This window comes from Lonchura striata, chromosome 5 (genome assembly GCF_050655825.1).
Source record: "Lonchura striata isolate lonStrDom1 chromosome 5, ASM5065582v1, whole genome shotgun sequence".
Lineage (NCBI taxonomy): Eukaryota > Metazoa > Chordata > Aves > Passeriformes > Estrildidae > Lonchura > Lonchura striata.
Window position 1 is genome coordinate 70,685,305 of NC_140707.1, and position 60,948 is coordinate 70,746,252.

General features: G+C 44.8%; 2 protein-coding genes across 3 annotated transcripts; both read left to right on the forward strand.

The window, feature by feature from the left end:
* Positions 1-3,173: 3,173 nt before the first annotated feature.
* On the forward strand, positions 3,174-30,853 carry WDHD1 (WD repeat and HMG-box DNA binding protein 1). Its single transcript, XM_077783759.2, has 26 exons — positions 3,174-3,220; positions 3,969-4,061; positions 5,007-5,118; positions 7,039-7,190; positions 9,167-9,278; positions 9,825-9,875; positions 10,978-11,073; positions 12,459-12,551; positions 13,451-13,557; positions 14,518-14,653; positions 14,805-14,997; positions 15,175-15,365; positions 16,392-16,576; positions 18,439-18,680; positions 19,180-19,317; positions 20,238-20,394; positions 22,059-22,173; positions 23,489-23,620; positions 24,102-24,319; positions 25,855-25,985; positions 26,624-26,683; positions 27,492-27,535; positions 27,674-27,832; positions 28,220-28,359; positions 29,261-29,396; positions 29,971-30,853. Exons 2-26 carry the CDS (start codon positions 3,985-3,987, stop codon positions 30,169-30,171), a joined length of 3,378 nt encoding a protein of 1,125 aa, XP_077639885.1. The 5' UTR covers positions 3,174-3,220; positions 3,969-3,984; the 3' UTR covers positions 30,172-30,853.
* A 7,954-nt stretch (positions 30,854-38,807) lies between these two features.
* Positions 38,808-60,498, forward strand: GCH1 (GTP cyclohydrolase 1). 2 transcript variants are annotated; one of them, XM_085581028.1, is made up of 6 exons: positions 38,808-39,171; positions 50,573-50,616; positions 52,821-52,876; positions 55,858-55,889; positions 56,771-56,855; positions 58,193-58,421. In XM_085581028.1, the coding sequence occupies exons 1-6, from the start codon at positions 38,877-38,879 to the stop codon at positions 58,317-58,319; spliced, it is 639 nt and encodes a 212-aa protein (XP_085437154.1). In that variant the 5' UTR covers positions 38,808-38,876; the 3' UTR covers positions 58,320-58,421. The 2 variants fall into 2 exon arrangements, with proteins under 2 accessions (XP_085437154.1, XP_021390291.1); XM_021534616.3 differs by having other exon boundaries at positions 38,814-39,171; positions 50,573-50,682; positions 58,193-60,498.
* The last annotated feature ends 450 nt before the right edge of the window (positions 60,499-60,948 follow it).

The following is a 60,948-nucleotide window of genomic DNA, read 5'->3' on the forward strand; positions in this document are numbered from 1 at the left end:
GTTACCCAACACCATCATAGCTACAGTCCCTGAGGACAGGCAGAGTGCTGGGTGGCTTTTGCTGTTGGTTTTGTGCTCTCTCCTTCAGAGGTTCCTCTCTCTTGGCTGCAGACAAAGTGCTTTTGCTTTCACGAGCTGATGCCCCTACCCTGAGACTTCAAGCCCAGACTAAAAACAATATCCAGTTGCTGTTTGGAGGGATAACAATATTCCCTCCTAGCCAGGGATAGGCTGCAACTCACAGCTGTGATAAGACAGCGACAGCCTCACCATATGTCTAATCAATAATGCCAATACCATACATGTAGACAGTCTTTTTCATTTATTCAATAAATACTTGAACACTGAACTACTTTAAGTTGTCCTGAGCTGCTGGATCTTTGCCTCTAGCCCAACAGTCCTCTTCATCAAGCTGCTTCCCTTTCTGTATAAAGAAGGAGCAGATGGTGGGGGGTCTCCAGCCCGACCTCCCACTTGGAGTGGGATTGCTGCCAGTGTGGGCTCGGGGGAGCCATGGCATGGCTTGGCCACGTCCTGAAAAGCTCCCAGGATGAAGGCTCCACCACCTCTCTGGTGCTGCTGCACAACCCTCCTAGTGCAGGAAATACTTGGAAAAGTTTTCTGCCCAAGCACACACAAAGCATTGCTGTATTGTTCCTCTAATTAAACAACAAAAGAAGGCTCACAAAGAACAATGAATCAATTTTGGAATTGTTATGGAAGTTGATTTTGTAGAGCTGATAAAATCTTGAGAGAGAAGAGCAAGCTGCAATAAACTGGAGTACTTTTTCTTTCATAACTTATATAAAAGTTATTTTAAAACAAAATTTCACTGGTCACAAGCTGCTTTCATTAATTTCGCCCAATTAGATTCTGGCCACAAGACCACATTTTAAAACCTTCCCAACCTGCTAAAGATAACAATAAATCTCAATTCCTTTGTCTTAAATTATTTTCCTTCAGTTCTGCCTTTAATTTATGATACCATCTAAAAATACCTAAGCTTGACTCCAGAGGCCTTTACAGCAAATTAAAGCAATTATCACACAAAAGAAAAAGATTTTCTAAAGGTACCATTGGCAACCTAAATATTTCTTTCTTGGAAATACCCTTGATTTATCCCCAGAACTGTAAGAGGAGGGGATCCATGCCCAGCTAACCCAAACACGGGGGATATTTTATTCACTCCCGGGAGGTGGAACTGAGCTGGCAGCAGGTGCCAGAGGTGAGGGCTGCTCGTATCTCCTGCCTTAATGAAGCTCTGCTCATGTGTGGCAGGAGAGATGCTGGCAAACCGCAGCAGCCTCTCCAGCACTAAATCACTGAAAGCTTTATGGTCCATGACCAACACTCCGTGCTCCACCCAGAAACCGAGGGCAGCAGCGATTCCGCCCGGCTCGCAGCCGCTCACACCTAATAACCAACGCAGCAGCAGCAGCCCGAGTTCCCAGCCCGATTTAAAGTCCAACTTTGCATTTGCTGCCCTGTCACTTCGGCCGCGACAAAGCCACAGAGCCTGCAGTCCCTTGGACAAGTGACCACCCCTGAAAAACCTCCCCCGACACCCCCCTGAAAAACCTCCCCCCAGTTTTCCTGTGCTGTTCCAAGAGTTATCCCAGCAGGCAGCACCTCCAGACAAGGAGATTAGTTGGTACACAGAAGCGGATGTAAAATGGCTTTTATACCGCAAAACGCTCTAGAAACGCAGTTTCTAACAGATATTCTGAAAATTAAAGTGATTAAGAAAAACAAACACATTTGACAGGCATTTGTCTCCATCCCAGGCAGCGGCTTGCAGCAGGAATAGCTTGGTCTTCCCACTCATCTGATAAGCAGTTCAGCTCCGAATCATTTCTCTAGAACACATTATCCTCGCCAGAAATCACGATTTACTGAAATATGTAGGATACACCCATGGAAAACATGTCTCTACACAGCATCCACAAGGTTTAATAATGAAATCTGGCCATATTTCTATAATTTTTTTACAGAAGTGTGCCTGCTTTGTAATTCTGTCACTTATTCATTCATGAAACTACCAGCAATGTGTTAGAGAGAAACACATTTCCAATATAAATAAATCACTCTGCTCACCCCAACAACCAATAACCCCGCTGCAGAGCAAAACTGAAGATAAAAGGACTTTGCCTGGAAGCAATTTTTTTCTTAGAAACAGGAATAAACTAGGCCAGATCATTAAGGCTACATAAAGGGAAAACAGATAATGCTGTTTTCCCCTCTTTATTTCAGGTATGCTCAATTCCAGCTTTTTTTTTAATCCTTCAAGCGATCAGCCAGGATGCTTTCTTCCTATTTTTCAGCCCCCCTCAAAAAAACAAACAAACAAACAAAAAGCATAAGGATTTTTGCAGTGCAATCGCTACCTGCCTGACTACCACTGCTGTCAACTCCACCTCGCACACGCATCAGGATGGCTGGAATTCCAGAGTAATTCCATAACGCCCATAAGGATCTCCCGAGGGACGGGTCCTGCGGCTGGGCTGGACACCCGCTGCTGTGGGGGTGCTGCCCAAGGGGGATGAAGGGCACAGCCCCTCGTTTGGGCTTTCCTTGCCGCTCCTGTGCCTCTGGAGGAGCTGCCATGAAATCCGTATACAGAAGGATAAACTGGGAATACAGATGTCCTGTTTGTGTTCGGGTACATACGCCGGGCACGGGGTTTTTCAGAGAAGTAAACCGGACTCCGCGGAGACAGAGCGAAGACCCTGGACCGAATCGCCGCGGTGAGAGGAGAGCCTCACGGGTGCCAGCAGAGCCTGAGCCCGCCGGGCGCTGACAGCAGCCCCGGGGACAGCAGCCCCGGCCCGGGCACGGCGCTGACCCCGCGGTGACGGAGGGCGGGCTCCGGGCCGGCCCCGCGGGGGACAGGAGAGCCGGTGCGAGCCCCGCGGCGGCTGGCAGGGCGCAGCCCCCGAGCCCCGCGGTGAGAGCGACCCCGGCTTCCCCGCGCCGCTGCTCCCCGCCCCGGCCCCAGCTCACCGTGCCGCTGCCCGGAGCTCTGCCCGGCGCTGTCCCAGCCGGGTGCCGGCGGCTCGGCGCTGCCAGCCGCGGCCCCTCACCCGCCCGCCGCCGCCATCCCCGCTGCCGGGGCCGCCCCGCGCCCGCCCCGGCCCCGCCCGGCGCTGACGGCCGGGCCCGGCCCCGCCGGGGGCGGAGCGGCGGCGGCGGCGCGGGAAGGCTCGAACGGGCGGCGGGGCCGGTGAGCGGCGGGACGGGGACAGAGGCGGCGGGGCGGCCCCACCGAGGCCCGGCGGGGCCTTTCTGGAGCGGGGCAGCCGCGGGGAGTGCGGGGCCCTGGCGGGCGGCTCGTCTGCGCTGCCCTGCCCTGCCCTGGGCCGGCCGAGGGGGAGGCCCCGGCGTGCCAGGCCCCGCCGGGCCTCGGTAACCCGGGCCCGCCTCCCCGCGCTGTCCGCATCCTCACCCCGCTGTCCCCGTGTCCCCATCCCTGGAATGTCCCCATCTCCTACGCCGTGACCTCATCAGCGTGTCCCTCATCCCCGCGATGTCCAATGTCCCCATCTCCTAGCCTCATGTCTTTTTCCCGATGCCCCCATCCCCGTGGCTCCCCCTAATCCCCATCACTACGATGTCGCTGTCCCTACAGTGTCCCCATCTGCTGTGCCCGTGACCTTCTCAGTGTGTCCCCATCCCTGTGCCCCCATCCCTGTGATATCACCATCCCTGCAGTGTCCCCTGCTCCCCTCCCAGCAATGTCCCCATCCCTGTGTCCCCATCCTTGTGTCCCCATCCCTGTGATGTCCCCTGCTCCCCTCCCAGCAATGTCCCCATCCCTGTGTCATCTCCCATCCTGTGTCCCCATCCCCACAGGTGGTTGAATGGGTGGGTGTCCCAACAGCTCTCATCTTGTCCCCCCCATCTGATGCTCTTCCCGAAGTGTTTCCTTTTAACTGATGTTATTTCTCCTCTTTTTTCCTCTCCCTGAGCAGACAGGTGGGAGCAAAGATGCCATCAAAGCAGAAGCCAATGCGGTATGGCCACACCGAGGGACACACTGATGTCTGCTTCAATGACACTGGCAGGTAACAGCCCCAAGAGAGGGATGAGCTTGTTCCTGTCTGATGCTTTCACAGGAGTTTGATATTAGGAAAAATTTCCTCTCTAAAAGAGCGGTCAGCCATTGGCACAGCTGTCCAGGGTAGTGATGGAGACCCCATCCCTGGGGGATTTAAAAGCTGTGTGGATGTGGCACTTGGGGACACAGACTGGTGGTGACCTCGGCAGTGCTGGGGCAATGGTTGCACTCGATGATCTTATAGGGCTTTTTCAATCTGAATGATTCTGTAAGTTTCTATATCAGCCACTGCTGTGTAAGATACTGGGATGGATTTATGGCCTAGCATGGTCCAAAAAATACTTTGGGTTTTGCCTGTGCTAAGAACTGGCTGTGTGACATATTTAGGTGCTCTGAGTTTAGAAGTGATTGATTTATAACTTAAATGTAAGCATATAAATATCCTCATGTATATATATATGTATATATATAGTAAGTATTATATATATATATAAACTCTATATGCACATTTTATGAGAGTGACTTCATAGATTTTAGCAGAAATCAGTGTAGTGTGGGAGTAAATACGTTTATGTATGCACTAAGAAATTAAAAATATAGTTGAAGGAATGCAATATTGCTATATTTTCATCTCTTCCTTGTGCTAGTTCTTGATTGTATAAATACAAACTATATATTTAGTTTTACCTTCTTATAGACTAAAAGGTAAACTAAAAAAACCCCAAGCCCTCTCAAAACAAACTCAAAGGATACACCTTATATTATGTTTATGGTTAAAGTCCATATTATTTTATTCCTTTCTTAAGTTCATTATCATTGCAAAGACAGTTCATAAGAGATGGTCTGGTAACAATCCCTTGAAACCAACAAAAGCCTTGTTTGGCATTCCAACCAAAAGCTTAAAAAAGGATGCAGATTCCTGGATGTTAACAAATCCTGTGTCTTTCCACAGCTGCATTGTGACTTGTGGCAGTGATGGAGATGTCAGGATCTGGGAAAACCTGGATGATGATGATCCAAAGTCCATTAATGTGGGAGAAAAGGCCTACTCGTGTGCTCTAAAGGTAGGGTTGTTAACACAGCTCCTCACAGTTGTGGATCTTCCTCCAGATTGTGGATCTGCCAGCTCAGGGATGCTGCCTCTGTGGATAACAATAAACAGGAATCACCTCTGACAATTCATTCTACCCCAAACACAGTTGTAGAGGAATTATAACTTGCACTAAACTTTTGTAATGTCTTTTTTTTTTTCCCTCCTCTTCCTTTGTGGTCAGTTATATTAATTTCTGACTTTGATCTCCTTTCTGAGGAAACAAACCCAGCAGATTAAGCTAATTATGCAGTGAACTTTTTAGGCTGTTTCAGTGTTTTCTCACCATGTGAGTTGCAAGAATTTTCCCAGCATAAGATGTGAACATCAAGTATTAAGAAGAAAGCCAAGAGGTTGTTTTATGTGGGCCTGTGTTAAAGTCCAAGGAGTTATAATCTGTATTAATCAGAACTTGCTTTCACAAAGTGAGTAATGGTTTGGTAACACCTTTTTTTTTTAATAATTAGTTGATGTTTCACTCTCAAAATTGTTGTTTGGCCTAAAGATGCCTCTCACCCAGTGTCCCTGAAGTGAGAAGAGGATTTATATAATGGAAAATAATTATTTTTACTATGCATATTCATGTATTTATCTTGAGAGTTGTCACATTATTTCCTTCATGTCAATTTTTTTTTTTACATCAATCATAGTGGGTCTAAAATATTTCCTTTGTGGCAATTTTAGAAGACTTCCAGAAGCCTACATCAGTTCTACAAATATTGTGTATTTAACCTGGTGATGATAAAGAGAATTTTAAAAACTGTTTTTCAGCTACTTGTGATTTTGTAGAGGAGTATGAAAGAGGAAACAAATGAGTATTAACATATTTGTTTTGCATTATAAGAATGATTTGAAATCTTATTCAGAATTACTGCCTTAATTGAATCCTCTTTCTTGTGTCCTTTTTAACATACCTTATGTATCTATTCCTCAGTACCTGTAAAATCTATTTTCATCATTGATTTTAGGGTATTTTCCTGTAGATTTCCATCACATTAATTATTTTATCACAAACCAAATGAGGTGACTTGAATGGGTTCTCTTAGCAAGTCAGTGGTAGAGTCAGAAATTGCTAAAGCTGTTAAAAGAGATGAGGAAAAATCCTGGGAAAAATTGAAAAAGGTGCTGAGAGGTGTTTTATTTTTAAATAGTGGGAGACTTAAATGTCAGGAAATACTTTTTCAAAAATTACCCCTCATTAATGAAATGTCATGAGGGACTGTTCTGAGATGTTGATGAAATCTAGGTAATAAATCTAATCTTTTTTTTAGGTTATTCACTATTGGCTGCTGCTTCCTTCACCGTCAGAATTTTTTCACCTTAACAAAAACCCCAACCACAATACTGCCTCCCCCCCCAAAAAATACACACAATAAAAAAGAAAAGAAGGCATTTCTTTATTTTCAAGTTTTACTGCTGTGTACAACTGAGGAATAGTATTGTCACTCAAAAAGATATTATTTTCCAAGAATGGGATAATTATTTATTTTGTTTTGCACTTTTAAAAATCTGGATTAATTTTTAGTAAACATCTGCCGTCTGTTTTCTGTAAAGAACTGAGCTATAGTTCATGAGCTTCTCATCTTTCCCTGGTGGCATTTAACTGAGAATTCCAGTCCAAGGGTGCCCTCTCCTGATGCTGCAGCAGATGAATCTAAATAGCATGCAAGTTAGTTTGGTTAAAGTGATAAATTATTAAAGTTGCTTTGCTTGTCTGTATTTTTGGGCAGAAAAAAAAATAAGTTAAAGAGTATTTCTCATACTACTCTTATGGTCAGACCTGTTTGGAATAAAGTTAATCTGCCAAAATATTTGGGATATCAGAGCAGGATTTTTGTCTCTGTGGCATAAATGTGTTTTAAGTGACAGATTTTGTGGCTGATTTTGTTGTCAGAATGGAAGGCTGATCACAGCAGTGTCCAACAACACTGTCCAGATCCACACATTTCCTGAGGGAGCTCCGGATGGGATCCTCACTCGTTTCACCATGCCCGTCAACCACGTCACCTTTAGTCCTGATGGCACCAAAGTTGCTGCTGGATCCGGGTAATGTGTGAGGAAAAGCACTGCTGCCCTTCAAAATCTGGAAATCTCCTCACAGGCTGATGGTTATCAACGAGGTCATGAACCCACAAACCTCTGAGGGCTGGAAAATGCCTTCAAGGGGGTGGAGGGGGAAGAAAGGAATGAAGAGGAGTTTAGGAAACAATGCTCTGGGAGATACTTGATCTGCCAAGTAGTTTTATGTAGAAGTCTGCTGTTGTGAAATAATTTCTTTTCCTTAGGAGGCTTGAGTGTTTTCAGCTCTCAGTCTGAAGCACAAGTGTTCACCCTTATGGATGTCTCCTCTCATTGAGGAGACATTAAATTTTGTCACTGGGAGCTGAGGATGATGTCCCAGCTGCTCAGGATCATGGAGCTGCAGATGAATGTGCACATCTAAAAGTTAGATTGGTTCTGATTTGTGTGAGAGCTTTGAGTCATTCTCTGGCATAAGTATCACTGATCTGCCAAATGATAACAGATGACACTTTCAAGACTTGCCTGAGGGGAATTTAATATGTAGTTTAGTTCTTTTAGTTCTTTTCTTAGGGCAGCACGTGTACTTTTACAGAATATACTGTAGTCCTTTAACAGAAGAGGTAAAATAACCAACAGGCAATGAGTTTTTTGTGGTGTTTTTTTTTTGTGTATTTAAGGCTCAGGTGATTATTAATTGCATTAGGTGAACTGTTTGGGCAGTCCTAGCTAATTCAAGCTGTCTGCTTGCCTCTCTTCTGGAATTTTGCTCCACAGGGGAGATGGCAGAGATCTGCTTCCTGACTCCTCTAAGTGTGAATTGAACGAGCAAAGCATTTTGGATGAACATGCTGGACTGTGAACTCTGGCAGCAGCTCCACCAAAACTGGGAGGCTGGGCAGTAACCACTGTAATCTCCAAATCTGACAGGGATCATGGCATTGGGCCCTCTGCCAGTGCTTGTTTCTGAGAGAACAGCTCTGCCCCAGGATCTGGCTTTGATTAGAGAGATTAGGCAGACAGCAAACTCTTTGCTTTTCTAAAACTTTTATAAGCCCCTAGAACTCCTGCAGCCTGACTGGGGCTCCCACAATTTTAGGAGAAAGAGCTCACAAGACTGTCAGGCCACCCCTCAGTGAGGTCTTTGTGCCATACTAAAGGAGAATGGTGAAAGCCGTGAAGTGAAGGAGTGCAGATGAGAAGAATTGCTTTTATTTGTCCCAGATGTCTCCATTTTTACATGAAATCTTCAAACTTCAGTTGTATATAAATTTAACATCCAACTGGTTGCCAAAGTTACCATAAGCAACATGAAAAAGGTCAAAAGTAATGGTTAACCCTATAGAATTAGATACTAAAATGAAATTTCTGAGGGTATTGCTATGAGGTTTGAGGGGGAGTGGTACTGGAAGTTTATCATAGCAGCTATTTGTCTTAGGAGTTAGGATTGATATTTTGAGTTAAACTGCAGCAATGGCTGAAATTTTGGAAGAAGGAATGAAATTGTTAAAATTTTTTTATTGTATCTGATGCTCTAAATAGCCTTAAAAACCCTGTTAAAAAGTCACACAAAATAAACTACTTGCACCATCTTTTTTTTAAAAGCTGCTTGGCCAAATAATTGTATTAATGAATATTGGTCCCACTCAGTAGATAATTCTTGTTAATCATCAGCTCTCTGATATCTAAGCAGAGATTTTTATTAGATCATGTAGAATATTATATTGAAGAGATATATGGTCTGTGTGTTCATAATATCTTCTTCAAAAAACAACCATATTTTATGAATTTTGACATGAGCAAAACCAATTTTCTGATAAAAACAGTCTGGCCTGACTCCTATTGTAACAAACCTCAAGATTCTCATTTTCCATTACATCATATAGTGTTGAGAGCTGCAACTTCCCCAAAAGATATTTAATGCCTAATTTTTATTGCCATTAAAACACAGTTTGTCATTGTTAATACAAATGTTAACAATTTTATGTCATTGTGATCTGCAGTGACTTTATGATCAAAGTTGTGGAGGTGGCTGATAGCAGCAAGCAGAAAACATTCCGAGGACACGATGCTCCTGTTTTAAGCCTGTCTTTTGACCCCAAGGATGTTTACCTGGTAAAAAAAAAAAAAAAATTATTATTTTCTTTCTGCTCTGAATCCCATCTTCCTTTGAGGAAGAAAAATAATTTTTTTTTTACCAAAAAAACCAACCAGTGACTGGGCAGGTGAGACAATTTCATTTCATCTGACCTTGCTGGTGATGGAGTCTGTCACAACTTGTTGCATCCCAGGGGAACTCAGTCTTTGCTTTACTAATCAGTTACTGTCTGTGCTCTTCTGGAATCTAATTTAGAGGAGAAGAGGTGCCTGACTAAAGATATTTAATACTAATTTTGAGTCTCTTTTGCAAATAAATAGCTTACTTGAAGTATGAGGGTTTGTAATTACAGCAGCTTGGAGCTGAGTACTATTATCAAGATGACAGCATTGGAAAGTTTTAAATCTTAAAGTGGTTTAAACAGGGAGGCTTGCTTCTTAACTTCTTAAAACTGCCTCTGTATCCTGTGTTTGTGGCATTGGTTATAGGGATTTTTTGATTTTGTAGCATTAGTTTCTCCATGTCTTTAATTATTAATCTGTTTACTCCATTCTCTCACCGAGGCCTCGGCGAGCTGTGACGGTTCTGTCAGAGTCTGGAACATTGCAGATCAGGTAAAGGCTGCCCTTTCCATGTGAAATCTTTCCTAAGCAATCCAGGATTTCACAGACAGCAAAAAGAGCTGGACTGAAATAACCTTTCTGGAGTAGGATTTTCCTTTTGGGGATGAAATCTAGCTACACTTCACAGAATACTTCTGTCTGCTTTCTGGGAGAAGTTCCAAAACCTGATTATGAAGTGTTGCCTGGGTAGCTGTGTTTTGTTCTTCCTGTCTGTGAAATCCCTGATTCTTTCAGTTCATCTCTCCTAGTTGGCCAACATAGTAAGTACCAAGGACAAAATGAGGATAGCAACTGACATCAGGTTCCTCACTTCAGAATTTCAGGACTGAGGAATTTTGATTATAATAAGCAATTTATTAGCTCTAGTAAACATATTTAGCCTCTGCTCTTAGAACGCTAAGGAACTTAAGAATTTCAGGTGAAGGCTTTCATAAGGCAATTCTGCATATGGATATGACATTAGTTTTACTAAATGCCACTGACTGGAATAAGAATCCCTGTGGAATTATTCCTGTAAGTACACTTGAAAATATACCCCCCACACTTGTGGCTTGCTACTTTTTTAAGACACAAGCATAATTGTGTGAAATCTCATCTTCCAGACTGACAGTGGCTGCCTTCTGGGGAAATTATATTGAGAATGTTCCAGGGTTGGGGGCAGCTTGATGCATGAATCTGTGCTGTGATTTGAGATCACAGCCATTCATTCTTTATACAGCTGGGACCATATTCAGGCTGTGGTGTGTCACCTTGCTGCAGTTGATCTGGGTTTGACAAATGCTTTTTGGCTACATTTCTCTATAACCTAAGAATAGATGGGCTCATTTGTTCTGTACTTGGTTAAAAATACATGTTCTGTGATCTTATTTCTGTTACAAGTAGTTTTATTGTCATTAAAATAGTTTCAGGGCTACATTGACAAATTATTTTTAAGGCAGTATGTACTGCTGTGTTTTCATGAAAGAGATTATTTCAGTTGAGATATATTTCTTCCTTTTGGTTTTTTTTCCTCACCCATTTCCTTTAAAAATTTGTTGTAAACAGCAGATTTTTGCTGAGCTAAAAAGCTTATTTTTTTAAATTTTGTTTTCAGACATGCACGACAAGCTGGCTGCTGCTGCAGAAATGTAATGATGTAATAAATGCTAAATCAATCTGCAGGCTTGCCTGGCAACCTGGCACTGGCAAGGTAAGTGATATTCTTTAATCACATCTTAATCCTTCTTTTGCCTCTGAGTTCAATGGTAGAATTCAATCTGGGCAAGCCCAAATTGCACCTGCTGGGAGAAGGAAAATATTTGGGGTGAAGTTACCTTTTAGGAAACATAAAAAGCTGGAAATGGCTCCTTGTACTGAGTTTGGCAGGAGTGCAGCTGTCAGCCCTAACCAGCATTGAACAAGGTGTGCTGAATAGGAAGGAACATTGTACACGAGGGAAGTAATCAAATTGTTCACAACAGAGCATCAAAGGAGTCCTGTCCTTCTCTGCTTTGAGTAAACTTTGTCCTAGTCAGTAAATGTTTCCTCAGTAAGTTGCTCCCTTTCTTTTCACCTGAAGATCAAAGTTGCAGCCAGGTGAGGTTGGTGTCTTTTCCCAAGTCACAAACATCAGGACAAGAGGAAATGACCTCAGTTTGCATCAGAGGAGGTTTAGGTTAGATATTAGGGAAAATTTCTTCACCGAAAGAGTTGTCAGACCTGGCACAGCTGCCCAGTGGCAGTGATGAAGTGCCCATCCCTGGAGGGATTTAAAATCTGTGTGGATGTGGCACCTGGGGACATGGGTTAGTGGTGAAGACACTGTCACGTTAATGGTTGGACTTGATGACCTTAGAGGGCTTTTCCAACCTAAGTGATTCCATGATTCTTCAAAATCCCTGGCTACTGTGAGAGTGTTATATATCAATTTTCCATGGAAGACTGAATGTCACCCTCAGTACAAGTTGTTTCAATATCCATATTGGATAAAACCAAATACTTTCCATTTTTAGGCTAATTCTTCATACACATATGTATTCAAAATGTAAGCAGTTGTCTTGCTTCTCTTACAAAGCAAATTGTTAGAATCCTAACAAAAATAAATCCTAAAGAAATAGCCAGCCAGTAACATCAATGTAGTTTTATGGAAGATGAAATGAGCTGGTTTAGGAATCAGCTATTCAAATCAGATTTATTGAGAAATGGTAACCTGATCAAAAGGAGTTTGGGGAGGGAGGGTAAAGAATCACCTAAGCCTTGTGCTCAGTGCATTGAAAACTGTGTGTGTGTCATGTTTTGATAAATAAGAACTTATAACCTTATGGTGCAGTTTTCTGCCAGAAGGAAATGAAGATTCCAGTAAAAAAAAAAAAAAATGCATGTTTTGCTCTGTTGCCTGTGGAAAGCATTAAAGAACCTTGTAATTTAAATTACTTCAGCTTGCTCTCTCAGTTGGCATGGCTGGGATGTTAGAGAGCTGTTAGATCCTGAGGCAGTCACATCTGTGAGTCTTCTGAATGGAGGAAATGTGCTGCTTGAGTGTTCTGTTTGACAGGTAACTTGTTCTAAATGGTGTAATATTTTTCCTTTGAGCAGCTGCTGGCAGTTCCTGTAGATAAAGTTGTTAAACTGTTCAGAAGAGAGACCTGGGATAGTCAGTTTGATCTGTCAGATGCCTCCATCACCCAGGTAGGTGCAGAAACCAGGGCCTTGTTAAATACTCTGTAATTTAAATGTTATTCTGCTAGAAATTGTCTTCTGACTCCTTGGCCCCCTTCTCTTGGTAATGATTGTTCACATTTTCTGTTTAATTTGTGATCCTGTTGATTTCTGTTGGAAGACAGGGCAGAGATGCTGGGTGGTGTCAAACACCTTCTTGTGGCTCTGATTCCCCTCCTTCATTTATAGTAACCCACCAAGTCTCTAAAGTCTCCTGGTGACTCACCCACTGCAGCTGAAGAACATCTGTTTTCACAAATTGCTCTAAATACAGAGCTTTTTAGAGAAAATGTCAGGAGTATTATTTCTATGTGGAGCAGACATGTTAGTTGTTCAATTTCTATTTTATTGACTTGAAATTTAGTAGAGCTGAGTGTGCCACCTTCTTTCTTTTGGCCTCACTATGTACTTGGGAATTTTTGGGTTGAAGAGAATCACCTTCTAGTGTTATTAAGATGCAGAACACACAGCCTTGGATTTTAATTTAGGGAACTGTATGAAGTTCAAAATAAATAAAGCAATGTTTAGTGCTGAGTTTGCAAAATACACTCTGCTTCTTTCTGCATGTCTAGAACTGGGTTTTGTTTGGCCTCATGGCACTGTTTAATGACAGAAGATGCATATTCTGAAACAAAAATAGGTGTGCTGCCTTAAAGACTGTTTTTTTAAAACAATCATTTTTGTAATAGTCTTTAAAGAAAAAGAGCTACATAACCCCAGCCCATATACAGGAGGCTGAATATAGTCTGCTAAAGGTGATTCTTTTTTTTTATTATTCCAGAATATCTGTCTGTTTTCAGCTCCAGGATAGGAATACTGTGCATGCATTGGTTATTTTTTATTATAATTTGTTTCATTTATCTCCTTAGCCTTTGAATGTTGTGGTCTGGTCTCCTTGTGGGCAGTTCCTAGCAGCTGGAAGTGTGGATGGGAATTTAGTGGTGTGGAATGTGGAAACCCAGCAGTGCATAGAGAGGTATTCAGTGTTGTTCCATAAATCCCCAAGTTCACCTATTTTTCTCTAAATAAAATTTTATGGTCTTTTCTGTAAAACTTTTTTGTGCAAATGTAGAACTCTTGCCTCTTGAAAAACCCTGATGAGATTTACAGAGTTTTCTGGTTTAACCTGTCAGGCACCTTAGGGAAGGGACTTTAATGTAGATTTTGTTCAAATCCCTGAATCTTTCTTTCTATGTATATCTAATTTTTTTTTTTTTAAACTGATGATTGATTAAAGGATAGCTTTGATGGAAACAAATGTTCCTCTCATCCCAGACCCCAGAGGGAGAGGGAAACACAGGCCCATCAGTCAGCCATTCTCACCTGTAGGCCAAAAAGGACAGATTGGCAAATTGCAATTTGGTTAATTAAAGTTCTTAAAAAAACCCCTAAATATTCCCCCAGTTTAATAATACCCAAAGGTATTATTAAATGAGGTAGAGAAGAAGATAATTATCTGAATATTCTGTGTAAGAAACATGATTGTAACTGCAATCTCTATGTTAAGAATTATAGACAGATTATATAAATAATTAATTGAATGATTTTTGTAAGGATAAAGGGTGAAAAATATACAGGATTAGTTTACCAGTTTATTCAAGAGAAACAAATAATGTTCTTTCTATAACTGGATGGTTCTGAAATAAATGAGTGCTGAGGAATTCCTTTGTCTTCTAAATGTGCATCAGGAAGCTGTTGTTTTACGAATATGATTCTGATTGATTTTTAAAACTTAAATTATTTTCTTCATAGAAAAGGAATACCTGATCTATTTTATAGCAGCTGTTTAATCGGAAGATGACCTATTAATTATCTTATGTGTAATATCACTTTCTTGTACTAAATAAAAAATTACCACTTTTTGCAATAACTCATGGAGGGGAAAGTTCTGCCCTGAGGAGCTTACTAAAATCCATTATTTTAATATTCTTTTTAGGATGAAGCATGAGAAAAAATACTCAATTTGTGGACTGGCATGGCACCCTAAATATAAGCAAATTGCTTACACAGACAATGAAGGAAATCTGGGGCTGCTGGAAAATATTGGTGATGTAGAGAAGCCAAATGACAAGGTGCTCTTGAATGACTTCTTGAATAATATCATTATTTAGATTCTGTGGAACACTCTGTTTTGTGCTTTACAAGTTCCCTCTTGTGTGTTAATTTATTTCTTGAGTTCCATGTCCAAAGGAAGTTCTGTGCTGATGGCTGATCTGGTTGTAGGTTGCCAGTGCAGTGGCCAAAGACTACAACGATCTGTTTGATGGAGATGATGATGATTATTTTAATGGGGATATGATTGAACCACCTTCTTCCCCAAAAACTGGAGATAATGAGGATGATGCTGATGACCTTATGCAACCCCCAGGCCATATGAGACGGGCACTAATTGATGATGATGATGATAACTCACTAGGTACACAATGAACTGATTTTTCCAGAGCTCTTTTACTGGGATGATCTTTTAGCATCCTCTCCTCAGATATATTCTGCTTTGTTTTTCCAGAGAAATCTTGATTGTTTTAAATTTTTTTAACCTATATTCTGTCATAATACTTTGTGTAAGAGATTTTTTTTTTTTTTTTACTTCTAGATATTGGGTTGATAAAAGCTAGTTCTGGTCTTCTTGAGAAGGAGGATGATGGTGATGATCAGCCTGGTGGCTTTTCAGCTTTGCCACCATCATCTACACAACAGCCTTTCTATGATGGGCCAATGCCAACCCCCAGGCAAAAGCCTTTCCAATCTGCCTCCACTCCTGTGCATCTGATGCATCGATTCATGGTAAATCTGTGTGATTATTTAGATTTAGATGCTGGTTATATAGATTTAAAATATTAATTTTATATTTCATATTGTCCATTTCATGTTGTGTTTTAATCTAATCCAATATTTTTTAATACTTTACAGTGTGAAGCTAAGTAATGGAAAATAACTTTATTTTCATGCAAGGACTCCATAATGTTTTGGTTTACATTTCAGTTGCTTTAGAAAGAAATACTTTGCTTTAAGACAAAATCAAGCTATGCAGTTTGAACACATGCTACTCAATTCTAGCAAATCCATTTAAAAATTCCTTTTAAGTCAGAACTGTGGATATTTTTGTGCTGTTAAGACTTGTATGTTGTACATTCACTATTTCTTTCTATCTGCAAGTTCTTTACACTTAATTTGGTAAGGAGAAAGATGGCTGAGCAGTGAGAGTGAAATTACTTTCTGCCTAATTCAGCTGTTTTAGGAACCACTGTAGTAAGCCAGGGTGACCCCAGATCCAGGGAAGAAATGAAGATGTCTGGCTCCAGATCAGAAGGCTGAAGGATAGCTTTATTAACACTATGCTATATTACATTAATATACTATTTAAAGAGGTACTATGCTATTCTACATACTTACTTCTTACTTACCTGTCTAACTAACTACAAACTCGTGACTCTGTGCTGAGAGCCTGAGCCACAGCTGGATCCCATTTGTCACTGACCCCAAACCTTCACCAGAATCCAACCCAGCCATCACTGCAGGTAAACAATCTCCACACCACATTCCACATGGGGAAAGCAAAGGAGCAGAGATAAAGATTGTTTTCTCTTCCCTCTGTGCTTCTCCTGAGAGGCAGAATGATGTCTCTCTGTCCAGAGAATGTCAATGTCACAAACCACAAGTCTCGATTACACAGATCTTCAATCTTTCTCCAGCCTGCCACCCGCTCTGGTTTCAGATAAAACAATTACAGCAGGCTGGTTTAGGGCAGTATATCTGATGGATTTAGCACGTTTGGCTTGATGGGATTTTTTGGGTGGTTCCTTTTGCCAGGTGTGGAATTCGGTTGGAATCGTTCGCTGCTACAACGACGAGCAGGACAACGCCATAGACATCGAGTTCCACGACACCTCTGTGCACCACGCCACTCACCTCCCCAACTCCCTGGGCCACACCATGGCTGACCTCTCCACTGAAGCCATTCTGCTGGCCTGTGAGAGTACAGAGGAACTTGGGAGGTAAGTCATGGCCTTGCTTTGCAAAACCCATGATAAGGGTGACGCTTTTAACTTGTGTCAAATATTTCGGCTTTTGTTATTAGCTTCTATAGATTCTGAGCTTTTTGGCTTTTGATCATGCTTTTTATTTATGGGTGTCTCGGTTTGAAAAGACAGGTGTCTGCTAAGGAAGGCAGGAGCCTCCCCTGAAATGGAAAATGCAAACCCCCTCCCTCTGAATTATTATAATTTTGAAATTAAAAGGCTCTCAGGCAAAGATATGGGAATAGGAATAACAGTTCTTTACTATGAAAACTAAAAATACAAATGCAATAGTACAAACAAAAAACCAAAACAAAACACTGGCAGAGTCAGAGCAGCCCTGGCAGGCTGTGGGTCAGGGAGTGGCTCAGCCCCATCCCAGGGGGGCTCAGCCCTCCTGCAGTGCCAGCTGTGCTTCTGCTGGAGCAGGATCTGCACAAGGGGGGAGTTTTCCTTGGAGCTCCAGGGCTGGGGGAGATGGGCCTGGGCTCCTCTGGGAATGCAGGGGGAAGGAAGCTGCTCCTCTGGGAATGCAGGGGAAGGAAGCTGCTCCTCTGGGAATGCAGGGGGAAGGAAGCTGCTCCTCTGGGAATGCAGGGGGAAGGAAGCTGCTCCTCTGGGAATGCAGGGGGAAGGAAGCTGCTCCTCTGGGAATGCAGGGGGCAAAGGCTGCTGTGCTGTTCCCAGGTCAGATTGGATCCAGGTAGGAATGTTTGGCTCCTCCCCTGGGCAGAGCCTCTCCCCATGGATGATGGAATTTTCTCAGCCATGCAGGAACACTCACTGGCCATGAACATAAGAACAGATAAAGAAAAAACTGCCCAATGAACAGAAGATAACTGCCCCACCTCTAACAGATGGTAATTGAATACACACTCAGCTAAATCTGAGACAATGGGACCACTCTCAAGGAGGATTTTAGCTTCCACCTACTTGAAGACTTCAAGAGTATTGAAAAATGTAATTTGTTTCTTAAGAATTTCTTCTTAATTCCTATTTAAAATGTATGTATACTGGAAACTTCACACAATACAGGCTCAAAGGAAATTGTAAACATGAACAACAATTTTTCAGTCTGCTCAGATCAAAGATCAGTCATAAAGGTTCAGCTATTTCTTTTCACACTGTTGCTAAGGAGATGTTTGGAGATACCCATAAGAATTTCAAGTTTGAGGAACACAAGTTTATGAAAACCATAGAAAGATTTAAGCAGCTGGGCCAGCTAAACTGTGTTCTTGCATTTAAGAACAATTTCAACAGTATTTTATTGTTGGTTTCTGTGGAAATATCTTGAAGAAAGAGCTTTCTTCTTATTTTCACACATACAGTCTTGTGGTAAATTGAAAAACGTCCTTTAAAAATATTATTTGTTATATATTGATTGTCTGATTTTGAAAGTGTCAATGTTTTTCTCAGTGGAAATGGGTAACCTCTCAAAAGGCATGATGTCTGTGGATTAGTCATAGGCAGCTTTCAATTATGAAGAACTGAAGTTTCTAATATTTTTTCCTTTTGAAAGATAGCATAATGTGACTGACTTCTAATGAGGGGTGATATTCAGAGTGCCAAGGAGGACATTTACCTGCTTCCATCTAAAAAATCTCCCCTCAGCCCTTTTGACTGTGCTTTAGAGACTTTAAATCTCCAGTGCTGGAGGTCAAGCTGCCTCTTCAGTTTTTGAATAATAAAAGCAACACCTTTGCAAATGACCACTTGAAATTTGTAGTGTCGCCTGTAGTTCCATCAGAGATCTCTGACAAAAATTTATTATACTGTTGTATTTTCAGATATTGTATTTACTTCATGTTGAGGTGTTTGTTGCTTCTTTGTCTCTGCCTTAGCAAGCTCCACTGCATCCATTTTGGATCCTGGGATGCCAACAAGGAGTGGACTGTGGATATGCCAAAGGATGAAGAGATTGAGGCCATCTGCCTAGGCCAGGGCTGGGCTGCCTGTGCCACCACTGCCCTGCTGGTCCGTGTGTTCACAGTTGGAGGAGTCCAGAAAGAGATCTTCAGTCTCCCAGGCCCAGTGGTGTCCATGGCAGGGCATGGAGAGCAGCTGATGGTTGTTTATCACAGAGGTAGTTTTCTCCCTTTTGTTTTTTGTTGAACTGAGATTGTTTTCAATCCTCACCTCTCTCACTGGCTTCACACACTGGTTGATTTGTTTGTAATCACCAGAGAGTGTTTTCTTCTTCTTTTCTTCATGATGTTTGTGCTTCTCCTCTTCTGGGTGATGCTTTTTCAGGTACATCCATCACAACCCACAGACCTGTGACTTCTGACAGCAGAGCCTGTGTTTGATATTGGGATGCTGAGATTAAACTGTAGGGAAGGGGAGAACTTTGCCACAGTGAAATTAATTTATTAAATTTCGGTTTCAAATGTGCCAGAAGGAATTACTACAGGAAATTAAGGAAGTTGTTGTTATGCACATCTCTTGTGTCCAAAATGTCAAATAATTGTGTGTCAGACAGTGGAACCCATGGGTAATGCTGCTTTGGAATTAATTTTTGAATCAAAACTTATTTAACCAATTCTTCTGTTTTCTAACACAGTCATTGAACAACTTCTTCCTAGGTACTGGCTTTGATGGGGACCAGTGCCTTGGGGTACAGCTGATGGAGCTAGGAATGAAGAAAAGGCAAATTTTGCATGGAGACCCTCTTTCTCTGACAAGGAAATCCTATTTGGTGTGGGTTGGATTCTCTGCAGAAGGTATGAAACACCTGCATGAGTGTGACAAATACTGACACTGCTGGGGGGATCACAGGAAAGCTGGAGAGGGACTTTGGACCAGACAAGGGAAAATGGCTTCAAACTGCCAGAGGTCAGGGTTAATGGGATATTGGGAAGGAATTCCTGGCTGTGAGGGTGGTGTGGCCCTGGCACAGGTGCCCAGAGAAGCTGTGGCTGCCCCTGGATCCCTGGAAGTGTCCAAGACCAGGTTGGACAGGGCTTGGAGCAGCCTGGGATAGTGGAAGGTGTCCCTGCCATAGCAGGGCATGGAACAAGATGATTTTCAACATCTCTTCCAACCCAAACCATCCTGTTATTTTATGGAGAGGTATGGGTAATTAATGACCTTTCAATAATGTAGATCTTGGGACTTGGACTTTTTCTTCCAGTCTCAACAATGAACAAAATTCTGTTTTTCTATTCTTTCAATATATTTGTCAAAAATCTTTAGTATTTTCCCATTTAGATGTTATCAGAACTTGTTCTCCTGATTGCTTTTCCTGCTCAGCCAAAAGAAATAAACTGTGTTAATGAACCATAAGAGCACCCAACCCCCTAAAGTTAGTAGCTTGGGAGGACCTTTTATAATAAACATAAAAAATAATTGTATAATAGCTGATTTCCTTTGGGAATCTGCCCAAGCACTATAAATTTGATTTGTCCATAAAATATTTTAATTTTGAACTTGTCAGTTGACCAGCAGAGGTGCTGGCTGACAGAAGGTGGCGCATCTTTCCAAGGAAAGTGCCTTTTCCAAACTGATTTGTGCTGTGTTTGGGAGAGAGGATGCCTATCTGAAGTGTGTAAACCATCATTTCCCAGCTGTATCCACCACTCCCATCTTGCTGGGCTGTAATTTGCTGCCTGACAGAGGAAATGCTCTCATTTATTACAAACAGGTACCCCTTGTTACGTGGATTCCGAGGGAATCGTGAGGATGCTGAACCGAGGATTTGGGAACACTTGGATTCCAGTGTGCAACACCAGAGAGCATTGCAAAGGGAAATATGATCATTACTGGGTCGTTGGCATCCATGAAAATCCCCAGCAGCTCAGGTCAGATAATTCACAAGGAAACACTTTGGTTTTCAATCCTAGAGAATCCTTTTTCAATCCCTTTTTACAGAGAGAAACTGCAAACTTCAGCTGGTGCTGAAACAGGTGCCTGGTAAATATTCACAGCAAATGGTAACTCCCCAAATAGAATTCTGCATGGAGGATTCTTTATTAAACTGGCTTTGAGTAAGTCATTAGAATTTTCTAATTTGTAACTCATTAATTGGCACAGAGGTGTGTGTGCATTTTATTGACACATTCATAAAACTGCATTTTGCCAGAGAAACTTTCTAAAGTTAGGGTGGCTGTTAGAAATCTACTTCTGCTTTTGATGGCTTTGGTTGTTTTTTCTTTTTTATCCCAAGTTTTTGGGGTTCTTGATATCTTTTTCCCCCTCTTTGTTTTCCTCTTTTTTGACTTTGAAAATAATCCAATCCTTTAACTAATCTACATCATCAGACAGATAAATCAGAGCTGTCTGTTATTATATTAATATTTAAACTCTGGCCTTAAAGAACTATTTTGGATGTAAAATTGCCCAAATATTCAGCTGAAAGCTGATAATTTCTTTATAAAATGTTATATTGGTGTGTCTAGATAACTGTTTCCCTTTAGTGTGACATGTATGCTGGATATTTTGTTGCTAAGCCTTATTTGTAGCAGTTTTTATTCAGTGGTCTGTGACCTTTTCCTGCCAGGGCAGAATCCATCAGCTCACCTATTTTACTGAAATTTAGACTCTGTTACTTTAGTAATTATGGACAACTGTAGAGTTTGGTGGGAACTGAATTTTATTTAAACTTAGGTGGCATTCTTCATAAAACTCTGCTTTTTTGGAATAAGGGAAATAATTTGATACCTCTGTTAAATTGTCACTTCACTGCCTGTTTCTCCCTCCAAATCATTATGTTGGCCTCCAGAAAATTCACCAAAAATGTGCAGGTCACATCACATTGATAAGATGGTCAACTGTGAGTCTCTCATCCTGAGTTTTTCCTTCTACTCCAAGAAGGAGAGTGCTGCTCTCTGAATTGTTAAGAATATTTTACTCAAAGCCAGCAGCATAATAAAGATAAGGAGGGGGAGGGTTGTTGTAGAAACACCACATGCCTTAATTAACAGATAGCCAGAACACTGATGCTTCCTGTTCTTTTTTTTGCCCAAGTCTCTGAAACAGCAGCTTAGAAAACCAGATGTTTTTGTCAATGCTGCATTGGTGCTGCAGGAAACACAACTCTTCCCCAGTCAATGGTTTGCTTAAGTGATTGTTACCAGAAATTACTCCTTTAAATATAATGAAGCAATAAGTCTGTGCCTTCAGTTGTTCAGTGGTTTCTGATTTCAATATATTGCATTTACTATTTGTAACAGCTGTTAAATCAAACATTCTGTGAGATCAAGATCAGAGTGTGTTATGTGCCACATTTGGAATTTAAAGTGTGAACAAGAGCAGCGTGTGCCTTGCTGGTCTTGAACTCTTTTCTTGCTTGCCCTGTAAAAATAACCCTTTATCATGCAATCTTACACATTGCTGTATTTAAGCCAGTCATTTAATTGCTATTTCCCAAAGGACAAATCCTCTTAAAGTGTCTTGCTGCTTAGGGGAGGCCTGGTTTGGGTGTGGAACATCTGGCGAGTGTGGGTGTTTTGTTTCCTGTGCACAGGTGCATCCCTTGCAAAGGAGCCCGCTTCCCTCCCACCCTGCCACGACCTGCTGTAGCAATCCTGCCTTTTAAACTTCCTTACTGCCAAGTTGAAACAGAGAAGGGACAGATGGAGGTATGGAATGGTGTGGAATCCACAGCTGGGAGGCTCAGTGGGTGGGGATTATACCAGACCCCATTAACCACCTCTGCTGTGAAACAGGACAAGGGCAAACCCTCAGTAAAACACGTGGCCAAGGGGGTTATTTGGATTCAATGTTTTGTGGAGCTTCTCTGGGTTGGTTCACAACTGTTCCTAGAAGAGGACAAAACAAAACTGGCAGAGCTGATGCAGAGTTGTATTTACAGGTGATCTGTTTCTGACCAGTGATGTCTTTCTCACTCTTGTTTTTTTAGTGATACCAGATTTGGGGGTTCCATTCAAGATGCCCTTGAATATGTCTGGGTTTTACTATTTTAGGCATAACAAAATTTCTGAAGTATGTACTAAGTGTCCAAATTCATAATCACTGAAATCACAGGTCTTCTGCCTTGGCTTATTTATAGACTTGTTGAAGCAAGATGTGCCCATGGACAACTTCTAGAAAAAGAACTCTTTTTATTCTTCACTTTTTATTGGTTTAAGTATTTCAAACTCGTGATGCTCAGATATAATGAACAAAACAGAAATGAACATAAAATTCCAACCTCAGCCTTTGAACAGTTTAATGCTATTGGAAATTTATTCTCTGTGATAGAAGTGTAGATAAAAAGTTTCAGTGGTAAGCACCCTGACATTTTTAATTAATTCTTCTCCTTTTGGTTAAGTATTTTGTTCTTTGTCTGATAGAATATGCTTGCCATTCCTCCCTCTACCCAAAATAATGGGATGAGAATGCCAGGAACTGTTGCTTTGGCTTGAGGGAATATGTGTAGGTAAAGAAAAGTTACTCTAACACATCTGATGAAAACATACTGGTTTTGAAGAAGTTTATAATAATTTTGAACAAGGCTAGCCTAACCTAATAGCTATACTTGCATTATAGTTTTAGTTTGTGTCTCTCAGGTGAACTCCTAAGTTTTCTGAGTTATTCTGAAGCACTTCCAGTTTGCTGTGGGACAGCACATGAAAGAACTTGTTCGAGAATTGTCTATCCTGATAGTATGTTGGTAAACATGTAGGTTTCATCCTGCTGCAAGCCTGTCATATAAATGGAATTCAACATCTATGGCAACTGTTGGGATCACTTTGTATAAGTGTGGTTGTTATCCATCTTTTCCTTGGTAGGCATTGACATGAAGGAGAATTGTCTACCCCTCACCCTCATTATCGCAGGAAAGGAATGTTTAAGAATAAGTGGATAAAATGTATTGTAAATTATTAGGCATTATCTTGTGGACTGTTTTTTCCCCTCTGAATTCCAACACTCATCCTTCTCCCTTTTTTTCAGGAACAGTACTGGCATTCAGTTTTATTTCACAGCTACGTGGATTACTTGTCAAAAAGTGGCTATGAATTTGATGAAAATGCTAAAAATCAGGCAGTGAAAGAACAGCAGGAACTTCTAATGAAGCTGTTTGCTGTAAGTACAAGTACATAATAGAAAGAATCCCTGAGATTTATCCCTGAGACTGGAGATGCTACAAGCCAGGTTGGATGGGGTTTAGAGCAAGCTGGGCTAGTGGAAGGTGTGTATGGCAGGGGGGTGGAATGAGATGAGCTTTAAGGTCCCTTTCAACCCAAACAATTTTATGATTCTATGATTTATTTGTAGATGGCATCTGATGTAAATGCTGATGTGATTCCTCTTAATAGGAGTCTGGCTAGGGGTTGGCAATCCAGCTAGTTCAGACTGATAAAAGGTGGGCTGCAGGTAATCTTGTTTATCAGTGTGAAGGGTGGAGGGAAGAAGGAAATAAAAAAAACCTTTTCTTTGCTCTGTAGCTCATGATTGTTGGTGCCTTGTCTTTATTCCTTCACTCCACCAAGACCATGATATCCTACTCCTGGAGTCTTGAGGGAGCTGTGGAATTGTGTGACTCCCCAGGCTTCTTCTCTTGCAGCTTTCCTGCAAGCTGGAGCGCGAGTCGCGCTGCGTGGAGCTCGCTGAGCTCATGACCCACAGCGTGCTGAACCTGGCCATCAAATACGCCTCCCGCTCCCGCAGGCTGAACTTGGCCCAGCTCCTCAGCGAGGTGGCTGTGGAAAAAGCCTCAGAGCTGGCAGCAGCACAGGAAGATGAGGAGGAGGAAGAGGATTTCCAAAAGCGCTCGAGCGCTGGGTAAGGCGAATTTCCGCGGCTAAAACACTGGGATGGTTTTTGCTGCTCTGGTAATGTTTTGATGCACTTCTGTGGCCCACAGTTTGCAGGGTGTTTGTGGGTGAAGTGACAGCTCGAGTTGCTCTGCTTGGAAATGATATTTGTGGAATGACACATCCTTGTTGGTGTCTTGTGAGGACTCATTAGTCCCAGGATACCAGCACAGAGGGAAATATCTGCGCTCCTCGTTTCCTGTGTGCCTGTGTCCAACAGCCTCAGAGCCAGGGCAGGCTCAATGCTAAGTTGCTCTGACTGGAATTTTCTCTTCCCACATTTCCCTACCTTTGGTTGACTCCCACCTATCTTTTTTTCCTCTTTGTCTCGGTCTCTCAATCTCGATTCATCCCACACCTGTCTTAAAATCCTATCTTTCTCCACCCATCCCTTTTTTCCAGTGTCCCATCTCAGTTTATTTTATTTGGTTTTATTCTCTCCTAATTAAACCCAGCTTTTCAAAGCTCTTCAAACATAATACAGGTTGCCTTTGCATTCTTTTTCTCTTTGTGCTATGAATTTTCCTCTCCTACCTGCATCTGCTTTATATAACATGACAAGGCAAAAGGTGTGTGTTTGTGTTTTGGTGTTTTTTTCTATTATTATTATTGTTATGGGATTGTTTTTTAACATTTAAATTTATAATAATTAGATATGTTTATATTCGTTGAAGTAATGGCTTCCTATAGCAATTTTATGTATGAAGTTTGGGACTTATTTAAGCAAAAGGAAGTGATAAGTCCCTGAATTTATCTGTGGTCTTTCCCTTATTCTTCTGTGTTAAACTGCACAGTCAAAATTAATTTCTAAATGTTCTGGCTTGTTCTTCTGGATCCTGTGTGGAAGCTGTAATCCCATGTCTGCAACTTCAACCACTCTGAGGGTTAAAATCCATCACAAACATTATGTTGTTCTTAGTGCCAGAGTAATCTAATACTGATTGTTTTGCTTGAAAGAAATGGGCCTTTTGTTTATGTATATTATGCAGTATTGGTGATTGGCAAATTTTAGGAGGAAAATGCAAGAATTGTACATCTTCCTATATAGGGAATTTAGAGAATAATCAGATTAAATGTTAAAATTTGATGCCTTCAGTGTGAAGTTATATATCCATGTTTTATATATATACATACACATATATATTATATACATGTATATATATAAAATACATATATACGGTGTATATGAATATACTGTGTGTATATTCATGGATGCAGAAAAGTAATCTGATGATACTGGAGGTATATGTGTTTACATGGAGATTAGAGAAGATCTTTAATATTTGCATTTATATTTGTTGCAAAGTGTTCTGGCAGTAAAGTTATTGAGTGAGTGGTTAATGAATCTTTAATCATTACAGTTTAATCAAGGTATAATGCACATAAATGCCAAATGTTATTGTTCTTATTGCCTAAATTAGGTAAGTGAGCTTGCTATCTGTGGTTTCAGTTTTCCTTCTGAACTTGGTGACCATTTCCTTTCTGCTGAATTCCTTCCTTTAGTTCCAGCAGTTCTGCCACCAAGTGGGGTCAGCTGCCAGGCAGGAATGTTCAGCAGGACCAAGAAGTGGAAGATGCTGAAGACACTGATGCCTGTGAGGAAGCAGAAGAAACCCCAGAAGTGCATAAAGAGAGTAAGAAAACTGTATTTTCTGAATAGACTGGGAGCTATCCAGGTAGCTTTTGCAGACTTAATAAGTGGAATAAGGAATTAAGTGGCTCCATATTCCAGCCTGTGCCAGCAGTCACTGCAGAGAAACAAGTTCACTGTGTGTCATCTGCTGTGTCACAGCTGTGTGTGCTTTGTGCTCAGTATCCATTAGAGGGGCCCTGGGGGACTTTTTCCTGTTGCCTGATTTTATTCCTAAAGGACTGGCTCACCTTATAATAAGTTACTTTGATTTCAGCTCCAATCTTGCAGAAGGTGGATTGATAGATGAGTAGTTTGGGCACACTTTGAGGAATAAGCTTAAGGTTTAGAAAATAAATGTACAACTATAAATGTAGGTAGAGGTGACAGATGGTTTTGTAAAAGTGTTTGTACTCTCTGATAATTTTACTGTAATCATGGAATCACAAAATGGTTTGGGTTTGGAAGGGACATTAAAGACCATCTGGTTCCAATCCCTCTGCCTGAGGCAGGGACATCTTCCACTAGACCAGGTTGCTCAAGCCCCATCCTTCCTTACTTGTCTGTTTGGTTTGATTTTTTTAAAGAATTTTTGCTACAGTATTTTATTGTATTTAAATACGTTCTCCTTTCCTTTTTCAGAAGAGCCAAATTGTTTCTCTAAAGGTGTCCCTTCAGCAGAGGTGACTACTCCAAAGCCTGGTGAGTAATTAATTTATTCCAGAATAAAAGGGTGACATCTTTGTCAGTCTTCACAAATCTACTTCTGTTTTTTATCCTTTGTTCTGTCATTGCTACTTAAATTTAGTGCATAGCAATGTTGTCAAATGGTAAATTCATAGAATCATGGCATGGCTTAGATTGGAAGGCACCATCAAGCTCATCTCATTCCAACCCCCTGCCATGGGCAGGGACATCTTCTACTATCCCAGGGTGCTCCAAACCCTGTCCAGCCTGGCCTGGACACACAGATTGTTTTTAAGATGTTCCCTGTTCCTGTCTTCACTTGCTAATGATGTTCCACAACACTGTTCTGATTGCCTCAGCTGTGCCTAATGCTGAATCAGTGCCTGCCTGGCATGCCTGCCATGAAGGCTTTCTTTGGAACAAGGGAAAAATGAGAGCAGTGATCAATGGATTTGTTTCCCTACTCCCAGGCACAGTTATTGCAAGGCAGAGTGAGAAATCCTGAAGTAGAACTGTGAGCGTGGGCAGGCAGGGGCAGAATGTGACTTCCAGCAACCTGCCAACCCTTGAGCAAGAATAATAGGAGTGGAAACGGATTTGGGAGTGGAGGAAGTACTGGGTCTTCCTCTGGGTTTGTATTTTAAGCTGCTGGTCCTGTGTGGCATTTCTGATAGCTAAGAATAGCTGAGCACATACAGCATAACCTTCACAGGGTTATTAAAGTGTCTTTCTACTCATCTAGAATGTGCACACTGCCTCAAAGATTTGGATAGATGTGTGAGTGCACACATTTTTACATTCTTTTTTCTCTCCTCTGAAATAGCTCTGGTTGCATCCAGCAGCAGAGGACGAGTGAATCCGTTTAAGGTAAGAATTTTGCAGCTGGGTCGATTGTGATGCTCTGAAAATCAGAGCAGATTCTGTCTGGAGTTTCCAATATAACTGATACCTTGGAGGGGAACATGACAGAAAATAAATAAAACACCTATTTATTTGTTTTGCTAGGTGTCATCCAGCAAAAAGGACCCAGTGGTCCCCTCAGGAAATGTTTTAGACAACATGACCAAATACTCAAAGAAAACATCTTTGTCTGGCAGTCGAGCTGTAGACAAGCAGAACCCTTCAGTTATAAAGCCTCTGACTCCCAAACCCAAGACCAAGCAGGTAATGTTTGTAGTCTTTCTTTCATCATTTCAGTGAGCAAAGAACAAAAAATGGAATTTTACCAGCTTTTATCAAGTATTAAACCCTGTGAGTAAAGCAGCTTAGATGGCAGAATTCATTTAAGCATAGTGCAAAGACTTTTTACAGCACATAAAACAGCAGCAAAAAAATCAATTGTAGAAATTAGTTTCTGTACGGAGTCTTGTGCTTTTATTTTAAATAAGGTAAACATCTGTTGGGCTGAAATTGGATGGACTAGATACTCTATTAAATGCAAGTGATTGTTATGTCTTTAGGAAAGGCTTGTGGTTTGCTAGGCTACATGGTACATGTTGCCTGAGAGTGAGGTGATTTTACTTTTTTCTTTCTTATTCTCCATTTCTGTAGGCTTCAGCAGCCTCCTTCTTCCAGCCTCGCACACCTGCAACTAATCCTGGTGAAAAAACAGTGGAAGAAAGAGAAGAAAAAGCAGGAAATGAGTCCCAAGAAGCCAAAGTCACTGCACAGGAAAACACTGAAAACAGAAGGTGAGAGACACTTGCATCTCAGTGCCATATTCCAATTCTGATAAAATGCAAGTCCAAAATCTGTTTTATTTCTGAAGATGTTGGGCTGGCCAAAGAAATATAACATGAAGATTCAAGTTTACCTCACAAGTTGTCACATTTATGAACCTACCTGAAAAATGTGGGAGGGAATAATAAACAGTTCAAAATAAAATTTTGGGGCTCTAAGGAACAATTTTTGTCTTGATACTGCTTGTAATGACCTTTGATAAATGAAACCATGCTGCTGTGCCAGTTCCAAGTATAGGAAATAGTGAAAGTTTCAACAACTCTAGAAAATCTCAAAGTCTCAAAACATTGAATCACCTGAGGAGCTCATGTCTTCCTGGCTAAGGCTCTAATCTCTCTTGTTCCTGGGAAGCAGATGTATTTCCTAACAATCCCAATCCTCATGAAACCTGCATTATTACAATTATGTTTCATTTAGGCTTCATTTAGCTGAGGAAGATGAAGGTCATTATTGCTCATTTGGACTGGCATTCTTTCAGTTAACCTTTACAGATGATATTCTACAGGTGGCAAGGAGGGCTGTGAGAAGGATGAGCTGAGCTAATGAATGTGCTCTATTTTTAGCTTGATGGGACCCTGTCAGAAAGGAAGAGAACCATTATGCTTTGTCACTCTAAAACTGGAATGTTAATCTCTACATATTTATCACAGTTTTAATAAAAATGCTTGACTTAATCTTGCCTTGTCAGCATGTTCTCAGAGCATCCTGCAGTGGGAGAGAGGAAGCTGCTGCCCTGAGAGGTCTTCTGAGAGCAAAAACACCCAGTTAGGTGCTGCTCAGAAATGATGCTTTGGGAAGATCTGGTTTTCCTGTTATCTTCTTAACCTGACAATTTTTGTGTGCTTGCTTTAGACCAAAGACAGGTTTCCAGATGTGGCTAGAAGAGAACAGAGCAAACATTTTGACAGATAATCCTGATCTGAATGAAGCAGAAGTAATAAAAGAAGGAATGAGTCGATTTAGAATGCTGACATCAGAGGAAAGGATGGTAAGAAAACATTCTCTAATTCTCCGGGTTTGATAATTTTTTTTTCCCTCCAGTGAATCCCTGGGTTATTTTCAGTTAGGAATTTTTTTCTGGAAATTCCACTCTTATCCATCTTTATGGATTTCAATTTTGAATTGTGCCATGATCTATGACATATAATTTGTGAAAATATAAACTGAATTATAAACAATATCAGAAAGTAGCTTTTCCAAAGTGAGGCTTGTGAGAGGAATGTAATCAATTAACAAATAACAAAAGGAATGAGTTTAAAGTCACAGAGCCAGGCTTAATTCACTGGGGATTAAATTTGTTCTCATTTAACTTGTTGGGTTGGCTTTCCCATTTCTCCAGAAAGACAATTAAGAGCTTCAGTTTCATATACAGTTTCAAAAGAAATCCAGTTTTGAAGAGAATGTTGTTAGAAGAAAGGAAAGTGAGGAAATAATTCCTTACTGAATTCCGATCAGTTCTTCACAGGAATTATTTCAGTACCTTAAAATCAGAGTAATCATGTGTATAAAACAAAGTGGTGAGTTTTGTGGCCTAATTTGCAGTTTTCTGTTCTCCTTCAAAGGTGTGGACTGAGAAAGCAAAAGGAGGAAGAGTCAGTGACTCAGCAGAAGACAAAAAGCGGAAGCGTCCCACAGCTGAGGAGGATGAAGTGGAAAAGAGCCAGGAGCAGAAATCCGAGGACACAAATGCATCCAAAAAATCCAAGTCTTTAGACCCATCCCCAAACAACAGATTGTCAGCTTTTGCCTTCAAGCAGAGCTAGCTGAAGTGGTGCCTTCTCAGTGTCTGTGTTCTGAAAGAATTTGTGGAAGAAATTCCTCTGTGCTGAGGAATTGGCTGCCATGCTTGAAGAGCACTGGCAAAAAGAGTGCCTGGCTCCAAAGAGTCTGTTAGAAAGTGGTTTATTATCAATTTTTGAGAAGAATGTTGAATCCCCTCCCACAGTTTTTATAAGTTCCTGCTCCCTGTCAGCACAGCCTGAGCAGAGCTGTGTAGCTGTGGCACACCCTGTGTGCCTTGATAACAGTGATGCTGAGTGCTAAATGCAAATTAATCCTTCTGAGGAGGGTAAACTGCATCCCAAATCTGCCATGTGGTTTTAGAGAGGCAAAATAACGGCTTCCCTGCCCTCCCTACTGCTTTGAGAGTAAGACACTCAAGGAAATGGGTGTGAGGGGGACAAAGCTGAGCACCAGCAACATGCTAAGCTGCATTTTCAACACCTGTGGCAGTGGCAGAGCCTGATATGAGCAGAGACAGAAAACCAGAGCAGAAATTGAGTTAGGAAGGTCAGGTGTGCAAAGCCAAACCATTTCTGACTGTGCAAAGGTGCTTTCTCAATCTCTGCCTCAGCAGGATCCAGAAACTGCTCAGAACTTGTAGTATTTCTAACATTTGTGTCTGTAATGTTTGTTTTTTTTAATAAAATGTGGCTGTTTCTTTGTTTAAGGTGGCAGAGTCTTTGCAGTTGTAATTAAAGTAAACAGATTTCTACCTACCAGCCCTAAGGCAGTCAGGTGATTTTACCCTGCTCTGGAGACAGAGCACTATGTCTAATAAATGTATTTGAAGCAAATTCAAAGTTTGACACATTTTCTAAGATCAGTTAAAATAACATTACTTTTTAACATAACAGCAGAGACTAAAGAGTTCTCAAATTCTTTCTTTTTTTTTTTTTTCCTGTGTTTGCACAGCCTTTCATTGTTTTATTTTTTTCATTCTTCTTCATACTGGCACAGGATGCCCAGAGGAGCTGTGGCTGCCCCTGGATCCCTGGAAGTGTCCAAAGTCAGGCTGGACAGGACTTGGAGCAGCCTGGGATGGTGGAAGGTGTCCCTGCCATGGCAGGAGGTGGCACTGGATGTTCCACCCAAACCACTGTGATTATTACTGAAAATACATCAGTTGGACTTGATCTTGAAGACTTTTATACAACCTTACCAATTCTTTGATTCTATAAAAGGCAAATTGCTATTTTAGCCTGTAGATCATTTTGGAGAAAACAAAACCAAAACCAAAAAACAAACAAAGAAAAAGGGTTATGATGTCAACCAGGGGTGGGAAATAGCAACAGAAAATCCTGAAGACCTGACAACTTCAATACTTCTGTCATCCACAGTTCTTATCTTTCATTTCACATTTTATTAGTTTAAGCTGATAGTGGACAGCAAGTAATATTTAACATAAATAATAATTTTTTGCACTGACATAATGCAGGAAGCATTCTGATTTTTCTTTTTCCATTCTTTGTGAAGAAATTATTGTATCAGAGACTGTGATTTATTTTTAGCTAGTAAAGCTTATTTGGGTATTGGGGGAAAAATGGGATTGCAGTGGTAATGGAAAACCTCCTGATGAAAAATCACTGGGCTTGGTGAACTGAAATGTTTTCTTTCTCCTTGACTAGGTTGTTCTGAGGGTGACTTGAGCATCTCAAATGTGATGCTGGGAAATTTTCCAGGTAATTCTTGTCATCCACATCCAAAATCCATGTTTGAGTTGCCTGTCCAGAGCCCTTTCTACAGACCTGATATTGGAAGTGGGCAGGGAAAACTTCCAAGGGCTCTGGGGAGGCATCCACTGCTGCACACAATTGGTCCTACACAGCATCCAAAGTCCTTTTGGCTCCCAGTGGAGGGAGGAAAACAGCCAAAATCAACTTCCAGGGCACTTTCCTGGGAGCTGGACGTTTGCAATTACACAGCTCTTCTGAACAAACACACTAAAGGTCAGTTTAAAAGGAGGCTCCTGGATTTAGGGGTGGTTTCATGAAAATCACTGGGATATTGGGCACCTTCCTGATTTCCACGTGTTCTCTCTCCCTGCGTAACAGTTTTTGCAGTGTAACTTCTGTGGGTTTCATCAGACCCCATGTCCCCAGCCTCGGGGTCACAGTCTGGAGCTCAGGGCAGGTTAGAGCTGGCAGAGCTGTTTCCAGATTTGAAAATTTGCATCAAAGCTGTGTGGCTGTGGGTAGAATCATGGAATTTTTAAGGTTGGAAAAGACCTCCAAGGCTATCGAGTCCAACCATTCCCCCAGCACTGCCAAGGCCCCCACTGACCCCTGTCCCCATGGGCCACATCCACATGGCTTTGAAATCCCTCCAGGGATGGGGATTCCACTCCTGCCCTAAACAGCTGTTCCAGTGCCTGAGAACCCTTCCCATGAACAATTTTTTTCTAATATCCAGTTTAAACCCCCTGGCACAACTTGTGGCTGTTTCCTCTCATCGTGTCCCTTTCCCCCCCCAACCCCCCTGGCTGTCCCCTCCTGCCAGGAGCTGTGAGAGCCACAAGGTCCCTCCTGAGCCTCCTTTGCTCCAGGCTGAGCCCCCCCAGCTCCCTCAGCTGCTCCTCCCAGGACTTGTTTCCTGGTGATTGCTGTCCCTGTCCCTAAAATAAACACCAAACTGGCTCTTGAGACCACGGCAGTGAATATTCCAGCTGCTTTAGTGCTGGGAGGATCATCTCCCATGAGGCTGCTGTTACATTTCTATCATCAAAGATGGGTTTTGCTCTGTTACACAGCTCCAGGCAGAGCTGCAAATACATCCTCCATCACCTGGAGCCTTCCAGGGAGCTGAGCTGAGCTGGCTGGGGACGGGATGCACTCATCCAGCAACAGCACCAGCAGGACAGGGAGAAGATGAAATCCTAATTCCAGTGGAAATGAAATGCCAAACCAAGAAAAAGAAAATGTGGAATGGATTTTCAAGTGACAACAGGTAAATCTCTACTACCTGGTTTGATTTTTTTGGTGGGTTTTGTTTGTTTTCTTTTTTTTTTTAACCACATTGCTAAATAATTCAATAGCATTTCACTGAAGTCTTCAGAAATGCTTGTTTGTCCTGAATTTGCCATCTTCCTGCTGGAAAACCAGGAACTTGGAAACTGTGCCAAGGAATCTGCCTGATGGTTTTTTTCTTTGGCTGTGCTAGGAATCCCAGTGGTTGGGTTTGATGTTTGGACTTGGTGATCTTAGAGGTCTTTTCCAAGCCAAACGATTCTGTGGAATGGGAGAGTCAGGATGGATCCATCACTCTTGGATTCTCAGGGTGGAGCTGGGCAAGGGAGAACCTGTGTTTGGACAAGATTTCCCCTCTCAGAGGTCCTCTGGCTATGAGATGACATCAGCTTCCTTCCAAAAAATGTAACTGTGCTGGTCATGGAGTGACCTGGTGGTCCTGGCTGGGTAATCCAGGGAGGAGATGGGCTGTGGGAGCTGCCTGTGAGGAAATTGGGTGCCTCAAGGATCTCTTTGACAGAGAACAGCAGATCTGGCTTCTCCCTCTGCCTGGTTGTTGTGCTAAACATGCTCAGCTGAATGCTGCCAAACAAATTTAATAGTAAATAATTTACTTAAAGGCAGGCAAAACACAAATACCGACCCAGGCTGTGAAAAGAGCCACTTGATCCTGACTCAATTGGACACAAATGGCAGGGAAAATTTGCAGGAATAGTTTCAAGCCATGTGTTGCCAGGGAACAGTCTGGTCTCCAAATCACATTATCGATATCTTGGGGTAATAACAGTGAGGAGCAATTGAGGGGAGCGATGCAGGGACACGGCTGCTGTTGCCATTTGCCTGGGCTGTGAGTCCAAAGCCACCCTTGGTGATGGAATGGGATGGAATGGAGGGACCTAAAGATCATCCTGGCTGATGTCAGGTACCTTCTGTTGGGAATAGATCCCTGAGAGAAAGGAGACTTGTGTCAAATATGTCTGATTTCACATTCAAAAATATGAATTCATCTGCTACAGCCTACTCAGGCCAATCCTTCTGAAGTTTTCTAGATTTTTGGGAGGAAACACCCATTGGCAGGAGACCCTCTGTGCTTGCTCTGCCAGGGCAGGAAAGGAAATCTGGGGCAGGGCAAAACAGCTGCCTCCACCTCCAGCCTCATCCCTAAAATGTGAGACCCCACTGAGGGAGTTGAAGAGCAGATCCCACCTGCAGGAAACCCCTCAGACCCTGGGGATCCCCTGACCTCGTGGAGCAACAAATCCTCCTGTAACAAATCAGTATTTTAGGAGCCTGTGATCAATTTTGCTCGTTATTCTGGGTAATAGAATTAAGCTGCTCGTGATTCACTCTTTGAACTGACGCACTGTGATTCCAGGGGCTGATAAATCTCAGGCTGTTTCCAGAGCATAGGAAGGATGTCTGTGGGCTGGGACATTGCCATCCCTGGCCTCTGTGGGCTCAGCTATTATTCCAGGCTCATGTTGGGGCCACGTCCTGGCTTGCTGTTAACAGCAGGATTGATCTGCTTTGCTCCCTTGCTGCTTGAGCTGGTAATGATGCACTGGGCTGGCACAGCTGGATTGAGAGAGTGGAATTCATCATCTCTAACTTTAAGCTCTGAGCCCAGGCCACGATCCCATTCTGTATGATCCCATTTTGTAGCCAGCAGAGGACAAGCAGGTGTCTTCTGTGCATGAATTCTATTTATTCTGGCACCTTTTGAGCAGCTGTTGGTGCAGAGATTCCCTTTGAAACACCTTTTTGATGGATTCACCTGCCCCAGTGAGGACTGCCCAGGGTATTTCATGCTCAGCCTTGGCATGGAGAGGTTTCTTTTGGGGACTCCACTCTTCCAACCCTGAGAAGAGCATTCCACACACAGGGAATGATGCCCCAGCCCTTCCCAGCTGGGTCTCACCAATGCCACCACAGCCATGAGGAAGCTCAACAGACCAAAGCAGGCCAAGGAGTGGGAACCTGAGCACAGACCAGCTCCATCCTGTCCTTGTTTGATATTTTCCCCACTTTCAAAGACAAGAGAGGCCTCTGAAGGGCTTTCCTATAGACCTTGGCCCCCAGCAGCATCCCCTGGCTCTCTCAGGGACCCCCCAGTATCCTTCAGTGGCCTCACAGGGCTTTCTCCTCCTCTAAACCTTATTCAACATTTGAAAAGTTACAGTATCAGGATTTTTTTGCACTTGTTGTTCTGTTGATCTTTAAGAATTTCTTCTATTTAAACTGTTAAAGTAACCTCGAAGCTCTAAGCAAGCAGAGGAGAGAAAAACAGGGCACATTCCCTCTAGGGGAGGGTCTGGAGCAAAAGTCCTGTGAGGAGGGGCTGGGAAGGGGCTGGAGAATTCCTGAGAGACCTGGAAAGAGGCTCAGCCTGGAGAAAAGGTGTTGGAAAGGAGGCTCAGGGGGACCTTGTGTCTCTCACAGCTCCTGCCAGGAGGGGACAGCCAGGGGGGTCAGGCTCTGCCCCAGGGAACAGGGATAGACAAGGAGAAACGGCCTCAAGCTGTGCCAGGGGAGGCTTAGATTGGATTTTGGGGATCATTTCTTCACTGAAAGAGTGGTCAGGCATTGGAATAGGCTTCCAGTGGAAGTGGTGGAGTCACCATCCCTTGAAGTGGTCAAAAACTGTGTGGTTGTGGCACTTGGGGACATGGGTTAGTGGTGGCCTTGCCAGTGCTGAGGTAATGGTTGGACTTGATGGTCTTAGAGGTCTTTTCCAACCTTAAATATTCATGGATTCCTCGGGTTTATTAGTCTATATTTCAGGTTTTTTTGGTATGTATTCAGAAATAGCAAAGAAAAACTTATTTGAGAAGGCTAAATGAGAACATGGGGTGTAAGTAACAGGGAACTATCAATAAAATCTCATCATAACTTACTTCAAACTCCAAAAGTCTTGGTGCTTCTTCTTACCCAGCTGATGTGGAGGTGTGTTTCAGAGGGAGAGGACTCCACTGTGGCTGGAAATTGGGCTGTGTCCTTCCACATCCTGGCGCTAATCCCAATTACCTGAATTTACTAATTCCATGTTGGCAAAGGCCATTAACAGAACTGCTGGCATCAGCTCCTGTGTGTGCAACCCCTGCTCAAACACCCTCAGAAAAAGCAGTTTTCTGCACAGCCAGGCAGTAAATAAGCTGGAAACTGCCCTTCTTGCCCCATAAAGAGGAGAAAAATTACAACCAGCTCCCACAGCAGCCAAGCTCAGGCAGTTACAAAGTCGGGGTTGACTCCAGAGGGAGCTTAACTTCTTTTGCAAGAAAACCAAGAGAGCAAAGACTGGGGAGGGCCAAGATGCTTAGATGCCCTTGCTATCCCCTTTTCTGTGTGGCTGATTAGGTCTCAGTGGTTTGAAGCTGCTCAGGAACATTACCCAGCCCTCTGGACCGTGCCTGCTCGGCCGGGATCCAGAGGGAAGAGCAATCCTCCTGCTGAGGCCCACGGGTGGTTTTAATGAGGGAACTTGTCTGGTTCAAAGAGAGGATTTGGACGTCCTCAGAGGACTGGGAAATGAGCTGGGTGTCTGGGGAGGAGCAGGGATGCAGATCAGGGCTCCAAATCCTTGTGGTGCAGCAGCTCCTGTTCCTGATCAGAGCCCGGGGCAATAGAACAGAGTAAAGCCTGGCTGGCTGCAGGGCCCTGGATTTCACCTGAGTCATCCTGACTCTCCTGCTAAAACCTGTGATCAGAAACCAAATGATAAATATGGAAATGTGGAGTGTGTTACAGCTGCTGGGGTATTTATTTTTTTTTTCTTTTTCTCTTGCTTGTCTTCGTTAAATGCAGCTCTTGTGTCAGGAGGAGGAGAAAAGCCAGTGAGTCACACCCCACCCTCTGACAGCTTCTTCCCCTCCTTATCTTCCCAGCAATTTACCATTTCCTAGGCACAAGAGGGGGACAATTTGTCCCTGCTGCCTTAAGGACCGGCGGTGTGAAGAGAAGGGTTTGTGACTCCTTTAGATCCTGGCCATTTATTTGATTGCAATCCAGAAAATATGAGTCTTCCTGCTCGTGCTTGGGTGATGGAGCATTCACCCTATGCTCAGCTGAGCCTTTAGACTCGGTTTCCAGCTCATAAAATCCCAGAATAGCTCCAGCTGGAGGGGACCCGTGTTCCAAAAATCTGCCCAACATTTATTTGCTCACCAAGTCTTGAACCCAAGCAGTGCTTTGGCTGCTGGGTTTGCCCCAGAAGTGCCCAGGAGGACACAGGATGCTCAAAGCACCTTTCTGGGTGATATATCTATAAGTTCCCCACAGAAACTTCAAAATATTTGGTCTTGGTCATGAGAGTTAGCACATTTCCAGAATCTTGGGTGGGAATATGAAAACACTGGGACATGCCAGCCCTGCAGCAGGAAGGTGTCTGCAGACATCTGGGGTTTGGAGGGATGGAAGCCCAGCTGGGATCGGGGGGTGGGAATGGTCACCAAGGAGGGACAGTCCATGGCTGGGATCATTCTGGTGACTCCATCCCAACCCCAGTGGCCTCAGAACGGTGGCGGTGGCATTCCAGCACTGGCAGGGGGTGACTGGGCAGGATGTGCCAACACCACCCCGCTGGGAGAGGGACCAGCTCCAGGAGTTTGAGGGGGTGGGGAGAACATGGAGGATGATGCTGGGAGCTGCCATGAAGGCTATGAACCTGCATCCCAGCAGGACCTGCCCCATCCATCCCCACTCCTTTGCTGCTCATCCCACAGCCTGCCCCCGCAGTGGGGGATGGAAGGAGGCACTCCACAGCAGCTTGGGGCTGAATCCCCCCAGCTGCTGCCTCAGCCCAGGGAATCCCCCCCACAACCCCAACCCATACCTCAACCCAATACCCCCAGCCTGAGGGATCTCCCTGTAACCTCCTCCTATGCCTCAGCCCAGGGATTCCCACTGTTATGTATAGTAAATATCTCATTTATAACACCACTGTACCCCATCACACATCTCAGCCTTGGGGGTGCCCCAAATCCTCAGCCCCAGTGATGCCTCCATACCCCCAGCACACCTCAGTCCGTGGGATTCCCTCCCGGCACCTCTGCATCCTCAGCCCAGGGATCACTCCCAGCCCAGGGCATTCCCCCCTTCTCACACACCCCATCCTACAGGATCCCATATTTTGGAGATCTCTTGGGACCTCCCACAGCCCCAGAGACCACCCCCCCTGTATCCTCAGCCAGAATCTCAGCCCGGAGCTCCCGCTGCACTCCCAGCCCGGATCTCAGCTCGGGGGGGGGGGAATCCCCTCTAATCCAGGAGCACCCCCGTACCCCCATCACACCCCTCAACCCAGAAACCCTCCCGGAGCTCCCCTCGGATCCCGCTGCGCTCGCAGCCCGGGGATCCCCGGCATCCTCATCCCCGGGGTACCCGCGGCTCACACCTCATCCCAGGGACCCGGTGTGAGGGGTGGGGGTCTCCCGGGCTCACACCCGGCTGGGGGGAGCGGAGATGCGAGGGGACCCCCGGACCCGGGGGTCCCCTCGCATCTCCGCTCCCCCCAGCCGGGTGTGAGCCCGGGGTACCCTCCCCGGTACCGTGCCCGCATCCCGGTCCCCCCCTCCCGGCGGTGACATCGCGGCGGCGGCGGCCAATGTGGGCGGCGCGGGCGGCATAAAAAGCCGGGACGGCATAAAAAGCCGGGACGGCATAAAAAGCCGGGACGGCAGAGGCCGGGCAGGGCCGGCCCGGGGGCTGCGGAGCTCGGGCACGGCCCCATGGAAGCGGCCCGGGGCTGGAACGGGTACGCGCGGCGGGAGCGGCCGCCGCCCTCCGCGGAGGAGCCGCGCATCCCCCCGGGCACCGGCGGCACCGACACGGAAGGGTGGCGGGGAGAGCGGCCCCGCAGCGAGGAGGACAACGAGCTGAGCCTGCCCAGCCTGGCCGCCGCCTACACCTCCATCCTGCGGGCGCTGGGCGAGGACCCGCAGAGGCAGGGGCTGCTGAAGACGCCCTGGAGAGCGGCCACCGCCATGCAGTTCTTCACCAAGGGCTACCAGGAGACCATCGCGGGTAGGGAGCGCTGCCGGGGCTGCGGGGATGGGGTTGAGAGTTCGTGGATGGCTTAAAATTTCTCCTGTCGTTGCTCCGTTGCCCTGTCACCGCATCGCCCGGCTGCTGCTCCCTCGGTGTCACCAGTATGTCTCGCTGTCCCCTCCTCCCTCCCCAAATTTATTTTTTTTTTATTCCACTCTCTGCAGGTAAAGTTTCCATTCTGTCCTAAACCTGAGCAGAGCAAGTGCTTTTGCTTTCTCTTTTCGGGTGGGAACTTTTGCAGCCCTGGCATAGGAACTCGTGGGTTCCCTCCTTCCTCCCTCCCTCCCTCCCCGGCCGAGCGAGGCTGTGTTCGGACGGGGTGGGAACATTTGTTTCGATTAGTAGGGTTTTGAATTTCCTCAGGAAAAGCCCTGTCCTGCCGGTGCTTTAATCAAATGAGGTTTTTCAAAGGTGGGAATGAAACTTGAGGAAGGAGAAAGGAAGAGGACAGGGAGAGCCCTTCCCCATCTCAGGCTCCCAGCAGTAAATGCAGGTGTGGAGAGGAACCCCAGGTTCCCATCTCTGCCCCAGCTGAGGGTGTGAGGAAAGGAACTGGCTGGGATATGTTCTCATCAACAACTCACGGCTTCAATGCCGGGTAAATACTTGAAAATTTGGTTTCTTACATCACTTTTTCTCTTCTCAGCCTCTTGACTAAGGACCGGACCCAGTACAAACAGTAAAAAAAGAGCCCAGAGAGCTTGGGAATTCCCCTTTCTGCTCCTTCTTACAGTAAAAGGCGAGTTCCTGTCGGTGAGGGATGCAGACAGAGTCAGCAGGGATCCCTGAGCGGGGCTGAGGAGGGAGCTGCTCCTGCTCCCCTCTCTGGGTGCAGCACTGCTGTGCTGAGCCTGCCCCAGAGCAGCACCAGGATGCTGGAGCCAAAAACAAAGGCTGAGCTCTGCTGATTGATGGCATCAGGGAGCTCCTGCTGCCACACCAGAGTCCTTTTCTAAGTGTGTTGTGCTTCAACTTAAAGGCTGCGTTCTGGGTTTAGTTTCTTTTTTATTTCCTGGCTGTCGGCTCTTTCGAAATCAGATTTCTACAACTTCCAGCTTGCTCGTGGCCAGCTTCAATTCTTGTGCCACTGTTGTGTCCCAGGAACAGCATTTCTGCCTTGGAAGTTGTCCTGCCTTTCAGATCAAGGCAGGTTTTTGGTTCACATCTGGGAACAGGCTGGGCAGCAGTGGCCATCCTCGTTCCTCTCTTAGCCCTGCTGCACGGTGTGCTCGAGGTGAGGTTTCATCAGCTATCATCTTGTGTTTGCTGGGATTAACTTTCCTCATTTTACTGCTGTGGAAAACTCAGGAGGCCCCTCAGTCATCCTGCCAGGCTCTAGCAGAAGGAATGTTTTCAGTGATAACTGGAGCACAAATTTCTGTGCTGAACCTGGATGAGCTTGCTGCCCTTCTGAAGTCTTCCCTTATCTTGCTGCCAGTTTTGTATGCACACCTTATTTTAAAAACTTTTTTCTGCTCCAGGGTGGGTTCTCTGGGATCTCTGGCGTCTTCTAATCTCTCACATTCATTTAATTAAGCAGAGTAGTTCTGATACTCCCCTTCTCTGATTATCCATGGGAGAGAGCTGTATTATATCCAAGGATAGAAAATGTCACCGCTCGTGCTCTGCTCCTGGACTGCTCTTTTCTTCTAGGAGATCATGTGAAGCTGTGACACTAACACTGCTTCCTGTGTCAGGTGGGAAATCCTTTTACTTTCCAGCTACTCACCACTTCTAGCAGGATGCTCAGCTTCCACATTTCTCACTTTTCCCAGTCAAACAGAAGGCAGAGCTGCAGCTGAAGGACAAGCCCACAGCAGATAGCAAAGCAAATGGTGGATGAAGAGTTTGTTAGGAGAGTCAATATGAATAAACTCTTTTTAGAGAGTTTTAAATACCCGATGAACCCTAGAGCCAACAGCTACAGAATATTTGGGCACAAGAGTAGCTTTGGGACTGCTGCTGTTTCTGCTGCAGCATCCTGTGCTGCTCCCTTGGTTATACTAATCCAGCTCTCTGCCTGGCCAGGCTGTGAACTGGACCAGCAAGTGGCTTGTGAAAAGGAAAATGAACCAAAACAAGCCCAAACTCTCCCCAAAAACCTGACAAGAAGCATCCCATGCCTCTTGTTTTCTCAGGCTTTTTTTTTGAAGCTTATTCAGCTCCTCCCGTGGAGCTGTCTGGGTAGGCAGAGGTTAAAGCAGAGATTTGCAGGGTGTGTTTTGAGGAGTGTTTCCATTTTATCCCTGCAACAGGCAGAAGATGAGGGGCTCTTACAATAGCTGCAAGTTCCATCCTCCCGAGAAAGGTTCCTCAGGTAAAATTTCGGTGGTGGTGGTTGTACAGCCACATGGCCAGAGGCAAAGTGAGTTGCAAGGAGTCCCTGCTGAGCTCACAGACCCTGTCAGGGCTTGGAGGTGCTGCCAGAGTGTCCAGCCAGGAGGGAGTGACACAGGTGAACCAGGAGGTGACTGTCAGAACAGGGACAGGCTTCCAAACCAACCCTGTGACCCCAGCTGCCCTGGGGAGGCAGGGGGAAAGCAATTAATGTCTGCTGGAGTTTTCATTTCCCATAAGGGAACACAAAGGAAGATGGGATGGATAGACACCCAAAATATAGAATTGTTTAGGTTGGAGAAGCCCTCTAAGATCGAGTCCAACCATTCCCCCAGCACTGCCAAGGCCACCACTGAGCCCTGTCCCCAAGTGCCACATCCACATGGCTTTGAAATCCCTCCAGGGATGGGGACTCCACCCTTACTCTGAGCAGCCTGATCACCCTTTCAGTGAAGATATTTTCCCTAATATCCAATCTAAACTTCCCTTGGCACAGCTTGTGGCCATTCCCTCTCCTCCTGTCCCCTCCTGGCTGTCCCCTCCTGTCAGGAGCTGTGCAGAGCCACAAGGTCCCCCCTGAGCCCCCTTTTCTCCAGGCTGAGCCCCTTCCCAGCTCCCTCAGCCCCTCCTGGTTCTCCAGCCCCTTCCCAGCTCTGTTCCCTGCTGGAGAGTGAAAAGTTGCTGTGCACAGCCAGGTCTGTGTTTGGGGTGCTTGACTTTCACCTCCCTCGCTGTTATTGCAGGGTTGGACTCGATGGCCTCTGAGGATCCCTTCCAGCCCAAACCATCCCATGAGCTTTTTGGTTTCTGTGTGTCTGAGAACACAATGCATGTTATTGGAGCATGGCTCCGTGTGCTGTCATTCGATCTCCTGTGCTGGGTGTTGGCACGTTGCTTCCATGACACCTGCTTGTATTTGTATGTTTGTATTGCCCATAGCTTACTGTAGGGAAGATAACACCTAAATTCTGGCTCTCCATTCAGATTTGTGAGCAGCAGAGAAGCTGATTCTGTTTTCCAGCTTCTCCTCTGTGTATTTCCTCCCTTGTTCCCAGCAGTGCAGAGTGACTGTTCCTGCCTTACCCTCTATTTCAGCTCTGCTATCTGTATTCTGCAGCTGCTCAGTGTTGTGTGTCAGGGCCATTAGTAGAGTTTGCTTGTTAAATATCTGTATCTGGCTCTTTCTGTTAATTCCAGATTGTAATTTATCAATCCTGGCTTTACTCGAGGCCTCAACTTCTTTCATTGACAGGATGTATTCAAATGTGCTGTTCCCACTTCTGTAGTACCAGTCATCACACTTGGCAAGAATGCCTCTAGTGATTTCAAATAAAATCCACCTGGGGACCAGATGAGAAATCCTGACAGCTCAGTGCAGACACTCCAGCACTGGTGTAGACCGGCAGCTGTTGCAGCAGAAACCTCTCAATGTGTTGGTAAGGATGGCAGAGTAGGAAAGTCACCAAAACAGTAACTTCCAATTTCATGCAGTGCTTCTGTGCCAAAATGGGTTCTTTCCCAGGGTCAGATCTATCAGATTCCTATTTCTGGGTGTAAATTGTATTTCAGAATAGCCCCCTTGGCTGCTGAGGGCTAACAGCAGGGCTGTGAGGGCCTGGTGCCTTTAGCTTTTTGAGAGCTGTTCAGGCAGCTACCTGCCACACAGAGGTAAAACCTTGTCCCTCCTTTTACTAAAGGATGGCATGCTCAGAGGTTCTGTCTGAGGGTCTGATAATAACTACTACAAAGCACAAGTGTGTGCAAAGGCAGTAAATGAGTGAATAAATGGAAATACAAGGTTGCAGACAGCACTAGCTCTTAACTGAAGCTGAAGGTTTCAGACCCAAGCAATTGGTGAGTTACAGAAAGAGTGTCAGTGATTCTGCCTTTGAAAGGTGAGTCACAAATGAGTTGGTTTTGATGGTGTAATCCTGCAGGAAACGTTAGGCACAGGGTTGGACGAGCTGCCTGCATCAGCAGGAGGAAGTTAAGTTGTCTCTGTAGGGAACGCTGAGCTCCAGGACGGTTTGGGTGGATGGAGACAGAGATCTCTGAAGGTTGCTCTTGGGGTATCAGGTTTATTGGGGATGGAGAAAGGTCCTGCCTCGAGCTGCCAGACCCAGCACGTGGCCAGGCTTGAGGGGATGGAGAAGGGGAGAGACAAGAGGATGCTCTAGGAGAGGGTGGAGGTCCTGTGAGGGGGAAGATCCAAGAGAGGGAAAGTTCCAAGAGGCCGTCTGGCCCCTCAGAGGCGCCTGTCACCCCGATTCTTAAGATTTTCTAAAGCCTTCTGAGTTTACATTCTGTTAGAAAACTTTCCCACACGTTTTCTATAAACAACATATTGTTTTGCATTCCTTCGTGGGGGTGGAGGAAGTTGATGTACTGGTGGTTTGTCCAATGTCTTTGGAGAGGTGGCACCTTCACTCTCCAATCCACTGTCACCTTTGGAAAAGTATGAAAGTTGGAGTCAGAAAATAAACCTTCTTCTTTTTTACCTTGACACGAGCAGTGGCTCCTGTTGTGCTTTCTGTGTCCTATAGTGACAGACTCCTTATCAGGGGCTTCAAGGTGGGCTGGAACAAGGCTGGGGCCAATGGGGTCACAGCACTTGATGTTTTAGGGGAGGGTCACAGGTGTGGGGTGAACTGTACATTTTGGGGGTGAGATGGAACAGTCCACTCGACCCCTGGACCCATCCGTAGGCATTTATTTATTTATTTATATATATTTATATATATTTATATATTTATTTATATTTATGGATAATTATATTTATCCATCCTTCCCAACAGTCCCCATCAGCCACAAACACTCAAAGTAAAACTTGTTCCCCAACCTGGGCTTGCTGCTGAGGGTGGGAGCTGCTGCCAGCCAGGGAAGCCTCCCAGCCTTTACTCGTGTGAGCATGGCAGCTCTCAGGCATTTTGGCAGGTTCACCTCCCCCCTCGGTGTGTTTAACAGGGAAATGAAAATCAGAAACACTGGGAGGGGATAACTTTGCTTCCTGGACCTCTGTGGTTTGAATGGCTGTGTGTTATCTGCCTGCAAGCCAAGGGACTCTGCTGGGCACCTTTTACTTCAAAGCAAAAAACTAGTTGGGTGATTTCCTCACTCATTAGTTTATATGCTTTTCCTCCACTGAGGGGTGAAAAAATTCAATCTTAATAATCTTTCCTTCTAGTCTGTGTGCATTTGATATTTTTAGAGAGGACAACAATGGTGTAAGCTCCTAAATTTTTCCAGCCTGCTGGGTTTGCTGTGCTGAGGTGTGCTAAGCATTGCTGTGTCAAAACACACAGTGCCTTAAGCAAACAGAGCTGTTTGATCAGCAGCACTGCCCTTTGCTGGGAGCTGGGGAGGTGCTGAGCTTTCCTGGAATCGAGGTGCTGCTGCCTCATCCATGAGGACACGGGTGCAGCACCATGATCTATTAACAGCTGAAACCTCAGCATTGCTGTGCTCCAGCCAGGGCTTGTTTCTGCTAAACCAGAGGTGGGAAATACAGGATTGTTCAGAGAGAGGTGTTTTTGGGGTTTCTTCAACCTCTGCCCCCACATAAGGGAAGCCTACCATGCTGGAGCATACACTAAATACAGTGAAATTTCTGGGATTTTGTGAAACATTTCCCCTTCCTTTTAATGCTCAAGTAACACTAAGCTTGGATGGGTTTTGTCAGGAATTTATTAAATATTGTAACCTCTTGGATCTGAGCTGCTGCAGGCTTCTCATCTTTCATGTTGCTCTTCCACAGTGTTTTGTCTTTGATTTTTCCTTTGTTTCAGTTTCAGAAAGAAGTGTGGATGAGCACCTTCTGTGACATGGGACATTGAAATGGTTATTTGAGTCTTGATACATTTTAATGAGCATCTCCATAAGGCTGCTTTCCCTCCTATTAATAAACCTCCTGGCAGAGGACAACTTCTAGAACCTAATCTTGGCTTCATCTGTCTGCAGTAGCTGATCTGTTATGAACATGGAGAGTATCTCACAGGAAAATAAACAAATCTGTACAAATCACAGCCAGAATTAGCTGAACAGCAATAATGCTGCTCCTTTATCTTTGCTCCTATGAAATGTCCCTTGAATCACACCTCTGGTTCACCTCCCTGCTGGTAACTGAGGGATTAAACTTTGCTTCTGAAGCAAATGTTCCTGTTTCTAGACTTTTGGTGATCTGAAATCTGAAACAGTAGCCAGAAACTTGTACATTCTTTTGTGTCTGTGTTTTCTCCTGGTTCCTGCTAGGAAGCTGTGTTATCACAAGTGTTCATTTCTCAGCATCTTTTGAACTCTGTTGCCTGTTCAAGCAGTCATGTAGCATCTCAGGCTGTGCCTCTTTCTAGAGCTCTTCAAGACTCCTTGAAGCAAATGACAAACCCAGAGCTTCCCCTTTCTTAGCAACCTGAAGTCATTAACTTCCTGCAGCAGTACAAGCCTCAATGTTTTTATAGCCTGGCTCTCTGTATGCATAATAAATTCCTGGTGCCTTTTTCATACTCAAAGGCTGCAATAATTTTCTTGTTGCTTGTCTGGAATCTTTTCCCTAACTACAGTTTACCTGTAATGTCATCACATGAATAATGAAAAACGAAGTCAGGTTTGATTTACATTTTACTGCTCACTCAGCAGTAGCTGAGAGGTTTTTACAGCAGTTTCCTTCTAGATTTCATCCTGAGCCTGCAGTCTGCTGGTTTCCCTGCCACACATTCAGCTGTTAACTCGTGTCTCCTGCTGCCAAGTACATCTGTCCTCAGCTGGGGAGGAACTCTGAGAAAGACAATCAGAAATATCTGCCAGCCTTAAAGACCAGTTAGCCTTGGCTGGAGCATCTTCCAAACCTGCTCCTGGTTCATGTGAGGTCCCTGGGTGTAGCTCTGTGTTCTGGAGCTCTCTGAGCTCAGCCACTGCTTCAGTTTGTTCCAGCTGGTGGGAGCTGGTGAGGTGTGGCTCGTCCCATAGGATGTCATCCTGCCTTGGCCTGAGCCCATTCCTGCCCTGCTTGTGGCAGCTTGTGGCACCTGGGGGTCACCGTGGAGAGCAAGGGACAGTGGGGACAGCCCGCTGTGAGATGGGTGTCAGGAGAACCTTGTTCCTTTTGTCTCTGCCGGGCTGGGTGAGCTCCAGCAGCAGTGCCAGGGAGTTGCTGAGGCTGCCTTGCTCCTGCTGGCACCGAGCAGCCTGCACTTAAATTGGAGCTGTGAGGCAACTTAACACCACGGGGAAGAGCTTAAACTCCTGGGGAGAGCAACCTGCAGCACTTCACTGCCTGCATCACTTTTGCCAGTGAGAAAAGCATCTCTGGAGTGCTGCGAGGCTGCTGCAGTGCTGCCATCCTTCATCCCCTTCACCTCCTGAGCCTGTTCTGGGTGGGCTCTGCCTTCTCTGCTTGCCAGAGGTGCTTTTGCTTTCCTGTGTCACATTAAAGCCATGCAAATAGTTTCTATAGCAACAGGTATCTTTGCTGAGCTCTGACGCAAAATCCTGAAAGGTCTTTCTCATTCTGTCTTCATCCAGTTCTGGTTTTTCATTTTATCAGCTCTTTCTGAAGATAAAGGGCAAATTAATTCTGCGCTGTTTCAGGAGTTAACTCGCAGCACAGGTTATTGTTTAGTTTCAACAGCCCACTGAAGTTTTTGCACCAGGAGCTGAACTTTTGGCTGAAGGAAAAATCAGCTGGAATAATTTAGAGAGCACTCTGATTGTACAAACCATGAAATCAAACTAGTGAAGCAGGCAGCGTGGTCTGGTAGGTAGGGTGAAAGATGGGGAAAGGGGCAAAAATTTGTCCCCAGCTTTGCTTCTGGTCAGGTTATTCTGAGGCTGTTTCCCTTTCTGTCCTTTCAGCTCTGTTAAATTTTCCAGAACATGTGCTGCAGCACACAGGTTGAGCTTCTATGAACCCTGTTTGCTGCTATTGCACATGGAAAAAAAAAATAGAAAAAAATTCAAAAAACCTCTTAAAAGATCTAAAAAAACCCTGACAAATTTAGATTAAAAGGTGTTGCCTCCCTGCACAAGGTGTTTGAGTCTCTGCCAGAGAAGTGTCTCGTGTGTAATTACTGCAAACAACTGCTGCAGTGGGGCACAGGTGGAAGCAGCTGTGAAAAGATGCTCTGCTCACTCTGCTTTTGTCAACACAGGGCTTGGGCTCCAAAGGGGGAGGTGTAGGGATGGGCAGGCTTCAAACTGTGCTGATTTTCTGGAAGAGAGACTTGTGAAGTGTGAGCAGGAGGGGCTGGAGCAGAGCAGGGGAGAATGGCCACTGGAGACTGTGACCATTTACTCACACTTGGTTTTACCTTTGTGTCCTTGTATCACCTGGCACTAGTGGAGGAGTTTTTGGAGGGCCTGACACTGAGCTGGTTTCTTCCTTTCTGGGCCCTTCTTCTCAAGGAGTAGCTGGTGCTGATAAAATCAGCACATCTTGCTGCAGGTGTGACCTGGCTGCAGCTTGCTGCTAATATTAAATAAATGAAAGGTGCAAAAATGGCAAGACTGCTATAAATAAGAAGTGTGAAGCACCTCAGAGCTCTGTGGCTGCATTCTTGATGTGCAGATCTGTTTTCTTACCTCTAAAACTCCCCTGGTTGTGCGGGGGCATCGCCCACACTGCTGAGACTGGGCTGTGACATAAAGAGATGTGCAAGAAGGGTGGATGCCCTTTGTGCTCCTGTTTGATTGCTTTGGCCATGAGAAGGCTGTAGGATGCTTTTTGAGCCTGTGTGGTACTTCTGAGGTCACTAAAACTTCTCTTTGGCTGAGCTGTCTCCTTGATACAACACAGCTGTGAGAGAAAGTTTGTGAGGATCTACTAATACAAATTTTGTATGTCAGTTAGGGTCTATATGAATCTATATGCTCATGGATATGAGGCTTCATGAGTGAAGCACCTTCTGTTGTAGCTCTGGCCCTGCTCTGTGTCACACACCAGGACTCTTAATGAGAATTTGGCCATTTCTGCCTGTTCTGAACAATTTGCTTTGCTCGTGCGCTGACGTAAATCCATATCTGACATCAGGCTCTGATATGCTCCTGGAGAGGCTGGTATGAGCTGAGCTGGAGGTCTAATAACAGCAGCAGTCACTCTGGAGATGTTCTGTGGATCTGTTTGGATTTTGTTTTAATAACTCTGGCCACGACAGCAGGTTTTGTGCAGCCGCTGTTTGCCTTTCTGCTGTGGAAATGGCAGGGCTGCAGAGTGCTGCAGGAGGGAGCTCAGAACCCAGACAGCTGCTCTGCCTCCCCTCCCCTCTCCTGTTCAGATCCTCTGTTTGGGGTTCTCCCTTTGCCTGGCTGAATTCATAATTACACAGCTGCATGATGCTGCCCATGCCACCAAAACCCTCTCCAGCAGTGCTTGGTGTAAGCCAGACCCAGAAATTCAAAGAAGACAATCATGTGCCTTCACAGAGATGTTCCCTGGCCTTTTTCATGCTCTCTGACCCGACCCAAACCCTGCTGGGATTCATCCTGGTTGCCAGCCCTGCTGAGAAAGAGCCCGCGTGGCAGGCGGAACATCGTGCGCGCAGTTTCCAGGGTTACCTGTGCTGATAGCAGGCAGGAAATTAAAATGCTCCAGCAGGATGATCCCTTATCGACAGCAGATGGTGGCCATTAGCTGATGTGCCTGTCAGGGGAAGGCACCAAGGCAAGCAGAGCAGACACCACTGTTGGGTTTGTGTCACCACCACTGCTGAATTTGTGTCACCACCACTGTTGGGTTTGTGTCACCACCACCGTTGGGTTTGTGTCACCACCACCGTTGGGTTTGTGTCACTACCACTGTTTGGTTTGTGTTAACACCACCGTTGGGTTTGTGTCACCACCACCACTGAATTTGTGTCACCACCACTATTGAATTTGTGTCACCACCACTATTGAATTTGTGTCACCACCACTGTTGAATTTGTGTCACCACCACTGCTGAATTTGTGTCACCACCCCTCTGGATTTGTGTCACCACCCCTGCAGGTGCTCCATGCTCCAGGGCAGTCCCCAAGTGCCCTGCTCTGGCTGTGCTGTGTGGGACTCTGCTTTCCTGGAAGTAACTCCAAGGAGCCAGTGTGGCTTCCAGCTGAACTTGTTGGCAGATTCCTCGTCCCTGTTATCAGCCCATCCGTACAGCTGGTTCTCTCCTGAAAGTTTCTCCTTCATACACAACTTTTCTCTCTTCTTCTTCAAAAGACCTGGTTTCTTGACTTGGGACTATTCTGCTTTTGAGACCTCTGAGCATGGTTCAGGTGCCTCCAACCTTTGTAGAGACTGATGTGCCAGGGTTGTTTGGGGATTTGTCAAGGGACTGCTGGAAGTGGAAAATCAACTGAGGATCCATTCTGCTGAGCTCTGAGATTAGCCAGGTCTCATATTCCATTTCTTACTGAGCTGTCTCTTCTCCCTTCTGTCTCTGTGGGGGTTCCTGCACCTCATTTTTCTGCTAACTCTGAGGTGCAGAATTAGGCTGGAGTGTGGATGTGGCTGCCCACTTCAGATCAGGACAGCAAATCTCTCCCCAGATGTGCATCTGACTTCTGTGTGCACCTAAAGAGCTGCTGCCCACCTGCTGCAGGATGAACTCTGCATGCAAAGCCTTCTTGGAGGCAGAAATGCTGTGTTAAAGTGTTTGGAGGAACCACTGTGATGGTTTAGGTTTCCCCTGACCTCAGGCTGGCTTTGCTTGTGGAAGCACCGATGGAAGCCCAGGGTGCTCTCTTTGTCAGCTGTTAATTGCTCTTAAGACTTCAGCAATTCTGCAGAGACCAGACCTGTTCTAACCCTGGTCTAATTTATTAATTAAATAAAACACTCCAGGCTGACTTCTGGTGCGGCACGTAGGCAGTGTGACACTGGGACAAACACAAGATCATACACAAACCAAAACTTGTTTGTGATGTTACTCCTTACTTCCCTCCCAGACCTTAACCCTAAAACCTATAACCCTGAGAGAGTTCTGTCCTTGCTACGAGCTCTCTCAGGCCCTGGCTGGAAGAGCCTGCCGTGCTTTTTTGGGTTGATTTTTAATGCAAATGTTTGATTTCAGATGTCCTGAACGACGCCATCTTTGACGAAGACCATGATGAGATGGTAATTGTGAAGGACATAGACATGTTCTCATTGTGTGAGCATCACCTCGTTCCATTTGTTGGAAAGGTAACTCTCCCTCACAGAACAAATGTGGGAATGCACAATAAAAGACCTTAAGTACACGGAAAAGACTTGGTAGCTGTAGCTACAAAGCTTTTAAGGCTGTAAGTACTTGCTGCTTACAGCTACAGTTCTAGAAGTTTAATCGTCAGAATACAAATAAGGAAGGCCTCCTTAATGTGAGGTTTTTATTTGAATTTAAGCTCCTGAAATATAATGCTCAACCTTTCCTAGCCTAAGTAATCTAATGGTTTCTGACATTTCATATCAAAGCTCTTCTCCATGAAGCAGCAGCAAGCCTTGAGGGCAGACGTGTCGATATTAAACCAGCTCACCCTGCACACTGGCTCTGTCATGGATTTAGCTCCTTGCTCAGAGCTATCCAGAGCACATTCATCCCTCTGAAACCCCCTGTGAGTGGAACAAACTCATTAGCAGCCCTGCCTTAATTAAGTGAGCCGAGTCAGGGAGAGGGTGGCCAAAACTGGCTGTGCTTAACTGGGGAGTCCCATGAAAGGGGCTGGTGCTCCAGAGGGTGCTGGAATTGTAGTGCCAACAACTTTAAGAAAATAAAATTTCTCCAGTTAATCACTCTAGAGGTGATGAAGGGTTCTGAGTGGGAGCTGCACATCTCAGCCTCTTCACTCCCTTATCAGCACAGCAGGATGGAGTTTGGCTTGAGCCATTGGATACCACAAAGTGCTCACAGGTCCAAGAGCAGCACGTGCTTGTGTTGTCTGTAAAATTCAATCAGTGCCACATATGTTCCAAGCAAATTGTCTCCCAATAATAAAATACATGAACAGCAACCAGCTGTTTATTTAGTTGAGTCAATTCGGGTTTGTCTGCTTTCTTCTCTTGCTGTTAGTGTTTCATACTGGAGAACAGGATAACTCCTTTTTCTGTGCCAGCTTTGTGTTGTGCCTGTTACTCTTGGTTGTGTGTACTGTATACATTCTCCCCATGACTCCTGTGGCAATGTGTGCATTTTGTTTTACATCCAGCTCTTTAGCCTGTGTGGTTTGCAGAAATCTCCTCACAAACACCAACTCATCCTACAAAATGACTTGGTATGGCTCTAAATATTCAGATTAACCACTGGGTGCACCAAACAGGCTGCAAACACTGACCTGTAGGCCTTGCACTTGTTCTATCTCAAAGGAAATCAAGAAATCTGCACAAATATGGGGAACAGGATTCAAAGCTAATTTCTAAGTTGTGTCTCTCACTTTGTCTGACATGTTTCATGTCTTTTCAGGTGTCAGTGGGTTGATTGCCTAACAGAAGGGGTAGGAATGAGCAAGTTAGCCAGGTAATCAGGTACTGTGGTGCCTCTACTGCAGGTACAGCAGCACAGGATTCTGAGATGGGGCCTCCAGGCAAAGCCAGAATCCCCCACTGACACTTCCCTGCTGTATCTTGGCTAATTTTTCAAGTCTCTGGTACAGTGGCACAAGGCCTGGTTTATAATCTGTTATAAATCTAAACCCACTGGAATTGAGTGGATTTCTAAAAACAAGGAGCTAAATGTCCTTCCCTTCATATCTGAGCACTTTTCTGCTGAACTTCTTCCAGTTTAGTTCAAGTACATGTTCAGCAAATCCATATTTGAACAGGATGGAAGCTGAGTTGATCTATGATACCAAAACAAGGAAAGTAATCAAATCAGGAAGTGCAGCCTGATTTTTGTAGCAAAATACTTCTTGCCACCAGAACTTTCACTGGGATTAAAACACAGTCCCTCTTCCTTCCGCTCCCTAAATCCATTTAAGGTCTTGAAAGAAAAGCAAGTTTATTTTAGACAAATAGTGCTGTGCTGAGTAATAGACTGCCTTTGTACCCAAATGCAGCAGTGTTCTGTAGCACTCCTGAGACTTGGAACATAAGCCTTGACTCTGGAAGAGCTGGGACCTTTCTCCCCTTCAGGAAAACTCCCCTGTTCTTCACCAGGACCTCATGAGATATTCACAGCTCCACAATGCCCCAGGCTTGCATGGTGCCATGTTCCTCCCACGTGCTGAGACTTCTGGGCTGTCCCAGATTAATTCTGGGGCAGGTGCACATCTCATTGTCTGTGCATGGGTTTCACATGGCCTTGGAAAAGGTGCTTTTGCTGCTGTTAATGGTTGTTCTCCCCTGTCTAGGTACACATTGGTTATCTCCCCAACAAACAAGTGCTTGGCCTCAGCAAGCTTGCTAGGTAAGTGTTCTAATCAAAGTGATATTAATTAATTTGTAAAAAAAAAAAAAAAAATCCCAAGCTGTGCTAGCTGTGCTGATCTTTTTAATCTCCTCTCCCTCTAAAACTCAGCCCACTTTGTGTCCTGGATTTGGATTTAGACCAATGCTCAGCATTGTTTTATTCATGTGGAGAGGACAGATAAGTCTTGGAGCTGTGTGTTAATTCTCACCAGTGGCTGCAGCAGGGCCCTGATGCTCTTGTAGGTTCCCCCAGAGCACTGGGGTCTGCAGGGAGCTCTGAGGCAAAGGAGAGATTTTTGTTCTCTTCTAAGGCAGGCCACAAAAAACAGTGAGAATTTCTAACTCTTTTCCACTTGGGTGTAAATTGACTAATGAGAACAAAAATCTGAAAACTTCCAGACTGTAAATGAACACATTATATGGATATAAATTCAATCTAAAGCTTTCATCTCTTAGCTGACTCTTCAGATAAATTTGGCTTTTTTTTTTTTCACTGAAAACTTGCTGAGAATGCTGTGGGGTAGATTTTATAGATAAAGTTCAGCCTAAGAAACAAAGCAATTGTGATACACTTGAGAAATCCATTTATGATGTAAAATAGCTTTTTTCCTTCAGCACTAACTCTTAGTTATTAAGTGACATTTTCTCATGCTGATGAGGAAGAGGATGATAGATCCCTTCAATAAGCAGATTATTTGGGATTTGAGAAACAAACCTAAAAATCTGGCTGAAGCTCAGAAAGACCACCTAGGTCTTGCTTTCCCTGATGGGTCTGTTAATCCTGCTGTATTTCCAGTTACACTAATGAGAAATTAGCCCTGCAAATCTGCCTGCCTGCTGGGTTTTCCTAGCAGGTAAGAAATGTGTAGGATATGACAGCAAAATGCCCTAAGGTGAGCCAGATCTGTTCTGTGCTCTGCATGCACAACAGGAATTTGGGTTTGGAAGTGGAAGGAATTTTGGAAGTCACATCTCTGCTGTGTAACCTCATACTGCATGGAGGCATCTCCCTACCCCCAGCACTGCTTTTAGGAGTGGGCTTTGCTCTGATTAAAAGGTTGGAAAGGGTTCAATGTGTGGATTTTCTCCTGCTTTTTTTTTTATTTTATTTTTTTTTAATTTTTTTTTTTGTGTCTGTAGGAGCTGCTGGAATTGTAGGCTGAGGTTCTGAGCTCTCAGGACTGCAGCTGCTGGGCAAAAGTCTTCATCTTCTGTTAGCTGCTCATGCCTGGGGATGTGTGTGGCATCCCACGGCTTGTGTTGAATTTTGGGTGGGTCTTTAAGTGGTGCAGGGCTGGGGGATTTGCTGGTGGTGGTTTTTGGAGTTGGATTTCTGAAGAGAATCCATCCTCCCTGGGGAGACTGTCCTCAGCACGTGGTTTCATTTCTGCAGGGCTCCAATGCAGGATTGAGGATCACATTTGGGATGTGCATCCACTGGTTTATGCTTGCTCTGGTCTCTATTTCTCTCTTGACTGCAGCTGTAAAAAGGACTCAAAATTCTTTTCATGAATTTTTTTTTTTAATGCAAGTGGCAGCATGGTGCTGGAAAGATACAATTTTCCTATTATTTATCCTCAGAATGGCAACCTGCATCATGTGCAAGGCTTCCTGCACTGTGCTCAAAGGCTGAATCTTGCCTCTTTCTAAAGTGAGGGTGAAACTCCCATATGCTGCAATAATGAAAAGATTAGGTTCTTGTATAACAAAATGTTCTCACTTTTGAGTGCTTGCCATGAAGAGGTTGGGGGACCGAATCGTGCCTCCCTTTCGTGCCCTATATAATGCAACCAGTGTTCAGGCAAAGATTTGTGAGGCTGTTGGAGCTCTAGGCCTAATCTTTCATAATAGGATTAGTCTTATGTGGTGAGCTTCTGTAGTTGTGGATGACCTGTATTCTGTGAACAAACATCTTTCTCTGGGTTTTAAGTTCAGGCTTGAAAATGCTCTTTCAAACAGCTGTTTTTACATAAACACCTTGTTAGGGCTCCTTCTGTGCAGTATCTGTGTTTCCTATCCATATAGTTAATCTAAATATTGTGTTGCTGTGTTTTATGCTGTAACACAACCATTTCGTTGCTGGAGGGGAGTTTGTGCATTTAATTCTCTCTCAAAAACAGCAGGAGAGTCTCATTGTCAGGGATGATTCTTGTAAGTGATGCTTGAGGCTGCCAGCCAGTGTCTGGCTTTTGTCTGCTGTGACCAGACAGGTATCAAAGCTTGCTATAGCAACTCCTTTTTGTGGCCACTTGAAGTGTAATTAAGCATTTGAGGTTGGCATGAACAACCCCTGGAGTTACAGAGCAATTATATGGATTTTCTTAAATGTGTGGATTCTAGAGCTGTCATTAGGTGTCACTTCCACTGCCCACCCATGGCTTAAATTTGAAGTTGTATTGGAGGGGACCATTAAGGTGATCCCTGCACTGAAATGTGAAGGATGGGGTGAGATGTGAGTGGGTGGAGAGATTCTGTTTTAAATAAGACCAATTCTGTCTCATTGTTCTCAGCGAAATTTGTGGTTAAATGCAAGAATTCAAAACATTTCTTGCTCAATTTCAGCATTCTGGGCATCCATTATCTGAGCTGACCTTAAGGCAGCATTTGGTCTAGTGTGAAACACAGGGAAATGTTCAGGAATTAGGGTTCAGGGAGACTTTGGACATGAATTCCCCCACAACTGTGTGATGTAGGTGGATGGGAATACAAGGAATTCCAAACCAGCAGAAGGAGACCAGAGGAGAAGTGACTGGTTTGCCCTAAAAGTCTCTGGTGCTGGAGGTGGGGGGAACGTGTCACTCAGCACAGTGATGTGCCAAGGCAGGTCTGTGAGGAACAGCTGGGATTTACACAGCCATGGATTTACACAGATCAGCACGGGGGTCTCTTTGGACAGCATCCAATTCATTGTGGAGCTCAGTCAGTGGCCAGCTGGGAATAATATTCGATGTAATATTGCCTTTTTCCTTTCTCCTTTAGGATCGTGGAAATATACAGTAGAAGATTACAAGGTAAACACAAAATTTGGTGTTTGTTGAGGGCTGGTGATTGTAGACGTGGAGTTTAAGAGGGGAGGAAAATGCTTCTTGAAGAGGTTATGCTATTGCTTTTAGCCCCTGCATTGCCAGTGAAGGTAACTCCTGCCTAGGAAGCTAAATGGAGGCTGGAACTGATTCCAAGGAGGAATGTGCTCCAGGTAGAGCTGCCAGGAATAACTAAACCAACTGGATGCTGCTGGGAATGAGCTCTCCTGCAGAGATTTGGAGAGATGCCTTCAGGAATTCTTGTCTGAGGCAGTGGAGCAAGAGCTGCCTCCTGCCCCTGAGAGGGAGAAGCTCTCTGGAAGGGAGGGTCCATCCACAGCCTTGGCTTGGGCTGAACCTGCTGCCTTTGTCCCGTGCTTAAATTTGGCCTGGTCCTGGCATGAGAAATCTCAGTGACCACCAGGCTGGTGAATAGAGGGTGCTAGAGCTGCAGGAAGGAAAGCTTTGCAGGACAAAGCTCTTTATTTATCTCCGTTTCCTTTCCCTAAGAAGAGAAATGGCGTGTGTGGAATAAATGGTGCAGCAGTAATGTTGGGAACAAACACATTAAAAACTGAAGCAGAGCAGAGAGGCAAGAAAATTCTTTTGCAAAATAGGAAATGGAGGAGCTGCTAGAACAAATTGTGGCTGGAGAGGTGGAATGCAAAATGGCTCCAAGTATAAACAAGGAAATAAAAGGTCTGCTCCAGGATACAAATGGAAAAGAGGATGGATGGGGCTTGGAGCAACTTGGTCTAGTGGAAGGTGTCCTTGCCCGTGGTGGGGGGTTTGGAATGAGATGAGCCTTAATGTCCCTCCCAACCCAAATTCTGGGGTTCTGGGAGTCTGAATTCCCTGTTGTTCCTCAGTCCAGGAGCGCCTTACCAAACAAATCGCAATCGCCATCACAGAAGCCTTACAGCCCGCCGGGGTTGGCGTCGTCGTGGAAGCGACGTGAGTGATCCCAGGAGCTCCAGGGGTGGGATCCAGGAGCTCCAGGGGTGGGATCCCAGGAGTTCCAGGGGGGCGGAATCCCAGGAGTTCCAGGGGTGGAATCCAGGAGTTCCAGGGATGGGATCCAGGAGTTCCAGGGGTGTCATCCCAGGAGCTCTAAGGGTGGCATCCCAGGGGTGGGATCCCAGGAGTTTCAGGGGTGGGATCCAGGAGTTCCAGGGGTGGGACCTCAGGAGTTCCAGGGAGGGAATCCCAGGAGCTCCAGGAGGGGAATCCCAGGAACTCCAGGGGTGGGATCTCAGGAGTTCCAGGGGTGTGATCCCAGGAACTCCAGGGGTGTGATCTCAGGAGTTCCAGGTGTGGAATCCAGGAGTTCCAGGGGTGGGACCTCAGGAGTTCCAGGGGTGGAATCCAGGAGTTCCAGGGGTGGGATCATTTCAGGAGTTCCAGAGGGGGAATCCCAGGAGTTCCAGGGGTGGAATCCAGGAGTTCAAAGGGTGTGATCCCTGGAATCTCAGGGGTGTGATCTCAGGTGTTCCAGGGGTGGAATCCAGGAGTTCCAGGGGTGTGATCTCAGGAGTTCCAAGGGTGTGATCCAGGAGTTCCAGGGGTGTGATCCAGGAGTTCCAGGGGTGGGATCATTTTGGGAGTTCCAGGGGTGAGATCCCAGCTCCGTGTGATCCCAGGTGTTCAGTGGGTGGGATCCTGGCTCTGTGTGACCCCAGATGTTCCATGGGTGGGATCCCAGGTTTTCCATGGGTGGATCATTTTGGGGGTTTGGAGTTCCCACAGGATCATGGCTCTGTGGGATCCCTGTGCTGCAGGGCTGGTGCATGTTGTGCCTTTGGCTGTGGTAGCTGTGTGCTATGCTTGGTTATCAGGCAGAGGGATTAGTAATAACAGCAGCAACAATCCCATTAATAATAACATATTACTAGCGGTAATAAAAATATTAATAATCCTGATGTGCTGGAGGCATTTCAAGCCAGCACTGCCTGATCCTCTCTGGAGATGTGGCAGTGAGGAGCTGTCCCCACTGCCCCAGATCCATGCTCTGTGCTCCTCCTGCAGTGCAGAGCTTGGGACCAGCAGCAGGCACGTCCTGTGGCCAGGATGCACCTTGGGAAGGTGGGATTTTCCTGGGATCAGAGGAGAGAAGGCAGAGCTCAGTGGCTGAGGATGTGACTCTTCCACAGCTGAGGTGCTGCTGATGCCCTCGGTGGCGGTGGAGGTTTTGTGGAATGGAATGGGACCGTGTAAGAAACATCTCTCCCTGTGGGATTTGCTCATCCCTAGGAATGTTCCTGGTGCCCTGACTCCCCTCTGCTTTCTCCTAGGCATATGTGCATGGTCATGCGTGGGGTGCAGAAAATGAACAGTAAAACAGTGACCAGCACAATGCTGGGGGTATTCCGGGAAGATCCAAAGACCCGTGAAGAATTCCTGACGCTCATCAGGAGCTGAAACCGTGTCACCCTCTGGATGCACTCTGGATTGTTCTGTCCCAGTGTCACTGTCTGTCCTTGTTCCCACGTCCCAGTTCGAAACTAAATTGTCGTGAATCGTTGTCATAGTCTTTGTGCAGTGTGAGGCTTCTGGTGGCAAACGGGAGAGGTGGGATGAGGGAGGCTGCTCCTGGATTCCCACTGATGCTGATGTCACAGAGTTCCAAGCCACAAGCAGGAGTTTGGAGATGTTTTCCCATCCGTAATGCAGAATGTCCAACTGTCAGGAGAGAAGCGGGGCTCAGGAGTGAAGTGGATATTTATGAAATAGTTGTTTTTATTAGAATAGATGTGGAGCAGCACAGGAAACACCTGAAAGGATGTGGATCTTTGTAGGATTGGGATTGTCCTGAATTATTGGACTGTGTTTTATTGCAAGTCCTGCAGTGGCTGTTTCTGTACCTGGATATGTGTGTTATACCTCTGAATTGTTACCTCTGCTGTGTTTTATATTCTTGCTAGTATTAACCTTCCTTTTCTGTGGTTTTTTGTTTTGTTTTGTTTGAGAAATGTGTAAACTCCATTTTTCCTATCCTCTTAACAGGCAGGGAATTAACTTCTGAATTATTTGGGGCACAGCCCTCTCTCAGTACAAAGGGGTTTATGCACCTTTTTCTCTGTGCCTCAGAATGTCTGACCACTTGAACTGTCAGTTCCTTACTGTTTTTAAGAAAACTTTAACAGAGGAGAGGAAAAAACCCTGCAGAGTCCGTCTGCAGAGTACTGAGGTATCCAAAGAGGTTTTTAATTATATTTATATCTTGAGCTTTCCTTCTTGGATTTCCATGGGTTAGACCGAGAAGCTAAAATTACTCTGATAATGTGGAAATGAAGATTTGCAAGCATTCCAAGGTTTCCATTTCCAATGCTGGACCAAAGGTGAGCATGAAATCCTGAGCACAGCACATGGTACCTGCCCTCCCTGCTGACAGGTTGGGTTATTTCAGGGCAGAGTAACCTGGAATGCCAGCAGCTCTCATTTCATCAGAGCAGCTGAGAAAAGCATTTCCAGGGCCACCAGGAAAGAATCAAACCACATTTTTTCCCCCCCTGTGTATGTGGCAACCTCTGTAAGTGGCAGAACTGGTACAAAAAGTTTCAGTCCAGCTGGACTTGGCTGAACTTCTGCTTTGTTGCCATTTTAACGAGTGTTTTGTAACTCTTAATTGGGAAAAGATGAGGCACAAATGAAAACCACCCTCCTCTCACCGAGCTTGCGTAAGAGATGTCAGCCAGGGGGGTGGATGCCCCCAGGTTCCCAGGGCTCTGCTTTGCTGGACATCAATCCAAGATGTCCTGTCCATGGACCTCAAGGACAATTCCTGCTCTGGCCAGCTCCATCTCACCACCATTCCTCCCTCTTGCTCCAGCTGGAAACAAAATGAAAATCATGTCTGGTCAGATTGGGCCTAAAGAGCTTTTTCAAGGAGAACAAGCTCATCTGTTTAGTTTAGTTACACTAATTTTACTTTGAGGACCTTCACAGCATTATTGGAAAAAATCTTTTACAGCATCCTCTGTCCTGGGTTCTGTAGGATTAGGTGCTGGACCAGCGTTTGTCTCTGGTGTAAACAAGTTGTGCTGCACATTGCTAAGCCACACCAACTCCATGGCATTTGTTTTCCTGAAAACAAATTCTCAGTTCATTATGTTACAAATATCCAGCTGAAAAGCCTTAAATCTTTCTTGCCTGAAGCTGGCAGTAAACCTCTCTTTTTAGCTCGACTGGAAGGAGATTTTGAGGACCAAAGGGGCACACACCAGTACACTTATTTCTCTTTCCTTGCTTTAGTTTGGAAATTAAATCTCTTTAAAACACTGTCACCGAGGCACCAAAAAAGTTGTGTTTTAACCACTTATCTCTATTCAGGATAAAGTTCACGTTGCACCACCACTGTTTTTTATTTCCATGTGACCTGTAGTCCTTAAAACATACCTCTCTCTACTCGTGGCCTTGGATTTTGTTCCTATTTTTGCTGTTGTAAATCTCAGTGAGTTTTTTGGGATGTCAGCGTTGTTCAAACACAGGAGCTTTAACTTCACCCCGTGTGTAAATATGTAAAGGATGTACAGCCCCTGTTGTACTGCTCACCAGTCCATTGTCTCTGGAACATTAAAGCAAAATGTTATCCTTTGGAGTGGGAGCATCCTTGGGGGACCTGGAGGTGATGGCCAGGTGGAGATTTTTTTCACTCATGGATGATGTGTTGGGGTGGGTGGTGCTGTCATCCACAGGTGAGTCCCCAGCTGGTGACTGGGAAGCAAAAAAAACCCCAAAAAATCAGGATTTGTTGTCACCTCCTTCTTACTGCTCCTTGGAGCCAGGGGAATTGAGAGCAGGGGTGGTGAGTGGCAGTGGCTGCTCCTGGCATTGATTTGGGGGGTTTCACAGCCTTCTTCTGCCCTTCTTGAGCTGTCCTGGAGGCCTCACATTGGCCTGAGGAAATTCCAGGTTCCTGGCCAGATTTCAATTGACCTGAACAAATAAATCCCATCAGCATCTGTGACAAGGGGCCTCGAAGGCGAAGCCAGGGTTGGGTTGGGTTGCCCCAAGGGGTGCAGGGTGGGTAGATTGGCTTCAAGCCATT

Excerpts from the sequence above, each read along its gene's own strand:
- GCH1 (XM_021534616.3), top strand. The coding sequence starts at position 38,877 with ATGGAAGCGGCCCGGGGCTGGAACGGGTACGCGCGGCGGGAGCGGCCG. Across the intron at positions 52,877-55,857 it reads GGCCTCAGCAAGCTTGCTAG|GATCGTGGAAATATACAGTA; the intron begins GTAAGTGTTCTA and ends TTTCTCCTTTAG. Across the intron at positions 56,856-58,192 it reads GGCGTCGTCGTGGAAGCGAC|GCATATGTGCATGGTCATGC; the intron begins GTGAGTGATCCC and ends GCTTTCTCCTAG.
- WDHD1 (XM_077783759.2), top strand. The coding sequence starts at position 3,985 with ATGCCATCAAAGCAGAAGCCAATGCGGTATGGCCACACCGAGGGACAC. Across the intron at positions 14,654-14,804 it reads TAGAGAAGCCAAATGACAAG|GTTGCCAGTGCAGTGGCCAA; the intron begins GTGCTCTTGAAT and ends ATCTGGTTGTAG. Across the intron at positions 23,621-24,101 it reads TTCTAATGAAGCTGTTTGCT|CTTTCCTGCAAGCTGGAGCG; the intron begins GTAAGTACAAGT and ends CTTCTCTTGCAG.